Raw genomic sequence first — 66,771 nt, forward strand, 5'->3', positions numbered from 1 at the left:
TCCCAGTCTGGTGCAGGTCTACAATACTTTTCCTGGTGTCCTTCGAAAGCTCTTTGGTCTTGGCCATGGCGGAGTTTGGAGTCTGACTGTTTGAGGCTGTGGACAGGTGCCTTTTATACAGATGATGAGTTCAAACAGGTGCCATTCATACAGGTAACGAGTGGGGGACAGAAAAGCTTCTTACAGAAGACGTTACAGGTCTGTGAGAGCCAGAGATTTTCCTTGTTTGAGGTGACCAAATACTTATTTTCCACCCTGATTTACGAATAAATTCTTTACAAATCCTACCATGTGAATTCATGGATTTTTTTTTCACATTCTGTCTCTCACAGTTGAAGTGTACCTCTAGTACAAATTACTGACCTCTGTCGTCATTTTAGGTGGGGGAACTTGCACAATCGGTGGCTGACTAAATACTTTTTTGCCCCACTGTAAATGTTCACTGCTATGCTGATGACACCCAGCTCTATCTGTCCATGAAGCCAGATAACACACACCAATTAGTTAAACTGCAGGAATGTCTTAAAGACATAAAGACCTGGATGGCCGCTAACTTTCTGCTTCTTAATTCAGATAAAACTGAGGTTATTGTACTCGGCCCTGAAAATCTTAGAAATATGGTATCTAACCAGATTCTTACTCTGGATGGCATTACCTTGGCCTCCAGTAACGCTGTGAGGAACCTTGGAGTCATTTTTGACCAGGACATGTCATTCAACGCACATATTAAACAAATATGTAAGACTGCTTTCTTCCATTTGCGCAACATCTCTAAAATTAGAAATATCCTGTCTCAGAGTGACGCTGAAAAACTAGTTCATGCATTTATTACTTCCAGGCTAGACGACTGTAATTCATTATTATCAGGATGTCCAAAAATCTCACTGAAAAGCCTTCAGCTAATCCAAAATGCTGCAGTAAGAATCCTGACAGGGACTAGAAAGAGAGAGCAGATTTCTCCTGTTTTGGCTTCCCTTCATTGGCTTCCTGTTAAATACAGAATTGAATTCAAAATCCTGCTCCTCACATACAAGGTCTTAAATAATCAGGCCCTATGTTATCTTAATGACCTTGTAGTACCATATCACCCTATTAGAGCACTTCGCTCTCGCTCTGCAGGCCTACTTGTTGTTCCTAGAGTATTTAAAAGTAGAATGGGAGGCAGAGCCTTCAGTTTTCAGGCCCCTCTTCTGTGGAACCAGCTTCCAGTTTGGATTCGGGAGACAGACACTATCTCTACTTTCAAGATTAGGCTTAAAACTTTCCTTTTTGCTAAAGCATATAGTTAGGGCTGGACCAGGTGACCCTGAATCCTCCCTTAGTTATGCTGCAATAGACATAGGCTGCCGGGGTATTCCCATGATGCATTGAGTTTTTCCTTTCCAGTCACCTTTCTCACTCACTATGTATTAATAGACCTCTCTGCATTGAATCATATCTGTTATTAACCTCTGTCTCTCTTCCACAGCATGTCTTTTATCCTGTCTTCCTTCTCTCACCCCAACCAATCACAGCAGATGGCCCCGCCCCTCCCTGAGCCTGGTTCTGCCGGAGGTTTCTTCCTGTTAAAAGGGAGTTTTTCCTTCCCACTGTCGCCAAAGTGCTTGCTCATAGGGGGTCATATGATTGTTGGGTTTTTCTCTGTATCTATGAAGCGCCTTGAGGCGACTTATGTTGTGATTTGGCGCTATATAAATAAAATTGAATTGAATTGAATTGAATTGACCATATTTAAAGGTTGGCGTGCTCAGTTATGAGCCAAGGGTTGGAAAGCTGCATTAATACAATGCTCAGATACAGACATCTGCTAAATAACTGACTAATTTCACTGACCAGAACTACAGCTCAGACTTCTTGGATGGGGATGGATGGATGGATGAAGTCCAGTTAAAAAAAGCTGAAGCTACAGCTGCGTCTGCAGGACTCTCCTCCAAGTGGCCACTAGAGGAACTGCAGTGGCTTCATGTTTTAGCCCTGCGGTTTCTTCTTGGAAAGAACAAGTCAGCTTTTTCTTGTTCTTTTAACACTTTCAACCTAACAATGTAACAGGCACTGGTGGGTGGAGCCCAGTCTAATTACTTATTGTCTTGTCTGCTCTCAGAGTGGATTATCAGTCCTTTATCAATCCTCTACAGCCACACCAGCCATCTCCAAGTTCTCCTTCACTACATCCATCTGTGGCCTTCCCGTTTCTCCTGCCTTCCAGCTCCAAAACTGTTGCAGTTTTATTCAAACCACTGATGTGTGAAGTCATTTTTGATAAGAAAGCATACTGTAACAGTGAAGTTGTTAATAAATATTTTTCCTTCATATAATTAAACAGGGAAAAGTCTTTTTTCTGAACTAAGTTCCTGCAATAACCTACAGGAGGGCAGTGATGTGTGAAACTATTTCTGGTGACACTACACTGCCCAAGTTGCATGCTTTTGTAGCTTTTTTTTGTGTTGTTCTTTGTAGATGGCCCTTGAACGCTCATTTCATAGCACATCTTTTCAATTACAACTTTTTCCTAAAGGTGTCCAGCTCATACTCTTCATGAAAATGGTGATTTAGCAAAACGTTTAAAAACATACATGGAAATACGGTTTGAAGACCTTTGTTCAGCATCTTGAATACTCTGTACAGTAACTAGTCTTCATGAAGAGTTCTTCAGTTAGATAGTTTGTAGCCACTTCTTCTTTTGTCTTCCACCTGTACAGTTTGCTCAGATTTTTTAAGAGCACACTGCAAATCACGCAAATAAGGCAGATTTTTAGAAAATAGCTCTTTGGGAACCATCACGGTGGTGTAGATTTTATGCCTGTCAAACTGTGTTTTTTATTTTTTGTAGATTGAACTAAAGAAAGTGAAACAAATTATGTGGGGTTTTTTTTGACAGATGCTAGTAACAAAGTGCTGAAGATACAATTTAAAACTGGTTCTTGTTGTCTGCTGTTAGTTATTTATAGTTGTCTGTTATGTGTAGACCCAACACTGCTTCAGCCCTTAAGCTGGGTGTCTTTTTTATAGTTGAATGATTCATAGATCAGTGTTAAATGGCTTAAAAAATGGACTGAACATGAGTGAAAAAGCAGACAATTGTCATGGTCCTCTGTCTGTTTCTGTCTCTCCACCTCAACCTCTCTGCCACATTCTTGTGCTATCCTGCTTTCCTGCTTTGTGTGGTTATGTGTGTGTGTATCTGGGTGTGCTGGTTTTTTGCAGTGGTGGCAATCAGTGGATATTTCTCCCCTTTTGGTTCCACACACCTTCTGGCAATCACACACCTGCCTGTGATCACCTTGTCAAGAGCCACTACTTAAGGCAGTGTGTGAGCTTCTGTCTGCGCTGTATCAATGAATGACTACAGTCATTGTAACCTCAGCTCTGGTGTTAGTTTATGTTTCCTGTGAAGAAACTTGTTGTGTCTCATGTGTAGAGAAACCTGTGGAGCGGAGGTGTGGAGAGAGTGGTGAGCAAATAGTTAATACTGAGCGAGCTGTAGTGGAGAACAGCCTTCTGGAGTAAAATCACTGGCACCTGGGAGTCGGGATCAAACATGACTGTGGAATCGAGGTTTTGGGATTGTTGTTGTTGTTGCACATTTTTCACTTTAAATAAATTCACTGTTATTCGAGGAGTCCTGCATTTGAGGCCTGCTTTGCCTCGCAGCCAACCTGACACCACAGTCCAAAGAAAAACTTTAAAAGATCTTCAGAAATCCTGGAGAACTATTCAAGCCCCAACACCTACTAAAAAATATTACAAGAAATCACCATTGGTGAATGCAGGCAAAACACAAGCTGCCTTGGCATTATCTCTCCTTGGAAGAAAATAAAAAGAAATGAGCGGTGACTTTTGCACAGTGCTGTATATTAAAGCCAAAACCTCATAAACGGGTTACCAGGTTGCTCTGGCAGATAGATTGAAATTGTATTTAGTGTGTTAATCGTGTATGGAGCCACAGGTCAGTGTATTATTAGTGCCAGGTCTAGTCTCAAACCCAGATTAAATAGGGACGGATCTGTCAGGAAGGCCATCCGGCTGAAATCAAATGTGCAGAACATCAGGTATGAGATTTCTATACTGGATCAGGGGATACCAGGATAACAACGACTGCTACTGGTGCCATTAATCAGCAGGCTGAGTACTACTACTGAAATTGTGCTACTGCTGGGTAAAGACACAGGAAGAGGAGAGTTATGGATGCAGTGAGAGAGGAGATGCAGAGGGTTGGTGTGACAGAAGAGAAAGCAAAGGATTCGGTGAGATGGAAGCAGATGAGTCACTGTCATGAACCTTAACAGGAGCATCTGAAAGAAGAAGAAGAAAAAGAAGATTGTGTATTTAGACTGTGTTTCAGAAACGATCTGGCAACGTGGGTAAAATTAAACACCCAACTTACAAATTTGGCAGCTGGGAAATGGTGCTGAAGTTTGAACAATTCTACAAACAGCAGTTTGCATATCACAACCAACATGCCACACAATTTTAAAGTTGTGAAGTTTTTGTAAGAACCAAGCAGTTCTGTCACCTTTTGTGTTCAGTGCCTCGGGCCTTGAGTATTAACATATCACAAGTGACGTGTCTCAAGATGTTTGGTATGGAAGCAGTTTTATAACAGCAGGTGGTTCCACGTATGGCTTTGATTCCAGCGTCTGCCAGTAGCAGCAGCTTCACAAAGGCCAAGTGGATGTGCAGCCTCCTCCCTCATCAAAACCAGAGAAAAGATCAGTGGCAGGCAGAGTGCAGTCCACACTCTGGCAGACGTGCTTTATTCAGAGACAGTGTGCATGCCCCAAAAGTCGAGTTTTATTCACCAGAATTTTCTTTGACTACAGCCCTACAGAGCAGGGAGGTAAACAATGAACTGAAGCTCATTATAAAAGCAACAGCAGATTCAGCAGATAATCCCCTGCAGGTTTATCAAGACAAGAGGGAAGTACTGTACGGTCCTTGAGTAAATGTAGCTTGCACCACTAAGAAGCAGTGAACCTTTAACATTTCTCCTGTCTTTGTTTACTAATTCGTACTAAACACTGAAAAAGAGCCGCACTCATTAAACAGCTAAAAGGCAGAGAGCAGGGATCTCATTAAGAAGATCCTGTTTTTGTTACGCGCTCGCCCACACCTCATCATCACATCTGACTCATCAGAGTCTTCGCAGGACTGTCCAACAAACGGTTAAAAGCTAAAAGTTAAGGATCACGCTTTAAGGTGGATGCCCTCTGAGCACTAGGCGGCTGCTTTCGTTCACCCACGTGCAATCGACAATCCTTCTATTTTTATGCATGTGAATTTAATTAGACAAACATTACATCAGGTAATGAGCTCAAGCTGGAAGCAGGGTCAGACATCCCCTTTAAACAAAGACATCCAGAAGATGTTTTAATTTGACAGTTTCATTGACTTTGTGGAGCTGTTTTTGTTTTCCTTTAGGGATCAGGTTTGCCATTTACAGTCTGTGCTATTTGTAATGATAAAGCAGGCAGGAAAGACGTGGGCAGTGTCCGTGACCTTTTTGATGCTGTAGGAGTCTGGTCCCTGAGGCGCTGTGCGGCTTGCACTCTTCACATGGATGGTAAACTACATCAGATAAAGAGAATGTAATACCAAAGCTATAGGACTGTTATGTATTGTGCCCAGACTGAGCGACTAAAAGGATAACCTTGATTTTCTTCCCAGGCAGAGCCAGTTGACAGCTCTTTTGCTGAGACCTAATCTGAACCATGGGAAATATGAATAGTAAAATCCAATAATAGACCTTCTACAAAAGGCTGGCGACAGCAAACACGTGAATATTAGTGCTGCAGCACTTCTGTTTGTATCCTTCATAAACATTTTTATATCGGTTTCCTCTTTTTGTGTTTTTTTTAATTTCTCTTTTTCCTTGAAGAATCTAAACTTGACAGCAAACTTTCCTGTTGTTCTCTTTTGTTATTGTTAGATTGTGATACAGATACAATTTCTCATTTCAGTTTGTGAATCTGACTCAAAATGTCCAATTTTGGCCTACGTCTTTCGCAAATCCAACATCAAAGTAATTAAGTAATAGAAAAACAATAAATGACTGAAAATTACCTTAGAAATGTTGTGGGATTTTTTTTTTTGGTTCAATAAAAGTTTAAGTTGACAAAAACATTTTGCTTTATAATTGCAAGAGAATCAGGTCACTGAGCTACCAGAACTTTTTCTTCAAATTTACATATTTATTTCTTACAATTTAAGCCCAAAGAGCCGTGCTGACAGATACTACAGTGTCTCTTTTTCATGCGGGAAAAAGGAATTGCACTTCTTTTTCTTATATTAAAATATCTTAGGCACTAAATGTGTAGTTAAACTTTACACTGACAGAAATACGTGTTTCCCTGGCCATGCTTTTAGGCGACAGTTGTTGTGATTTGGTGCTATAAAATAAAATGGAATTGGACTAAATTGGTCCGGCCCACTTGAGATCAGTAGGTTGTATGTGGCCCACAATGTAAAATCAGTTTGACATCTCTGCCCTAGGAAAACATCTGACCTGATTTTGAACTCAAGTTCATACAAAATGACAAAAGTTATACTTAAGCTATGTGCAGTATAACGGAGCCCCGGGCACCTGTGAGTTTAAAACCTTTTTTGGGGTGCTCAAGCATCCCGAAATTTCATCCTAGCACCCCTAAAAATTGCTATAGTAACAGCAGTAATAATAATGTATTTTGGTATTATCTGACTTACTGGAGACTCTACTGAGATGGTGCAGCTTAGAATGAAAACAGGTTTAAATGTCCAGTGTTCTTGATGTCACAGTGTTAGGATGCACACACACACACACACGGGCGCTGGATGCTTCAACGCTAAGGCTTGTCATCAATAAATAAGACTTGCCGCTCGGGACAGAAAGGAGAGGAAAAAGTAATTTCATGTCACAAACTTTAGAAAGTGAAAATTATTCAGTTAATGCCCGGGTCATTGCAGTACTTAAAAAGTGTCTGGTTGTGTGTATTTGTTCTCTAAATAAAGGCTAAACTGCTAGAGATTGTGAGCTTTCTGTGTCACAGTCTTCTGGCATATCACTCACTGCCAGCCAAGAAGCTGATGTCCTTACTTTAGTCTGTTAAAGTTTCCTATTCTTGTCAAATTGGGCTTCATTATTTATTTAGAGTACATTTATGGATAATGAACTCAAGCGAAGAAAGGAAAGATGCTGTTTTGAAAATTACATTTTTTCATATGTTACCTCTTAACTGACCGCTAGTCGTAGCAGCCCAATATTCAATTCCAGTATGACTAATTGATATGGATGGAGAGGGAAATCGACAGGGAGAGCAAGAGAGGGAGAGCTGTCTGAAGACAGCAAAAGCAGACAGCACAAAGAAACAGGTAAGAGTGGGCGTGTGGCCAAAGTCAACACCACTGTTATAAGACCATAAGACAGCTTCTGTTTTGCCTGCATTCACCAATGGTGAGTTCACATAACTAAGCAGTATGCTACATTGTAATCAAATGTGGAGTCTCCCTAACCTGATTTTATAATATCTTATGTCTCTTTATTTACTGATAGTGAAGTTAAATGGAAAACAATGATTGTTTAGCCAGAAAAAAGATTGATTTGTGTGCTTTTCAGTGGAATTGGAGTGTTTAATCCTACATTAATTGCTTGGTTTGTTGGTGGACGGCTTCTGTGTGACTGAAACAATGTTGAGGATGTTTCTACTTCGATCTGCTTTGCTAAAAATAGTTCTTCAACTTGCTTTAGAAAATTCTGATAAACATGACTAAACCTTTGCCTCAGGTTTGATAACTGAAGGGTCCACTCCAAAGCAACTGGATTAAATTCTGATCTGCAATTATTCTTCCAAATTATTTTTAGACACTCCAATCAGCCATCCGACTAAGTAGGTTGCTTTTAAAAGAAGCACTGTAACGTGAATCTAATTAAAATGACATTTGGAGAGTTATGAAGGGTTAACGATGTTTACTAGGAGCTTACACCATCATTCACTCATTCTTAAAACCTATTTTGTGGTATAAAACTCACAATACTAAAAGCAATTTATTATGTTTCATCAATTATAGATTGGAGTGCACGACATAAATGACGTTATCACTGGGAGCTGAGCCCTACTAAGGGTTTTATCCTAAAATCGCCCCTGGCTCCAAGACTAAGCTCAAGCTGCAGTGTAGATATACTCTTGACGTGTGACCTTATTATGGTGAGCCAGTCCCAGGATATACGAGGGTATTGTCGACCACTGTTATCTGCATGAAACGCACCAAACCACGTTGACATCTGGTAGACCTATTCAGTGCCTTTATGTCTTCAAGTGGTCCAGAAAAGAGTGACCAGTAGTTAGACCCTCTCTCTACCTTTGTGTGTAACTTTGAAGATGAAACAAATCAGGTAACATCTTCACTTTTATGCACTTGAGCTCATTTTAAATGTTTTGCAATCTGTTTAATCTGCAGTGATTTATCATATTCTCCAAAGTCATGTTTGTAGTGTGGCTGCTCTGCAAGGAACACTAAAACACGGCTGTTTTTGAGCTCAGAGAATCACAGCTGAAGTTAAAGGCAGGGTGTGACATGGTTAAATGTAAATATCTGCAGGGGAGCTGAAAATATTAATGAAAAGTAAAGGTATTAGCAAAAGAACAGGTTAAACTTACACATTTAGTCAAGTAGGTAATCTAAAACTGCTGGAGACTCCACCAATTCTACACGCCTGTTTTATTAAACTAGATCTAGGAGATCATCATCATGGATTACTTTGCTAACATGCTAAAGCAGTTATTAACAACTTTTTCACTATATACTCTAAATCTACCCCACATGGTCAGCGTGGGTAGTAAAAGGAAACCTATCTGTTAATGATGCTAATTTACAGAAGTTTGTTTAGTCGCTAACCCTAGCCTACCACAGAAAGCAAAGATGTAACTGATCTCAGATCATTGAAAGCAGAGCTAGCTACAGCTTGTCTGCAGCACGCTTGTCTCTAATAAGTTTCCCGTCAAGGACCAAAGCTTCATCCACAATGTGCAAACAAGAGATAAAGCCACTGGCCTCTCAGCTTCACAAGCTGATGCAGGCGTGCCATCAGAGTGGATCCTGCTTTTACAGACAACAGCCAGCAGCAACCACGAGATGGAAGTAATTTAAAGGAAAGATGCAAACAGGCCAGAAGCTTTATGACAAATTATTATTTTCAATGAAATGAGAGAGATCATTTTAACTTTGGTTTTAATTAATGTCTATTTTTAGATTTCAATGGACAAGCACTGCTTGCCTTGCTTACCCTGACTGGACGGCACGGCCTGAAAATATGAGGCAAAGTGAGCGTGAGCTACAGTAATAAAGTTGTAAAAACAAACAACTAAAGCACAATATAAAAATATGAATGGGAATATATTTGAAGAGTGATCAGTGACACTTGATTGCTGTTACTTTAATCTATGCTGGCTACATAATTGTTCATGTAACAGTTCATGCTCCATCTGAAAGCTTAATTATTTCCATTAAATTAAATATTTTCGGACTGGCTGCTCTTTTCCCATCAGGTAAACGGGGCTTCCTGAATGACCATATTAAGCGCTCTTCCTGACAACACAGAGACCCAAGGGTAGAAAAAACTGTGAATCCCAATTGTTTAGAACACTATAAAATTAGAGTTTTGGCATTCTTCATGCTGAACTCATTATATGAAACTTTCTCCACGTTTCAGATGAGCATACATATGTCACAAAAAACAGTATTTTTGTAACTTTGCTGGTAAAAAATTAAGAAAACTTGACATTCACCGAAGAAGACTGATCTTCCTGAACAGACAGACCAAGATTTCAAAATACCCATTATGTGGATAAACTGACCACATATTTAAAATCCAAATGGGTAACTACTCATCTAAATATCCATCCTGTTGTAATAAATAAAACATGTCTCTGATGTTTGGCCGATCACTTCCCTTAAGTGTGTTTTTAGTGTATTTTTTTTGTTATGTTCTGCAGATATTTTGCCCTTTTCTCTGTGTTTTTATACACACTCTATAATACTTTCAGTATTGGGTGGCCCACATTCTTGTGGAGGTTTCACTTTTCTTTCACAGTCTGCTTTCACCGCAGAGGACACACATATATTGTATGTGAAATGTGGAATGAATCTTCATCTGGTTGGCCGTGCATGTGCACTCACACAGACTCACGCGCTGTTGCGGCAGCAGATGGGCTCATCATCCTTGTTGTCATGGGTGTTTTAACGAGAGTGAAGGCATCCTTTTGTAGCCTTGGAGGGAGAGAAACACTTTATTTCAGAGAACCGCCTGTTTGTGAAAGCACAGAAGAAGTGATTATAGGGAGTCTGGAAAAAGCTGCACTGGCGGTCTGTTGATCGGTTGCACCATTCAATCCATACATCTAAAAGGAAAATGTTGATGACAAATCTGGTGTATGAGATCTGTGGTGCCAACAAAGCAGCACCAGCACACAGGCCGTAAAACGGACACATGCTCACAATAAAACTATATTAAAAGGTGTCTTTCTTATTTATCCGCAGGACTAAAAATTCTTTTACCCACATTGTCACCAATCGTGTGAACATTTGATGCACATACGACAGCTTTATTGTTTTTCTATTGCTTATTAAGTAAGAAATGTAATAAAATAAAACCCTGCAATGAAAGACAGACAATAGAAAACACATTATATGACAAACATATTAGATGGCAATTTGAAACTGATGTATTTTTATACCCAACCTCATGGCAGCTGTCAAATAAGTACTATTTCACATGGATCCACTTCAAGTCCAAATTATCACCGGCCTTAGTATGTGGGAGGATTTTGTGGAAGAGGAGTGCTAAAATTTCCCCAAATTTAATAATGTAGCTCTGAAGCCTTTGAAGATAAAAACATATTTAATTCCTTCTTATTACTTTTATCTTCAGCTTTTTGGGGGCTGGGAGCTCATTTAACTTCCAATTTCTGTACCTAACACTCCATTATCAATAAAGAATTGCAGAGAATGGTGTAATGATGAAGCTAAGAGCAAGAAACTCTCATAAAAGAGGACTGAAGAGAATATCTCTGGTCTGAAATCAAGAAACAAGATACAAGTTACAAGATATATCATTTATACTTCAAGAGCATCTTGGCATGTCCTAAACTAAATCATATATTTAGGATTTGCGAGATCTCGCAAAAGTCCGTCTTAATTTTTTTTTCTCCCATGTCCCCTGCGGGGCTCCGTATGAACGAGACGTTGACAGATCATTTTTTTCTTCTTTCTATCGGGTTTGTTTTTCTTTACTCGAAGAGATCAAATTATTGGTGGGGACAATTCAATAATCGCTGAATATTGTTGGGGACATGTCCCCTCCGTCCATGCCAAATCTATGCCCTTGCTGGGATCTGCTGGAGCCACTCTTGGGGGTCACTGCACTGAGTGCTCAGATTACCACTGGGACCACTGTTACCTTCATCCTCCACATCTTCCCGAGCTCTTCTCTGAGCCCTCGGTACTTCTCCAGCTTCTTGTGTTTCTTCTTTCTGATGTTGCTGTCATTCCATATTGCTACATCTGTCACTACAGCTGTCTTCTTCTGCTTGTCCACCACCACTATGTTCGATTAGTTAGCCATCACCATTTTGTCTGTCTGTATCTGGAAGTCCCACAGGATCTTAGCTAGGCCACTCAGCACAGATGTTTCTGTATACTATGCCGGCCAGTTGGTTATAACGTCCCATGTATACCCTGTCTGCTAGCATCTTGCAACCTCCTGTTATGTGCTGAAATGTGTCAGGGACATAGCCTGCACCTGAAGATATAAATTACTAACAGATAGGTGTGTTGTTAATGGTTTAAATAAAAATGTAAATCATATAGTTCAGTTTGGTCTCATTGCCATGGTGGCAAAGAATACTGTTTAATCATCAGCGCTGTCCATCCAAACTCATCCCTCTTCACTGTGAAGTGTTCATTTTGTGAAGGGCCTTTTTGTAACCCAAACCACTATATTTGCCTAAATCTAACCAAGCAAAAAACCAGTGACTCAACACGTAGAATTCAAATCAAGTAACAAAAGGTCCAAACAGGAAGTAAACCATGGTCTCCTGGCTAACAGTTATCCCTCCAGTCTTCTGATGTGGACTTTCTAGGTCTCTAAAATTGATTTGTTATTTTTTTGGCATCTATCATTGCCACAGCTGGTCCGTCAAGGAACCGATTCCCACAACGCGCCTTGTGTGTAATTGTGAAATGCAGGGAGAAGGTGACAGAATAGCATTACATGACATAGACATCCAATAACAAATTTCTATAATTTATATCAAACATTACAAACTGAAAGTCTTGCTGGCAAAAAGCCCATTTTCTTTCTTTCTTTCTTTTAGACAAAGCCAGCTTCTGATTGAAACCTGACATTTCGGGGATAAACCACAGAGGACAGCAAAGAAGCACTGTCATCAAACGCAAAAAGCGATTCTTCTTCTTCATAAAGCATTTTCAGCAGTGACAAAAATGCACAGAGAAAGAGGCGTTTATTTCTTTTCTCTCCTTTGCGGCATCGTTATGACTCTTGCAGCTGCAGTATAGTCAACACTCGACAGATTTTCCATTCCCTGTGTGATCTGAAATGAGAAGCTGAGTTGAGAGATTGGCCCTTTGAAACGTTTGTTGCAGAGAACATGCTCGTGTAGCTGAATAGACCTGGAAAAACAGGTTACTTCACTTCATGGAAACTAGATCTTACAGACAGACTTGTCCCAGAGTTTATGTGCATTTGCTGGTAAATGAAAAACTCGATACATGGCTGAGCAGTTTTCCAGGGAAGATGTGCATCGGGAAAAGCAAAGACAAGATGCCTTATCTGTCCATTGATGCTTGACCACTAAAAAAGGACAATGTGACTAACATGAAAAGCATGAAATTGTGCCTTTTCCTGACATATACAGACATGCACACACACCAAAAACATATATTTTTGTGCGTTGGCTGTACATTATGATAAACCTACCAGGCATATGATATTAATATGTGCAGCGTAGTGTTTGCATCACAGTGATTCTGTATCAAAACAGGCCTGAGCTCCGCCAGAATCACTACAGCTCATTAAGTGTGATTAAAATCTAACATCTCACTGTCTGTAAATTTAAAGGATCGGCATTTGAATTTAGGCAGATCAATTAGCAGAAACAGAATACAGGATTCATAATTATGTTTTCATTTGTATAGGGTCACCTGTGATTATGAATAGCTGGTTTCTGTCAGACTGGAATGAGCCCTGCATGTCTACAAAGTGAGCAGATCATCTTTCAGTCTGCAGTGCTGCTCCACCATGTTTCTGACTCTGAGGGTGCTCAACCTCTAACTTTGTACTTAATTTTGTCACCTTGTGACAAATTTCCATCTCCCTGTGTGTATTTTTTTGACCTATTTTCAGACATTTTGTGTTTATTTTCCATCTCTCTCGTAGTTTTGTATCACTTTGTAGTCATTTTAAATCTCTTAGATGTTAGCAGTCTCTTTTAAAATATTGTATTTGTGGCTATTGTGAGTCTATTTTTTATTTGCATTCCATCTGTTTTTACTTCTTTGTGTTTGCTTTACCTCTATTTATATATATTTTTGCTTTCAGTATGTTTTACTGGTTTATCTGAATGTTTTTGATAGCTTAACAGTCATTGCATCACCCTTAACCACATGGACTGTTTCTCTGTATGCAGTCAAAGCCTGCTTAAATGGGATTGGTTAATTGTGCATAATCATATTCAGATATCTGTTAGTAGAGATTTCATCTTATCACTAAAGGTGCAATAATTTCTCTCACACACTGATTCATCTCTGCTTCCACAAGGACAGAAACCGCCAAGCTTTCATACCTCATGCAGTAAATCTTCACAGTGCAAAATCTGTGTCTTCCAGAGAAAATCTGTCCTCTTATGGCAACAGCGCCTTTCTGAACCCTCACAGCACATTTGTATTTCACTGAACTGTGAGTGTTCTACTTATTATTAAGCTGTTTTGTTATGTTCTTACCTTAGTTTTTAGTTGCTGTCACAAAGAAAGTATCAGCTTTTGAAGTGAATAATGTTGTGCTCTTGTTTTACTTATTTTGGGGTGAGGTTTTCTTTTTGTAGTTTTCGTATTTTTTTGTTGATCTTCTGTCAGTTTTTGTAGATTTTTTTGGGTGATTTTTCAGTACATGTAGCTGGTTTGTGTGTCTGTTTGGTTGACTTTTGTTTCTGATTTAAAAAAACAACAACTTTACATTGGAACGAAAAAAGGACAAACATAAGGACGAGATGTGATGACAAAACAGTAACAAGAAAAATGTATAAACATTGAAGTGTGTGTGTGTGTGTGTGTGTGTTTTGAATATTTTTGTGTTGAATGTGTGAGAAAATGCTGTGAAACTGTTAATTCTGTCCAAAACCAACTGTCATGGCGAGCGGAGTGAGCCGTGTGGAGATGATAAATGGCAAAGCGCATTTGTATAGCGCTTTACTCAGTCCCTAATGACCCCAAAGCGCTTTACACTACATTCAGTCATACATTCACACACTGGCAACGGCAAGCTACATTGTAGCCACAGCTGCCCTGGGGCGCACTGACAGAGGCGAGGCTGCCGGACACTGGCGCCACCGGGCCCTCTGACCACCACCAGCATGGCAAATGTGGGGGTAGTATCATGCCCAAGGATATTTGGCATGCAGCCAGGAGGCAACCTGGGATTGAACCACCGATCTTCTGATTAGTGGCTGACCTGCTCTGCCACCTGAGCTACAGCCACCCATGATAAAGGAGGATCCAATTGCAGGCACTTGTAAAGTTGTGAAAGTGGTTTATTGAATACACAGCACAGGGAAAAAATGGCAAACTACAGAGCACGAACCTGAACGAGAACAAGCAGAGGAGAATGAAGCTGGACAGCAGGGAGAACACACAGGTGCCACATGGTGGATACACAGACAGACCAGCAACTACAATAACAGAAGACACGACTTAAATACACACAAAGAAACACAGGGAGATTACACACAGGTGGTGGACACAGCTGGGAGCAATTAACGAGACGAGACAAGAGGTAAAATTGAACACATTCACAAGAGACGCAGACCTTCGCAATAAAACAGGAAACAAGACCTCACTACACAAAGACGCAGACTTGACACTGAGAGACAGACTGAATATAACACATGGAACCTAAATGCTAAACATGAGACAAAAATCCTGAAACACATATAAACAGAAACATGGAACTCTAATAATAATAATCTATCATCATCATAATCATCACCACCACCACCAGTATACAGGAATAATCCATTATTCAAAGCCAAAACATAACAACTCCAAAATGCTGGGTCGAACCGCAACTGTACATCACGATGGGTTTAAATCAACCAATCAAGGTAAAAGTGATGTGCAGACTTTCAGCTTTAGATCAAAAGGTTGACTGACCAGCAGTTTTGTGGCCAGGTGAGACCTGTGAGGGAGGCCATTATTAGAAATAACCTATCACAGAGACAGCAAAAATCTTCAGGAGTGGCCAAATCAACAATCTGGTACATTTAGAAAAGAGCCTTAAAGACCACAGAAGACAATTTAAATTGATGGTGACAGAATTATTTCCATGGTTAAGAAAAACAGCATGACAGCATCCAATCAAGTCAAGAACACTTGAGGGAGTCGGGGTGTCATTGTCAAAGTCTTCAATGAAGAAAAACCTTTAATGGAAATAACAGAGATCAGGGTGAAAACCACTACTTACACTCAAGTCCAGAAGGGTCGGGTTAGACTTTACTAGAAAACATCTAATCCAAGATTTGATTAGACTGTACCAGGCATAAAGAGAACTAATGTGGGAAGCAGCTCATGATCTGCATGAACTGTTAATCATGGTGGAGGCAATGTTACGATATGGCCATGTACGGCTGCCAGATGAACTACACCACTAACGTTTACTGACTGCTGATAAAAGAAATGCAATAAACTCTGACGTGTACTCTCTGCTTGGATTCATCCAAATTCTGCAAAACATCATAGTGTAAATGGATAATGACCCAAACCACACTGCAAAAGCAATCCTGGAGTTTCGTAAGGCAAAGAATTTGGATATTCTTCAGCAGCCAAGTCAGTCACCTGATCTGAACCCAGCAGAGCAGCTCTTCACTTCATAAATGCAAATCTAAACACAGAAACATCCACAAACAAGCAGCAACTGAAGGTGGCTGTAGTAAAGGCCTGACAGAGCATTTCAAGTCCATGGATTCCACACTTCAGGCAATTAGTGACCGCAAAGGATTTCCATACAAGTATTAAGGACACTCCTCATTATAAAAGTAAAATTATATTAGTTTGTCTAATTCATTTTAAGAACCTGTATAAACATTGCTGCAATTCCTGAAGAGTTAATATTGTGGTTTTATGAAGCCCCTTGAACTAAAGTGGAAAGTCTGCACTTCGTTTACATATGGGTTGTTGGAGTTAAAAGCTTTTATGCTGTACAAAAGTAAACGACAAATGTCTTTGTCCAACCAATTCTGAACCCAACTGAAGGCTATTTATCATTTTGTTAGATTCTGATGTTCATTCCTCTGGATTTTTGTAATTTTAATCTTTTTACTCTTTTTGATTTTGATTTCTTAAATCCGCTTTTCTGTTTTCCATCATTCTGTATAGTTTTGTGTTGTACTTGTCATTTCTTATGGCTTTTTCCTGCCTTCTTTTATGTTCTTTGTGATATTTTGGGGGATGATAAGACATATCTCCCGTTATGTCATCTTTTCTGTAAGGTCCTCAATTTTCAGAGTGCAGGCTGACTGTTATTTAGAGTAGAGGGAGGTACTTATATGCCCGACTGGCAGCTTTCTAGCTAAAGTGTTTAATTTAAAGTATCATAGACCACACCTGCTCTTTTTAATGGTTCTTTAGGCTTTGAAATGATACCTGCGCTACTACAGTCACATTCACAGAGTGTGCACACACGGGAACGACACACACACGCACACACCAAAGGATTTTAACACCTCCTATTTGACTGTGTGCGGCAGCAGAGCTGTTACCTAGTTACAAGCTAGAGACCGTGCGACCTGCGCTGTTCATAATGTTGCGGTGGGGACTCTGAGTGCATCAGTCTGTCCGGAGCAGACGGAGGGAGAAGTGAGAAGGAGGCGGACGGAGGAGCGCAGCGGGCTGCTTCTCTGCTGGAGATGCCACTGGAACTCATCCCGACGGAGGCAAAGTGCAGCGGCTCTTCTCGCGTTGTTTCACCGATAAATCCAGCAAAGCCCCGGTAAAAGTCTGGTCCTGAAGGTGCGGAGAAGTCTCAGCTTTAAGGTAAGTTTGGGTATCTGTTGTAAATCTGACCGGTTCATACTAATGGATGTTTGCTGTGAATGAGTGCGGACAGCTGATGATGATCTGTTAGCTCACCTGTACATTCAGATGATTTATGGTTAACGAGAGTTTTCCGTTAAATGCTTTTAAATAACCCTTACAGACATGTTTAGGAAGTTCTGAATGAATTAAAATTAAAGGCACAAATTCTTCACACAACAAACTGCACGCTTTTTAATATTTAGACCATTTTTTCACTGCAATAAATGCCAAATCAGCAACTTTAAAGATTCTACTACAGTCGGAAACCTTTCAGCTACAGCAGCCATGGGCAGATTGTGAGACAAAAGCACCCCCTCCGTACACACATGTAAAAGGTACCCACCCCACTGAGAAGGCTGACCACCCCCCCCTCCCCAGACTGAATGAGTCACGGAATGATTGTGAAGGCTGTGGCCATTTTCTTCTTCCTCTGCTGGTTTTAGTTTTCTTTGGATTGTGTGTCTCTTTTAGAAATGTTTGCATCTCTTTAATTGTATTTTTGAGCTGTTTGTGAGTTATTTTTGCCTTCTTTGATGATTCTATAATGATTTTTTGTGGTATTTCTAGTCACATGCTTGTGGTCAGTTTTTGTTTGTGTGGTTCTTATTTTGTTTTTAGTGTTTTTGTTAATCTTTTTTAAAATTAATTTTGGTGATGCTTTTAGTAGTTTTATTTGTTTTTGTGGCCAGTTTCTTTGATCCTGCAGTTGTTAATTCTTTTAGTCTCTTTCTGTGCTCTCTCTGATAGTTTTATTTTTTTCTGTAGTTTAGGTCATTAGTTTTTTCCCCCCTGTGGTTTATTTTGTATTTTTAGCTATTCTGAGTTTTTGTGTGTAGTCTTTTTGTGCATCTTTGTGTCTTTTGTGCACTCGAAGGACTTTATGCAGTAAAGCTTCATTTAAACCTAATTTAAGCTTAGCCTACGCAGCTGGCTCTCACCACTGCCAACAGCATCCAGTGAAAAAGTCCTTTTTAAAAAAAATGGTTTGATCAGGATGTATTTCAATATTGCAGGGGAGATGGAAGAACTACTTGTGAGCGATGTATTACTTCACAAATACCTTGCATATTTAAGCTTATTTGGTATCATGAAAAGAAAAAAAAGATTAAAATCTCTGTATCTTACAGCGATTCTTGTTTAAAAAGGGATTCTGTGCTTTTCTGAGGTAGTTCACATTCAGTGCAAACTGCTCCTCACTGTCAAATATAAGTGAGAGGCATCTATATTTGACAATGAAATGAGGCAGAAACATAATGAGTTACTTCTTTTAGGCACTAGTAGCATATTTAGTCCAAAATTCCCAATATTTTACATTTTCTGTTATGGTCTTATACTAAAGGTCATTTTCTACATCCAGTTTATCTCATTGAGAGTCCAGTCGTCACCTGTTGGGAGCATTTGGCTGCAGCCATTTCCATGCAATGGTCTTCTCTCCTGCAGGCAAATGCATTTTAATGAGCTACTCATTCTGTTTCCTGGGTTTATCCATGATTTTGCACAGGTACTGTGTAACAAAAGGGCAGTCGGCTTCTGAATCCTTCAGGCAGCTTTAGTGACTTCTTTCAAAGGCACTTTGTTAGGAAACGCAGATGAGATTCTCATAACAGCCGCATCTCTTTGCTTGCTCTGTACTCTCATTTACATACATATATTTTAGTCCTGCAGCTTGTGTGTATTTCTGATTAACCGGCCAGTTATTTATGCTTTTGTTCAGCTAAAAAATAGATTAAAAATACATTACAATATGCATTTCTATAGTTTAAGGGCAAACACAGATGTTTTTACTATAATGGAAGAACAAGGAAAACGAAAGCTAATATTGCATTTAAGAACTTTTTAGCATTTTTGGATAAAAAAAAATCAATAAAGAAAAGATTGTAACTACTTATCTACCCATCTAGTTATACTCACCATCATCTATGTTCCTGTGTGGTTACTGCTTTTAGAAGAACTCTACATAACACAATAACCAAACTCTAAATACAGTACATACTCTAAATAACTAAATACAGACCTTAGACCTTGATGTAAACAAGCAAAAAATGTACAATTTCTCCTTTTTTAAAATCTTTACAATCCAGTCATTTTACTGTGTTTCACTCATTTTAGTAAATACAATTAACTGCTATTAAAAATTATTATAAACAAGCTTAACAAAAACACCCTGTTTCATTTTGTTTCAGCCACATTTTGGGATTTTAGACCTAAATATGGAGCTCTCATTTATGATACTGGTATCTTTGGTGAGATCATTATCAGAGCGGTATCTCAGTGAAGTGAAGTTTGAGTGTTTGACAAGACGTTTGGGAGAAAACACTTTCCTTTTTCTCCTGTAAAAAAAAAAAAAAGGAAAAAGAAGTTCCCTACTGTGTTTATGACAGTCTGAGTGTGATTACCAGCCAACTTGATTTCCACCATTTATTGTGAAAGAGTAGAAAACGCATCACGTCTCCATCATGTGAAACCACTCAAGATGTAAAAATGCTCGATCTTTTCCTGGTATTTGATTTTTTTCTTTTGCTTTGCATTTCAAATCTAAAGGAGTCAAACACTCATTTTATTGAAAATGTGATCCTTGAAGTTAATTGAGATGCATTTGCAAAATAATAGCAAACTGATGCCATCATCTGCCCACAAATGAGTCAAACACACACACACAGAGTCACCACAGGTGGGTAGCTAACAAGCACAATCCACAGCCTCATTTCAGGCAGAATTGCCTTTTAAGAGGAGAGTAAATTATCTCTGGTAACATTATGATATCTCACTACATTTAAACAGATTGTGGTGGGTTTTCTTTCCCCTTTCTTGTAGAGATGTACAGATAAAATATTTAACATTGCTGGTTTACTCCAGTCATGAAAAAAGGTTGTCATGGTTATGCACCTTTTAAATAAAAGTTCAGTCATGAAGAAATATAGTATATTTTTAATGAAATGAGCATATTTTAAAATAAACTCTTTACATAAGAAATTATAGTTGGACTGACTCTTCCAGGCCCCCTTCCACCTGCTCCCCACTCTCACTACAGGTCAACATGGCATCTGTCAGTCACTCTCCCCAGAGACTTCTGTCTGACCTCATCTGTCAACCTGTCCATCGCAACAAGAAGGGGCTCAGAGCTGATACTTGATGTTATCCCCCCCACCTTGAACCCATCTGTCACTCCTACCACCTACCTCACCGTTGTCTCTATGCATACATGTCCTTCACCACCCTCACATACTTCTCTGCCACTCCAGACTTCCTCATGCAGCACCACAGTTCCTCATTTGACACCTTATCATATACTTTCTCTGGATCCTCAAAAACACAATGAAGCTCCTTCCGAAATTCTCATAAGGAGAACCTCTCTCCTTCAACAACTCTTTCCCATATCCTCATGGTATAGCTCATCAGCTTTATTCCTCTGTAGTTACTACAGCTCTGCACTTCAACCCTGTTCTTAAACATCAGTACCATTACACTGATTGTTGTGGACTTTTTGATTTCAGTGGTTAAAAAGTCCACTGTCTTCTCTCCTAGACATCTCCATACGTTCACAGCTATGTCATCTGGACAATCCACCTTTCATTGGATGTATGTTCATCCACTCCAGCCCTCACGTCCTCCTTACTTATTGTTTGCACTTCCTGGTTCACTATCTTCATTCATCCTCCTCTGACTCTTATTCTCTACAATCAGCTCCTCAAAGTTCTCCACCTTGTCAGCACACTTTCTTCAGTTGTTAGTACATTTCCATCTCAATCCTTGATCATCCTAACCTACTGCACATCCTTTCCGGTTCGATGTGTCTGCCTAATGAATTGATTCAAGTCCTTTTCTCCTTCCTTAGTGTCCAGCTTAAATACAGTTTGGTTCATAAATATTTGGACAGAGGCCATTTTTTTCTAATTTTGGTTCTTTACATTACCAAAATTAATTTTAAATGAAAATTCTGGGTTTCTTCCTTTTTAATCCTCTGCCAGGCCTTTAATTCAGCGGCTTTCATTTGCTGTATGTTTTGGGTCATTGTTCATCTGTAGTATGAAACATGCCCAATCAGTTTGACTGCATCTAGCTGGATTTGAGCAGACATTGAATCTTTGAACAGTTCTGAAGTTATCCGGTTGCTTCTGTCCTGTGTCTCATCATCAATAAACACTAGTGTCTCTGTACCACTGGCAGCAATGTACTTCCAAGCCATCACACTGCTCCGCCATGTTTCACTGATGATGTGGTGTGCTTTGGATCGTGAGCTGTTCCACACCTTCTCCAGACTTTTTGTTGCCATCATTCTGGTAGAGGTTGATCTTGGTTTCATCTTTCCAAAGAATGGTTTTCCAGAATTGTGCTGGCGTTTTTAGATTTTTAGAAGTCCAATCTAGCTTTTCTATTCTTGGGGCTTATGAGTGACTTGCAGCATGCAGTGAACCCTCCATATTTACATGCAGGCTTCTCTTTATGGTAGACTTGAATATTGATATACCTACACTACATCCTGGAGAGTGATGTTCACTTGGTTGGCCGTTGTGAAGGCGTTCATTATCATAGAAATGATTCTGCGATCATCCACCACTGTTGTCTTTTGTGGACTTCCAGGTCTTTTTGCATTCCTGAGTTCACCAGTGGTTTCTTTCTTTCTCAAGATGTACCAAACTGTAAATTTTGCCAATCCAACTATTGTAGCCTTTCTTGGATGGATTTTCTTTCTTTCTGTTATTTTCAGCTTAAAGATGACTTGTTTCATCCTGCATGGAGAGCTTTGACTGCATGTCGAGTGTTCACAGCAAAATCTTCCAAATGCAAGCACCACACCTGAAATCAAATCCAGGCCTTTTATCTGCATCATTGATAATGAGCCTATAGTCTACCCATGTTCCTCCTTCTTGAGAGATCTGCTATGTTAGCTTAAACAAGTTAAATAGATTTGTCAACCAATCAGTAAAACACTCAGCTGATCATCAGTCTCTTAAATAAGCAAACAAACTGCACTTGATCAAAATTCAGGCTTTCATATTGCATCCTTCCAGTTAATCCATGTGACTGCAAATCGAAACACGAGTCCAAGTTTTTAAATTGCCTCGAAATTTATGTAAAGAAGTACAAGTCTGGAAGCGGCTTTGATCATGTAGCTGAAAGATGCGAAAAACAAAATGTTTTTTTTTTCCTTCAGCTTCTGAGATTGACATCTACCTCATATACAGGGCCAACACAAGAAAGAAAAAGGTCCCCAGAGCATACAGTAAAAGTAAAGCCAGAATTGGATCTCAGGGTGCGAGTTTATTAAGTTCGTCTGACTCCCCGAGCCCTTAGGAGAAGCCTTCATAACCCCTCTCTTAGGCTTCAGAAAGGCGGCGGCAGCAGCACCCTTAGGGTATCAGACTTCCTACTGAGTTCTAAGGAAAGGAGGTACAAATAAAGATGTTAAATATTCATGTTGAGCCACGAGTCCCTGATTTATTCAAGTAATGTTGATTTCGTTCTGAACATTGGCAGAAAAAGATTGCCAACACTTCTGATCCTCAGCTTTAAGCCCACACATGAACTTTATGAACAACATCACTTTTTTCCCCATATGTTGACCAACGCGTCCCACACAGTTGTATAAGGTCACACTTGTAGACAAAAAAAAGAACAAAAAGAACAAAAAGAAGAAAAAAACATGTTTTAGTGACATATGTAGTTGGTTTTACAGGGCCGATAAATCTTTTTTTTTTTTTTTTAAATAGCAGTAGTTATATTTATAAGACTGTACATACTTTGTCTGTTCTTAAAATACACTGAAACTCTTTGAATGGCAGATCTACTTTGACAAAGTTTCAGAGCTGTGAGTAGTAATGGACTTTTTTCATATTTTATGGACAAGATTATTTTCAGTTTAAATTAAAAAATAACTGGAAGATTAAATAAAAAAATGGGATCGAATTGTCAGATTCATTCCCTCCCCAGACGGCCACTCACATCCTGGGCCATCTGACCTCAGGAAATCACATGATAGGGTGGGGCCAGGTTTCACAATGAGCTCACCCGAAACCCTGGCTGATTAGGACCCACACCTGCTTTCACACCTTGGCTCATGGGATTAGGTAGAGGATCATCAGGGGGTCCTTTGTCCCTCTTTGGGGGGGAAACTCCCACAGGGTTTAAATCTGAGACTCCCCACCAATTGGACCCTTAGAACTGAAGAAGCTTCTCGGATGAGACGTGAAACGTCTTCAAGCGACTAAAAGAAGTCCAGACGCTTTTCTTTCCAAGTTCCTTAGACTATGATGACCTGGATGACTGAGAACCTTCACAGACATTCATTCCCGATGTTTGCTGGATTTTGCCAGGGCAGGCAGCAGCAGAGGAATGCGAAAGGTGATTTCAGTTTTGGTGGTGGTCTCGGGAATTTGTCTCCGTGGATGATTTGGTCCTGTTGTCTTCATTAACCAATGACCTCTATTTCGCTCAGGGGCGTAATGGTGAGTGGAAAGGATGACAGAGTGTTTGGTGAGAAGTGGGTGGATCATTCCATGTTATTCCTGATTTAGACTTCTACGAAATCAACGTCGTAATTTACGATATAACCTTTTTTATGTTTTAAGAGTGTATGGTTATGTGGAAGGTTACTGTTAAGTAACCTTCCACATAACCATGGCTGTGTGCGGACAGGGATAGGACCCAAGGTGCAGACTCCAGAGACAAACTTAATCCAAAACAGCTTTAATGCTGAACGCAAACATAACATAACTGGAAAAAACTCAAAATAAACTAACACCGGTGGACTGGCAAAACACACAGCAAAATAAACGGTAGATCGCGACACTGACATAGAGAAACACAGGGCTTAAGTACACAGAGGGAGCAATCAGGGAATGGGTAACAGGAGGGAAACACAGCTGGGGCAAATCAGAACTGACGAGACAAAAGGAAGCGTAAACTGAACACACTGAGATAAGACAGAGACCTTCAAAGTAAAACAGGAAACACATAACACAGACTCACATGCAGGCACTACAGAGGGAACAGAGACGTGGGACCAGGGCAGACACAAACACTGACTGAACACGGGGATATAGGAACTAAGGCTACACAGAGACGCGAACTAGACAAGGGGATACAGGTGATAGGGGAGACAGAGCAACTAAAGAAGACAGAGACATAAACCATAAGACAGAACTCAAAGAAACCAAAGACTAAAAAGTATAAATAATATAATAAACTCAAATACCCTGGGTCAACGACCCAGGCATCCTAACAGTTACAGCATAGTGTTAAAAGGATTTCCAGTTATGCTGTAAGTTACGATGTGGATTTCACACAGAAGTGTAAATCACGCTTTAAGCCTAGTATATGGTTACCACATTGGTTGTTGTGAACAGCAACAGAGATGTCCATTTATACAAGCAATTAAGGTGCACTGAACAGTCTTCTCCAGAATTGTCTGTGGTCTGTATTTGTATAGCGCTTTACTTGGTCCTTAGGACCCCAAAGCGCTTTACACTATACACAATCATCCACCCATTCACACATTGGTGATGGCAAGCTACAGTGTAGCCACAGCCACCCTGGGGCGCACTGACAGAGGCGAGGCTGCTGGACACTGGCGCCACCGGGCCCTCTGACCACCACCAGTAGGCATCGGGTGAAGTGTCTTGCCCAAGGACACAACGACCGAGACTGTCGGAGCTCGAACCGGCAACCTTCCGATTACAAGACGAACGCCCAACTCTTGAGCCACGATCGCCCCATGATAGGCACTGGTATTGCAGGTCAGAAAAAAGAACTCAGGATCAGTGCTGGTTTACGATTAGAGGTCGTTAAAACAAGAAGCAGACTTATGGCTCACACCAATGTTAATGGGGGCAACAAGAAGCATGCGCCTAAACAGGCAGTCAGCAGTGCCTCAAACGGAGGAGTTCAAGGATCTTGGAGTCTTGTTCTTGAGTGGGGGGAGAGTGGGGACCGAGAAAGGGATCAGTGTAGTGTCTGCAGTGATGCAGATATTGTACAGGTCTTTTGCAGGGATTTGATTATGACAGCTGATCTGCATCCTTACACTCATCCATGGCAACGAAGAGTGGGTAGTGACTATGAGAAAATATCACAGAAACAAGCAGAGGATTGAGCATCCTCTGAATGGTGTCTGAGAAAATCAGAATCAGAATCATCGATAACTGTTTACCATATACATGAGGAGTTGACAGTATAGATATATCACCAGTATCAGTATCATTATCACTCTCAAAGGCTGAACCAGATGAGGGGGTTCAGGCCAGGGCATGAGGAGAGTGAGTTGGAAAGGTTGGTGGTCCCCTTGAATTGCTGGAGGTGGTGGCTGGGGGAGAGGGAGGTCTGGGCATGTTTACTAACAATAGCTCCACTGCACTCTTACCTGATACTGATAGAAAATGGATGGATGGCTTGATTGATCAATTATTGGATTGAGAATGTAAATACTATAATCAGCCTAACCAAAACTGCTAAATCCCCGATGTTCTAAAATGCGCCAGCTCTTCACCAAATCTTGGTATCTCAAAACAACGCTGACCTTTAAACAAAACAGAATATTTTCTTTATTTTTCAGCCCGAAGGTTCCTGCGTATTCTTCACCTTCCAGATGTTATTAGATTGAATGAGTCATTATGATTGCACAAAAACCACAGCATAGCCACAGAATCCCTGAAGACACTAAAGGCCCTACTAGTGCCTTCTCTGGTCTTAAGAGGAAACTGAACTGCTTTTGTAACTGTAATAAGGAACAATAAGAGAAAATGCAAATACATATTTGCATGTAATTTCAGCCGGTATTGCTTTGTCTCTAAAGTTTGACATTTTACAAAAATATGCTTCCTTGCTCTCTTATTGAGACTCAGCGCTCCCTGAAGTGGTATCGATCTGTCTGTTTTTCCTCTGCAGATTCTCTGAAGGCCACATCACGCATTTTGAAAGAAAAGCGAGCCCTTTCAACAAAAGAAAAGCATTTGTGACACTTCTGATCTTCTGAAATGGTGCTCATGATGCTTCTATTGTGACACACTGTGTGAGATTGAATACTACAGTTGTGAAGTAAATGGACAGTGAAATGAAATGAACTGCCTCTACATGGCTTTGCTGTGTGGCTGCACAATTCAAATATAGTGTTACTTTGTGTCTAATGGGAATTTCTCTACAGCACTGCTATGGTAGAACCATAAAAGAATTGTGGAAATGTCTAAAACTGTTCTCATTTTTGACTAACTATTTAATGCCATCTTTAGTTATTTAGAAATATACATAATAAATGTTCTCCAGAAGTAAGATGCATAAAATTAAACTCACAGTTCAAACTGTGTTTATATACAAAAGCTTAGATGCTTTAGTGGTGTCAGAAATAAAGCTTTGTGTGTACGCATGGCCCTATTTTCTAAATCTCATTCACATTTACATGAGCATGTAATCTTTAAGTAGAGAGAGACAGCTTCATAAGAAAGGTGGACAGAAATGCTTTTCTGATGAAAACATCTTGTGGAATATTTAGCTGCCAATAACATTTTCCAGGTGCTGTGCAAGGTATGGCTGTTGAGTTTTAATACATATATATACCAAGTAAGATTTGATATTTAAGACACTTTGGAAGCAATCATAAATGTACCTGTAAAATGTTTCCATAAGAAATGTAACCATAAGAAAAAGCCGGAACAAGATTGTCATATATTTAACAGGATGAAAAATGAATAACAAATAAAGGCCCTCCATTCAGACAAGTGCCTTTTAAATTTAATAGTTTCTTTTGGACTTCTTTCTTCAGAGTGACAATATGAAACATTTGTGTGTGTTTAAAGCAAATGACAAATGTTCCAAGTATATATCACAAGTTTAACCATCCATTTCAACTCCTTATCAGAGTCTGGTTCACAGGGGCAGCACTTTAAGCTAAAATGCCTTCATCTCTATCTCTAAGGCCCCCATCACCAGAGGTGATGACATCAAGGCATTTCCAAGTCAGCTGAGATACAAAATCTCTTCAGTATGTCTGGAGTCTAGAAACACTTCATATAGGAAGCTTAGCAGCAGCTCTACTCTGAGACACCTTGAATGACCAAACTGATGCTTATTTCTCCAGCTTGTATTCCTTTTCTTTTACCCACACGTCATGGGTGAGTGTAGGATTGGTGATTAACAATCAAATTAACAACTTTTCTTTCATGCTTCGGCCTCTCTGGTGTCTAATCAAAAAATCCAAACAACTACTGTTGGTTGCAGTGCATTTCAAACTAACACATTTCTGTAATAATACTGCATCTTTCAGTTACTGCACTACATTCAGTAATTACGTTAGAGTTGCAACTATGTTGTTACTTGTGTTGCAACACAAGTAACAACATAGCTACACGATGGGTACAACTATGTACTTCTGGATGTCGTACAACTATACGATGGGTGGATAAAGAGGAGAAAAAACCTATCATCCATGCCTTTTTCTTCCTGCATACATGCGCTACAATCAGCTGACTCTGGTCCATGTGCAGGAAAGAGGAAAAAGATGGAGTGGTTTACAACTTTTCAGGAATGCCGATATGGACATTTTCTATAGGACAAAAGGGCAAGAGCATATTGGTAACGTGCAAACCACAAAGACCCCAGAGTGACGTTAAAGCCAAACAACAAATACATATTCCACATTGACTAAGGTTTATATTGTTGGTAACCATGTCCAGTGTTGGGAAGGTTACTTTTAAAATGTATTCCATTACAGAATACAGAATACATGCCCCAAAATGTATTCTGTAACGTATTCCGTTACGTTACTCAATGACAGTAACGTATTCTGAATACTTTGGATTACTTAATATATTATCATGCTTTTTACAACAACGTGAATGTACTATTGCTGTGTGATTTATTACTATTACTGAAGGTCCGCGACTCCGAGCTGTAGTAAAGGGACCTCTGACTAATACGGCGGGGTCCCTGTCGGCTCATAGCCGAAAAATAGCTTTACTTTGTTGTGTGGGTCAGCTTTTCTTGCGAGAGACAGAGAGAGACGTTGAAAGACTGCTCCAACGGAACTTATTGTTTTCGGAGGAAAACACGAACACGGTGTACAGTCGAGTCTTAATAGCTTACTTACAACTGGGCTCGTCAGGCACTCTTCTTGGCTGAAGTGGTTATTATTATATTTACATGCTTCCATGCTCCAGCTTTTTCCTCGATGACAACTCCAACCTTTCCACTCCCCTTTTTCTCTCTCCCTCCTCGCGCTCACAGACCCATAATGTGTATGGCAGTCCATTCTCCCTGCAACACGGACTACACTGGCCATGATGCTACATTCTTTAGAGCTATGCTTGTAGCATTCTGCCTGTTAGCTTAGCACAACAACAACAACGAAAAGGCGCTCTCTCACCTAGGAAACACACAGTCGCAGAGAGAGAGAGAGAGCGTCGCCCTGTAAACATGGCAACCGTAGCGCTGCCGCCTGGAACAACAGAACGTAGCTGTCAAACAAAACCCAAACAGTCCTGACCCGCGACAAAATGAAACAGGAAAGTACCGCAGTGTAATCCATTTATTTCAACAAAGTAACTGTATTCTGAATACCACCTTTTTAAACGGTAACTGTAACGGAATACAGTTACTCATATTTTGTATTTTAAATACGTAACGGCGGTACATGTATTCCGTTACTCCCCAACACTGACCATGTCTCTTTTACACATTCATACAAGCACTTTTTCTATATTGAGTGCTTAATATGCACGCTTAGATGAATTTATAGGGAGCAACTTGGGTTTCATAGCTGGCTTGAACCACCAACTTTCTGATTCCTAGATTACCTGCCCTACCTGTTACAGCTAACCCCACAATGCATTTAAGTTTATGTTATGGAGTAAAGTGAAAATGATTTAATGAGTAGTGTAACCAGTGAATGAGCCTAAATCAAAAAAAAGTGTGCATCTCTGTGATTCAAGCAGTTTCTTGCAAATCTGCACGAGAACACGTTAACGTTACCAGTGAAACCTGTGAAATGTCCAGTATCACAATATCCCATCAACTCTACCCTTAAATCTATTTGAAGTGGGAATACATGTTAAATGCAAAACTGTGGGAATAGTTTCTAACCCGAGAGTCATACATGACTCTGATGGGGGTGGTGGGTGTCGAATATCAGCCGCTGGAGATGAAGCTTTTTATAGACAGGGACGAACCTTGAACCTTTAGCTGCTGTGCTTTTAATGTGCTGTGCAAAGCTTTTGTAATGTTGCTATGGTTACCTCTTGATTAAGTTACCTTTCACATATATTAAAACTGTCATTCAACCCGATGACTCAAATTAGATCTACAGATATGTGATATTAAAGACTCTGTGTTTCTAAATACACCAACATTATGTTACAGGCTATAAAAACAGATATGGTAAATATCTTAATATAGCATCCAGCCTTTGATTATAATACAGTCTTTCTGCACTCTTCCCTACTGGGAAACTGATTGGTTCACTGCTTGGCAAGCTGCTCAAAGGTTCAGTCTTGGCTTTCAAGAGAAAAAAACAAAACAAAACAAAACAAAGCAAATACACTCTTTAAACATGTCTTTAACAGTGTCCCTGAGCTGCTGCTCAGACCTGAACCTTTCATGGCTTTGTGGACACTAGAAGGCTCCAGTAGACTAACTTTGAATAAGAGTTTTACACCTTGGCTCCTCATTCACAGACCTTCCATATGCACTTCAGATAAGCAATAGAAAAGTGTTCTTAAAGTAATTGGAGATTTCGTTATACAGCTTTAAACCGTAAACGGTCGGTTCTTCTGTTACCACCAACAATCAGACATGGAGCACTCAGTTGTTGTCAACATTTCAGAGCAGCCGCATGATTTAATTTCATTTTATATAAAGGCTGGTGAAAAGAAGTCACATGCTGAGGAATCAGAGGGAGACTGAAACACTGCAAGGTTGTTCTTTTTCTCCTTTCCTAATAACAGGATCAGTAATCATTACAACAGTAATATTTGTAAAAGTAGCTTCACTGATTACTTGAATGGCAAAAACTGAAGTGCTAATTTCTATGAAAAAGAAGTCTGCCAAACACTAATATGAACGCTGTGGCTCCACTCACCTGCTGTTTAGTTTAGTTTATTTGAGAAATTATATATAATGTTCATAAAGATTACATAGAAAATAAAGGTTTGTGAAAAAAACACCCCTGTAAATAACAATGGCTGACCCGTGCAGCAGCGGAAACAGATACTTTAAAATCTTTTAATTAATTAGAGACTTTTTAAAAAGTGAAATTAAACAGTGATGAATCAAATATTGATTATAGTGATGTAGGTAAAGTGATGGCCCTCTGGATGTAAGTGTGTTTTGGTTAAGGAAGGCATGAAAAAAGTGAAAACTGAAGTCTTAAAAATGTCTTGTGTAATATAAGTTAATCCTTACCACTGGGACCACTGTTACCTTCACCTTCCACATCTTCTCGAGCTCTTCTCTGAGCCCTCGGTACTTCTGCAGCTTCTCGTGTTCCTTCTTCCTGATGTTGATGTTATTAGGAACCACTACATCTATCACTGGGGCCGTCTTCTTCTGTTTGTCCACCACCACTATGTCCGGTTGGTTAGCCACCACCAGTTTGTCCGTCTGTATCTGGAAGTCCCACAGGATCATAGCTCGGTCATTCTCCACCACCCTTTTTACCTCGGGACTTCCAGGCCATACTCGGCACAGGTGTTTCTGTATACTACTAACTATGGTTATGGCGTTCCATGTAAGCCCTGCCTGCTAGCATCTTGCACCCTTCTGCTATGTGCTGGATTGTCTCAGGGGCATCTTTACACAGCCTGCATCTGAGGTCTTGCCTGATGTGATAGACCCCAGCCTCTATGGATTTTGTGCTCAGAGCCTCTTCCTGGTGCCCGAGGGTGTGCGTCTGGTGGCCGGGCCTTAGTCCATGGGGCCCGGCCGGGCATAGCCCGAAAAGGGGACATGGGCCCATGCTCCCACAGGCCCACCACCCGCAGGAGGCGCCATAGGGGTCGGGTGCATTGTGTGCCGGGCGGCGGCCAGGAGCGGAGGCCCTGGTGGACTGATCCCTGGCTGCCAAGACTGGCAATTGGGACATGGACTGTCACCTACTGTCAGTGGCCAGCTCACACTGGAACGGTTCGCAGCCGAGTGTGAAGCAGCGGGAATGAGGATCAGAACCTCCAAAGCTGAGGCCATGGTTTTCAGCCGGAAAAGGGTGGAGTGCCCACTCCAGGTCGGGGATGAGTTCCTGCCCAAGTGGAGGAGTTCAAGTATCTCGGGGTCTTGTTCGCGAATGATGACGGATTGGTACTACGGCTGCAGTGATGCGGACGCTGCACCGGTCCGTCGTGGTGAAGAGGGAGCTGAGTGTAAAAGCGAAGCTCTCAATTTACCGGTCGATCCACGTCCCTACCCTCACCTATGGCCACGAGCTGTGGGTAGTGACCAAAAGAACGAGATCGCGGATACAAGCGGCGGAAATGAGTTTACTCTGAAGGGTGGCTGGTCTCTCCTCAGAGTAAATCATATCACAGAATATGATGAGCTTATGTTGAGGTGAACTGAAGAGGAGGAGTGGGACAGGTGCTGCCAGGGTGAGACAGACGTCTCTCACAGAGTCCTTTAGTGCTGCAGGCAGGCAAGGTGTTCAAAAAGCGCACGACTTCAGTTTTTTTATTTCAATATGATGAATTCTGCATTATTAAGTGATAAGAACAAGTAGTCTGATGTCCTGTAATCATGGTGATTTGAGATACAATAAATAAATAAATAAAATAAATAAGATAAGCTTTTGTACAAAGTATCGTATCGGATCAGTATCGTCGATACCACCCCGAATTTTACTTGGTATCAGATCGGAAAGGAAATCAGTGGTATCGCACATCACTACAGCAATGTAAATGAAACAAAGGGATAAACTTGGTTTAAAGGGAGACTGTAGACTGTTTTTCAGACTGTGCATGAGCTGAGAGGCAAAGCATGCAAAGAATCCACGTTCTGCTGGAAATGAGCAGAACAAATTCAGTTTAATAAGAGAACAGTGGGTAATGGCTTAAATTAAAGAAGACACTGTTGCCTCTGAAATTTTAAAAATACATTTCTTAATTATCTCAGTTATAAGTAGGACACTATCAGTCATATTTATTTAAAAACATTGGTTTGCTTCATATCTGTTTTTGTTTTAATTGTGAATATTCTAAAATATAAATGATGAAACCCTGTATATCCTGGTTTCCACACTTAATTCTGCAAGTGACAGTGTAAAGATACACTATACACTTGATGATACTGACTTATGGTCTTATATTTGCTCCTTAAACGTTACTAGAAGACCTTAAGAGCTGCATTGGCAGTATAGGCTTTAGTATAAGCTTGATTTTCCTGCAAACAAACTGTAGATGCAGGTGTCCCCGCCACATGACACTGCAGTAATTGCACATACCTGATACAATATTTTGTATCAGGTATGTGCAATTAGTATTAATTTTGTATCAGTCTCACATTTTGTGTATTAGAATTTCTAACTATAGTAGTCGAGGATAAACAACATAATTCATATTTCTGGCAAACAAAACTCAGAAATGATTTCTTGCTGTCATGTGGCTCTCACTCCACACAAATACAGATTTACTTAAAAGCATTCCCTTTCCCTGAGCTACACCTTTATGATTATTGATTTAGTTACACGTATAAAATGATTCAACAACAGTTCCCAGGCGGCAGCTTCAGAGTTTAAATGTCAATGATTGATTAAGTTTCACGTGGTAGGTTAATCTATAACCATATTTGCTTGGTTTTTTTAAATGCTCTTAAATGCATTTTGAACTGCAGTAAGAGTAGAAGTATGATGTGTCATAGAAAGTAAAGTATAAGCGCATCTCATTGGCCTCTGCGTGAACACCTGGTGATCTGCACTGCTACTCACCTGTCAGGATAACAAAGCTCCTCCCTGAAATGCTCCGAACCTTTAAAGCTGTGCGGCTGTCGGAGACTCTGACCTTTGCGATGAATGCTCTGCTCAGCCCAGCAGGTGCAGCAGCGTTTGACAGCTAAGATGTTGGCATTTCCGCTCCCGCAGCGAGTTAAAACTGCCACTGCAGTGAGATACAAAAAGAAAAACCCAAACTCTCCCAACTGTGTTTACCTTACATTTTGCATTGAGATCACTGTGCTGCTGTTGTGCAATGTGAATATATTTAGTCATCTTGATCCCGTAGCAAAAGAAGTCATTCCCAGTGGTAAAGTGCAAGAAAACAATCTATTTTCGACATCTTTTTTTTTTAGAAATACCTTATTTATGACTGATCTTGAAGACAAGGAAATTCAAACCAAATGAGATCTGATTGAAATTTGACTTTGTGTGGGGAGCTTGATGTTGAGCCTGTGCGCCTTTGCATTAAAGGAGCCAGCTGAGATGGTCATGCTCATTAGGATTCCTTCTGAATGCCTTCCCTTTAGGGTAGACCCAGAGCTCACTGCAGAGATTATGCATCTCGTCTTGTCTCAGAATTAGAACGTCCTGGGACAAAGGATCTCTGGATGCTGTGCTTAACCCACTGCCATCATGATATTAGCAGAAGAAAATGGATGATTTTGCAAAGTGAGGCATTCACTTTGCCTCAAAGTGTAGACAAATGCATTATAAAATACTTACAGTCAAGTGCTTGACTACTATATGTAAGTAACAAAGCAACATGGGCAGTGGCCTCCTCATCATTGTGATATCAAATCATGATTGTTGCAAATAAGTCAGTAGTTTGCCTAGAAGAACCAGTTCAATGGAGAGTCAGTGGTACTGGGCAGAAATTACTCCACAGGCTGAGCTATCGGCTCCATGGTATCCCATGTTTGATGTCATTCATTCACCAAATAATAAATGTGCTGCAGCTTGGCGTTCCTCCCAGGAGATGCTGCGGAGCGCTCTTAAAAAACCAGAAAGTAATGCCACCCTGCCTTCATGCTGCACTCATCCTTTTTTCATTCTCATCCCTGTCTCACATTGTTGGATCAGTGAAGTTGCGACCCCAGTACTTAAGCATCTAGCTAGCTCTGCGGGGAGCAAGCAAGTTACTTCGTTTGAACTGACAGTCTTGCTAGCTGAAGTGAGTTAGGTGGAAAAAAGTTTGATAACTTCACTCTCAGAGAAAGACGTAAGGAAAATTCGATTTTTTTCAAAAGTAAGGACTGCTCAGCAAGACAGATCTTAAACTCATATGTAACATCCTCATTTGTAGATTTATTTACTTCAGAGAGTAGATTTGTTCAGGATGTGTGGACGCTTTGATTTCATTTTCTGGAAGGTACATTTCCGGAAGATCGGAATATTTAATCTTACAAAATTGTTGGAACTGTATAAAAAGGAAAAACTTCCTTTTAACAGGAAAAGAGTTCCAGTAGAACCGGGCTCAGGCAGGAGCGGCCATCTGTCGCGACCGGTTGGGGTGATCGGAGGAAGACAGGACGAAGACACACTGTAGAACAGAGCCAACAGCTGCAGACCTTTGCAGTCATGTGTCACCAGCACGACTCCAAAGACTGATCGGCCTTGTGATCCTTCCCTAAATCTAGACTAATAACTAAAGGTGACAGAGCCTTTGCAATCATAGTTCCCACTCTTTGGAGCTGTCTGGCCTCCAGTCTGTGATCAATGAGCTCAGTTGACTTTAAACTGGCATTCAGGTAACTTATTATTATTTGCCTTTTAAGGTTTTTATTTGATGTGAAGTACCTTGTGGGTACCTTTGTGTCTTGAAAACCACTAGATAAATAAATTTGCTTCATTCAGAAAAGCAGTTGGAAGAACATTATGATAGCTTGCAAACCGCATATATATTACAGAATACTACTGAGAAAATCAGTGTAAAGCAATAACCTTGCTTTACACTGAGTCTGCAACAGCACAGGTCAGCTGATCACGTCTGTTCACAAGCAATCTGTTGGAAGTTGTCCCCACCTGGAAAATCTCACTTTGATCGCTATCCCTATCCTGACTCATACCTCCACAACTGCAGCATTTTTAAATGAAGTCTTAATGATGAATGTGTGTGTGAATGGGTGAATGACTGAATGTAGTGTAAAGCGCTTTGGGGTCCTATGGACTAGAAAAGCGCTATACAAATGCAGGTCATTTACCATTTACCATTTACCATGAATGAATGAGCACGACATTCAGAAATGGGCTGTGTGAAATTCTAGGTTTACGATTATTGTGGACATGCCCACAACTGCAAACTCCACAGAGAAGAAAGATGGTTAGGAATACAAGCACAGAAAACAAGTTTAAGAGCAAAAAAACTGACAGGGGCAGATGGAAAGAGAAGGCCGAGCTGCCAAAACTTTCACGTTCTTTAAAAAAACAACAGTGACGAGATGGCAGCATCAGTCTGTAGCAGCAGCAGAAGGCAAAGACAGTGTGCTTATGTACCTCCAGCATCTATCTGGAGATGGCAGAAGTGATTTACTAATAATTGACCTGCGCTTTTCTGGTTTTAATGCCTTTTGTATAGACGTGAAAAATGTTGTCAACACACGGATGTCCATGCAGTGTCAGCTTTGAGTTGTTCATCTGTTATTTTGTACTGTTACTAATTATACTGTCATCTGTTATCCATTATGATGCTCTGACATTAGAGTTAGTCAGCTAAAACCATACAGCCTGTTTCAAATATCAGCTCAGTTAGTCGTTTTCAGCTTCACCGTGGCTGGTTTTTTGAACAGTCTGAAATGATTTCTGTGACTGGGATTGAGAGATTGAGAAGCAGCTGATCACACAGGCCAGCCGGTGGCTAATCTGGCTTTAATCAGCACCTATCTCGAGAACCATTCATTTGATTTACTCTAGAGTTGGCATTTGCAGTCTTGTGGATTGGAGTGAATCCAGTGCCAATCACCTGTCGGCAACAAAGCATTTAGGCATGTGGACATGGTGAAGGCAATGTCCTGAAATTCAAACCTGAATGGGGAAGAAAAAAACTGTGTGATGCTATCACGTCAATATGGTGAAGAGGGGGTCTGACCTGGTAGTTGCAAGGTGTGCCTAATAAAGTGGTTGATGAGTGTATGTATAGTATACGCTTATGTGTACTTAGCAGTCTCACAACACCTTGACACAAGTGTGTGTCTTTCTATGCTTTTCAACTAAACCTCTCCTGAGAATGTGTTTATGTCTGCTTTCAACTGAAGAGCGGTTTCACGGCTACCACTGACAGTGTGTTACTGGCCTCGGTCTTTCATGCATATTTGAAAAATGCTTGAAGTCATTTGACTGAAAACACTAATTCGATGGTGGATGGTATTCAGGAGCGTGAGAGATCCAGAAGTCTGACTGACCAAAGTACAAATGGTTTGTTGAGTTGTGAGATTCAGATCAGAAGTGTATCAACACATTAGCAAATATCTATAGTAGTGAAGTATGTGTAAAAATCACAGCAGTGTGCACAGAAACAATGAGAAAAGCTAATGTGGGTGGGGAAATGCATTACTGATTTCAGAACCAAATTAAGTATTGAGAATTATTTTTCTGTTGTGAGAAAAACTCTAAATGCATTCTTACGTTTAACCTTCGCCAGGTACAAAAGTAACTAAACCATCCCTTAACCAAAAGCTATTTTTGAATTTAACCCTAAAAGAGGGATTTGAAGGGTGTGAGAAAGTAAGAGAAGGACAGAAAGTTCTTACTTTGATAAAACTGTATCTCTCTGGTGGTCTGAAAGTCAAAGTACTCACAGAGTCAAACAGAAACAGTCACTCGTGTTGTTTGAATGAGCGGTTCCTGAGAAGGCTGCAACCCACAATCACACCCACACTCTCAGCAAGCCTCTCTTTTCAGCTGTAACTGTATAACTTCCTGCATGTGATGCATTTAAGGAACTTCTGTAAATTCTATCTAACGAAACATCTCTGCAGTAGTGTGGGGGGCTCAGTGGGGAATGACACACAGCAGGAGCAAACAGAAGTGGGACAGACGTGAAAGTAATTACACACAAGTGAAAACAATCAATGCAATGCAGAAAGAAATGAACATGAAGGTACAAGCACTAAGACAAGACGGAGGAAAGATGGAGATGGAAACAGCGAGGAAAGTAAAAGTAGAAAAACAAGAAATAAAAGAAATAAAAGAAACTTCACCACTAAAAGTAAAAGTGAACCAAACTGGGAACCAACTAAAAAACAACTCTACAACCACGACAATGGCATAAGATAAACGAATTCACACCAGATAATTTATGTCTTTGTTAATATCAATCAGTTTTATCTGACTTTGGCTTAAAGAAAATACCAGCTTATGATCTCACATGGTGGTTAAAGCAAAAACGCTTAAGTTCCTCTGTGGATTATTAAAACCATCTGCCAGAGGTCGGCAGATCGACCCAAAACTACCGATACCAACGCTGGTTTTGGTATCGACTCAATAATAATGTGATAGGGTTAATACCTCGTTTCTATCCTCAGTGTTCAGTGTGTAGACCACAAATAAATCTGATCAGCTGAAATAAATAATCTTTTGGGAAATGAAAAAATGTACCTCACACGTACTCTATGAAAAATGAAGCTTTTTTTGCATCTTACACAACAGAAGCTGACCCAAAGGGCTTTAGAGACAGTTCGTTTCAATTCAGTTTTATTTATGTAAATTGACTTGAAATCACAACAATAATTGCCTTATGACACTTTATATTGTAAGGTACAGACCCTACAGTCACACAAAGGCCGGTACATTAACATTCCAGGGCCCGTATCCCTAAAGATTCTGAGAATCCTCTCAGAGAGCTCCTAACTTAACCTAAAAATTCCTTGCCAGGAGTTTTAGCTTAGAAGTGATTCCAGAACATTTTCAGTGAACTCTGAGCAAGGAATGGATGGAAAATCCTATCTTAGTGAGGAGGTGTGGTTGACCCCGTTGCTAGGTATGAGTCATCATTTCAAAAGCCGTGATTGGTTGATCCTACAAGTTTGATGGAAATGAGCTTTTGGTGATAATGAGCAAAGGATGTACCCTCAAATCAATAAACATAATTATACACTCTAATCTTATGCTGACTGTAATTGTAAATAATATTTCACATTCAAGAAAATATCTGGAAAATGAATAGTAAGCTGTAGGGGTTATAGCCTAACATTAGAATCTAAAATATGTGAAAACTTAAACTCATTACACCCTGTTCAAATAATGATTTGTGTCTTATTTGCTCATATTAATATCCTAGCTGACATATTTTGTACTTTCACTCCCATATGGACCCTGTTGAAAACAAGATGGCCTATCTCAAGGGGCTGTCCTTAATGAAGTAGAAATCACAACGTTACAAGTCCAGTGTGGTCTTAACGAGGGTAACATGGCTCAGCTTTTAGCAATGTCTGTGATTGCAGACCCAAGTCATCACTGCTGCATTGTTGCATTTTCCCGGTTGCCAAATACCTCAGGGTTGTGATTACTTTCGTCTCCGGTGTAATAGTGTTGTGGCGTCGAGTTGGTGAAGTAATTGCATCTCTAAGGAGATCCACCACAAACATGATTCCTGCACGATCCAATCTGTAGCGTCTCAATAATTCCCTGTCATCCAGTGTTTGCAGGACATCTCTCCTGCCTCTTCTGTTGGCCATTTTGTGCAGCTGCTTAGGGGAACTCCTAAGCCACTAAAAGTCCTCTTCCCTGCTCTTAGCAGATCTTGCCTTAGGAGCCCTTTTAAGCGTTAGGAATCTTGAGGAATAGCTTTTATATTAACTGGGATTGTCGTGTCACTTTTAGGGGAAATTCTAAGAAAACGTCATGACTCTGAGAATTTTCTTAGAATTTGGCCGCTAGGAGCCACTTTTTGCACAAAGATTCTTTAGGGATACGGGCCCAGGTCTCCAAAAAAATGGCACCACAAATGCTACACTGTTTCTTCGGTCGATATCTCGATTGTGACAAAGTATTTCATAGACTTCACATGTTCTAAAAAAAACAAAACAAAACTCAAAGGCTTTGGTTAAACAGTGAACCACTCCATTGCTTGAATGATTTTCCAACAAAACCACAGCTCACAATAAAAACAACTACTTCCCATTCACAGTAATTGTACGTTGTGTGCCACTCACTTCCATGAAACCACAAATAGCAGTCGCACCTTCATGTCTGAGATAAGGCAGCTTTCACCTCCAGCAGCTCTGATAGCTGCAGGTTTGTTCAGCCACACAAAGGCACTTCTGCAACAAAAGCCACTTGTTCAAAGAATGTTTGAATAAACACACACTGGGGTGATTTTAAGACTGCTCAAGACATATTAAAGGGGTCGGTTACCTTTAATACCATTACATGTAAAATGTAACACTAAAACAGTGTGTTAGCTTGAACCATCAGAGCGTGTGCAGACCTTTTTGATGCAGAAACTCCTGAAGTCTGCATTTATTACAGTTATGTAAGTGCAGGTGTAAAACTGCATGGATTCATATCTGGGTGAAATTTCATAGTATAAATGGTGGCCACGATGAGCCTGCCCTGTACATTTTTTGTTTTTGAGATATAGAAAAAAGGCAACTATACTTTCAGGATGACTCCATGGAGACTTTTAAAAAATCTAATAGGCACTTCTCCGTAGTGTCCTCAAGGAGATATAAACTTAATTTTAAATTTAACCCTAAAATCAAGTCTCTACTCAACTCCCCCTCTCACGGGGGAGTTGAGATTTCCCCCGACATTTAGAGATTTCATCAGAGATGGTCTAAAAATCAATCAAAGATTGCTGGACAGATTTTTTTATTCGATTTTTTAGTCGTTTTGATGAGCGGTTCTTGAGAAAGTTTTACCCCACAATCAGCCATTTCGCCCAATCAGACACACTCACATTCAGTCAGTCTATGCTCAAACCTGTCATCTTTTCAGGACAGCATCTTTTGTGATGCATTTAGGAGACATCTGTAAATTGTAGCCTTGTTTCCGCCACTGTATTGGATAAATAAATCTGTAAATCTGTCCGGAATGACTCAGCGAGACAACCAAAAATAAAGAAAAAATGAATGTGTCACCAATGATCACAAGCGATGAGTCCCTGATACATCTCTAACCATCATCTAGTCAAAGGCTGTTGACATCAAACGGCTTAAATATAGATCATATTTCATTTTAGTCAGGTGTGCTGTTTTTTCCAAGTATTTTTCTTTTGCTATGTGAAAGGTGAAGAATTGTAGTGACAGTAGAAAGCTGGTGAACAATAATCTAAAGAAAGCAAAAACTGATGTTTGGGTCACAGATTTGAAAACGTTCTCATTGATTAGATTAGAGACTGAATGGAATATTACAAATAAAATGCAGTTAACAGACAAGCGTCAAGATGTTATAGATGTAGACAGAGAGCTTGGTAAATTAATTCTGTGAGCCTCGTAAAAAATTAAAATAGGTGTTATGGATGCACGGCAGAGTTTATTTTAAGATGAAGCTGCTAATTGTGTAATATTTGAACTTTCCTGCGGATCATGAATATTTTCAGCAGTCGATGAAATGTTGTCAACTCACAGAGCCCAAATTGACATATTTAAATGGCTTGTTTTATCCAAAAAAACAACTTTATTCAGTTTATCTTCACACATGACAAAGAAAGCAGCAAGTATTTGAGTTTTTTGGTTGAAAAAAGACCTGAATTTCGTGTGAAATACAAGCGATGGTATGCACACAATGCCATACATGTAATTCAACTGACAAACATGTTTAGCTGTTTAATAGTTTTTACATAAGACACGCAAATCAAGCTGCTCCATGAAGCCAAGACAAATTAACTGAAATTTAAATGAAATTTTTATGACCTGTTTAAATGACGCCTGTTTTTTTTGCACCAACAATCTGAAAAGAGGCACTAAAATTCACATTTATTGTCACAAGCCAGGCTTCCATAGAAGATTGAAATGAAGTTTCAGAAGAAATGTAAGCATTGGTCCTTGACTGTTATGTGAATGTTTAGAGGCGCATATCTTCCGATGCGGTTCTGGGTGGCCAATTTAAAACTATTCATTGCTAAGTCCAATATCAGAACCACTAACAGAACTAGATACGAGGCCAGTATTTGGTGCCCTGAATTATCTGAACTTCTGCTTGTAACAGCAGTTATGTGGCTTTCTTCCATAGACATGCAGTTAGTGGGTTTAGGTTAATTGCTGGTTCTAAATTGGCCATAGACGTGAGTGTGAATGGTTGTTTTCTCTCTGTTTGAGCCTTGCAATAAACTGGTGATCTGTGTCCCCGCCCTCTCAGTCTATAGCAGGCTCCTGCTCTCTTGTGAATTGGATAAGTGGAAGAAAATGGGTAAATGAAGAATCAGGTTAAAAAATTAATCAGTGAAAAGACAAAGTTGTTGTTTTCCACTTCTGTGATGATCACAGTTATGGTGTCGATTGTACTTTGCACCTGAGAGTCCTGTAGGGTCCTCTTGGGCCCGAGTTATATAACGTTTGTCTGATTGTGAGGGGATCTGTGCAGATGTCCCTAGGTCTGCCAGCTTTTTGGGGAACTTGGACCTCACATTGCAATGCACCATCTATGCATTATCTATCTAAGTTGTTGTTATATATTCATGCAGGTTTGGCTATCCTGGTGACAAGTGAAACTGAAGTTGTTGCTTTCTCATTATTCATTCAAAGCACCGCACAGAAGAAATGCCAAATGATAGAAAGCCATTAGACACTAAATGAAGCTTTTCCTCAGTGACTTCAGTGAGAGTCGTCTCTGTTTACATCACAGTCATTATACTGAACTAAACTAAACAAATTAGAGCAGGTGCAAAAGATGTTTTTTAAGTGAAATAAACAACAAAACTAGATAAAAAGGAAAAAAGAAACAAAGTAACTGAAACTATTTTGTGTGAAGACAGAATAAAACAAATATTTTGATATTAGTTCATTCCTGAACTTTTACTGTAACTAAGACAACAAACTGTCATCTTTTCCTAAATATAAACAAGCATTTTTTTTTCTGCCTACTTATTTTGATGGAAAATACAAGTCCCACTAAGGTCCATTAAAATAATAATTTCACATTAACTTTTGGTTCCTCGTGGGACACCAAACCTTCTTTTCATCCGCTATGACCTCATTTTCCTTTGGACGTTTTTTCGCTCGTGCTCTGCAGTGATGGCTCTGGATCAACATTCATATGATGCTCTATGAGTATGTGGGCCAGATTAAGAGAAAAACAAATTAAATAATGGATGAAAACCCAGCAGAGCTCCACTTTCAAAAATATATCAGGGTTGTTGAAGGCTGATTTGAGCTGATTATGACCTCGGAATGATTTTGACAGTCTGACACAGACCGAGCTTTTAATTTCTGATTTATTTATTTAGCATGGAAAAAAGTTTTAGGACTACTGCAAAGTCTGAAGACTTCTTGAGTGACAGAAAAATCCTCACCCCTACAGTTCAACCAGGGATCACATTACCGTTAAAACGCCTCTGTGCTCCTTCTACACGATCAGGGTGCCAATTCTGGCAGCATCCTAAATCTCCTGCTGAGGTGCTTTGAAGAAACCAATTATAATTCTGTCTTTTGAATTCTTCTTGGATCTATTTAAACTTTTTTGTGATATGTGATCACTTTCCTATCTAAGTGCAAATGAGGTCACGTGCACTCTTCTTTATGCCTTTGTTCCTCAGGACAACATAAGTGCTGCAAAATAAAAGGCTCTTTGTTCCTTGTGGCTTTTGAATAGAGCTAATGGTTTAAATGGCACTAATTTATTTATTTTTTTAGAGAGTAATACCCATTTTGGTGACACAGAAAAATCAAAAAGTAAATGAATTGTTTTATATATTTGATATATATTGTTCAACTGCAGTCAGATCCCTGACACTCCCATACTGCCAGGTTTAGAAAAATCGATTAAAAATAACAACTTATCATAGATTGAACTGCTTCTCTTTGCGAGTTTAAATGAATTCAGATTAGTTTTCAAATGTATATAACTTCTATTCCTGAAGTATCTTTCTAGGTAAAAAAACAGACAGTTGTGGTGTTGGTAGGAGCGAGGCGAATGGCGGCACTAAAATGCCACAACAGTCACAGAGGAGGAGCGAAGCCAAATCCAGACGAACAGGAGGCAGAAGTAAAAGTCCAAAATCAAAGGCAGTGGAAACAAACAAGCCCGGCCAGACAGTAGCGGCCAGACTCCGCTTCACCTCCGCTGAACTGTGCGCTGTGTTTGTTGCATTTCTTCTGGCTGGAGCATTTTTAATGACATTATCTGAAAACTAATAGGGCTTGCTGTGTGGCCAGTTTGCAGTCCAAGAAGTTTGTGCTTGAGTTTTGATGAAATGATGAAATTCTAGTATTTTCTGAATTTTGTCCTAAACTCAATTTATCAGGCTGTGTGGGAGAGTAAAGGTGGTCATATCAAACAGACTTTCTGGCTCGTTAGAATTATTTTGGTCTCATATAACATGTTTGAACATTGTTTTAAAAAAACCCTCCACCTATTTCTTATTTTGGTTGCAAAGTATAAAGGGATGAGGGGAGGCTTAAGACTTTGGCACTGTACCATATGTACCAAAGTCAAATTAAAGAAGGGACGGTACAAGTAAAAATGGATAGATGGATGGCTCATTTAAAGACACAAAACTGGCCTGACAGTTAGACATATACTGGGTTACTTTTTATTAACTCTTTTTGTTTCTTTTTCTAAATAAATAACCAGTCAAAGACAAATCAGGACGGGAGTTATCCATTTGTGTAAACTCAGCAGAGTAAATAATCAGAAACTCTGGGAATATGAATCTGAAAGTGATGCAGCATTTCTAAAGTTTTTTGAGACGACCCGTCACTCCACGTGTCCCCTCTAGTGCTCATACCAAACCTGCCCCCATGCATGCCATTATTTTTGGTGTCAAAGCTGATAAGAAGAACAGTTACATGGTGATAACATCAGGACACTTAGCACTTTATATACTTTATACTATATTTGTTAACAAAACCAAATCAATTCTCTTTCCCAGGGAATAAATGAAAGAGCACTTATTTACAAAGCTTCTCAGTACTATGAAGTGTTTCTAGTGATAAAAGAAAATTCTAAGAAAATTGATAAGTGTTCAAGTGTTCCCTTCATTATGATGTTTTCTGAGAAATCCGGCTTAGAGTTGAGCCATATCATGAAAAAGAATGATCTTCACAGAGCATTGAGCCCTTAGAAGAGCTCCTCAGGTGAAAAACTGTTAGGAGTGGAGAGGACTTTAAGAGGCTTAGGAGCATCTTAACGAGGGGAAGAAATGGAAGAAAGGCACTTCCCTATGACAAGTGGAAAACCTTAAAACCTGTTGGTTGTTGGTTATAGCTGCAGCCTCAGCCGGTGGCACAGCAAAATGTGGAATTACCACGAAAAACGAATCTATATTTGTATACACCGACACAAAACAAAAAGCACGACTGTAATCAGTTTATTTCAGTAATTAGTGCATCTTCAGCATGTATTGTGACAAAACTGGAGATGTGTCACCATGGCAACCAAGAAGCCAAAGCTTTAAAAAAATGGTAACATCTGCTGCAAAATATGATATTATCTTCAACCTAACCCTGTAGTTTAAATGATAACAGATAGTAATAATAACAGATGAATAATTGAAATTGAAGGTAAAAATCCATCATGGTGTCTCTGGTGTGATAAGTAATTTGCTCCTCCACCAACTCCTCCAACTTACAGATGTGGCCTTTTTTTCTGCCGTTTAAAACTGAACATCATGAATGTTGTGTACACAGACACAGAAAAGTACACGTGAGAGAAGACAGATGAAAAATCATGTGCAAGAACACAAAAATGGTAGAAATATGCGTAGAAATGGGGATGAAGTGAGCATCATGTAAGAAAATCTCCACTTTGTGCAGGATTCGCGGTACTTCATTTGTCTCTGTTTGAACGCTGCAGGTTTGATGCTGCTGAGATGGGTTTTTGTGGTGCGTAACTGGATCCCCGACCTAACACCATATCACGCTCAGCAGGAATGAAAGCGATCACGACAAAGTTAAGTATGGAAATCCTGGAGAAATGCCACGGGGATGACTGGGATGTGTCTAACCACAGCAGTGATCACACAAACAATTACAGCTCTTTCACAGCATCCTGTTGTGATGCAGTTTACGTGATTTTTTTCACATCTAACAGACTCACGAAAAGCAGCAGTCGTCAGTGTTTAGCTGGTGTAATTTAAAAAGCAGGCCAATTGTCCCTGTTAATTATAAATTGATTAAACGCTATATATATATATATATATATATATAATTACTGTCTATTCAAATGATGGTTGTGAAATCTGTTCTTTAGTCAAAGCTTCTGGTGACTCAGAAATATGCACAATGTCCTTTAGCATTTGTCCCATGATTCATATCTTAGCAGTGAGATTTGTAACTCGTCATATTAAAAAACGAACAGCAGCTGAAGGTAAACAAGTATTCTGTGATTTTATGTTTTTAGGTCTTCAGGTTATCTCACCCCTGTCCAGTTATTAAACATACTTCACTATTCCATGTTGTTGTTGTCAGTTGCTATCTTCATGTTGCTTCCTATAGTGAAGCTTTCTGTGTGTTTGCTCAGGTTTGCTCTTTGCTTCGTGTTCTTCTAGTTTACTTTGTGTACGACCTTTTCCAGGGTTTCTTTTGCCCTTTGCCAGCTCCTTGTTGAAGTCGCCTGCTTCGCTCACTGACCTCCTGCGTGCGACCTCAGCCTTTTCATTAATGATTTAGATTTTGTTGTTTTTGTTTTTTACTCTGCCTTCTTTTGTCCCGCGGTCGAGTCCTCCTCTCCTTCAGTGAATGAATAAAACAATGAAACTCTAACTACAGTCCCCAGGTTCACATCTACACCAGTGCCATCCGAGCCTGATATCATATTTATTGAGGCACTACACAGTATTCATTCTCATTTAGAAAGGGTGGGATGGTTGAACATCCTAAGCCTAAGAACGAAAAATGTCTAACTATAAAGTCACCTAATGTATATGTAAAGTAAATTATGTATTTGTAATACACTTATAGTTAGCTGTTGTCTCATAATAGCCTAATATTGCTATTTGCCAGTCTAATCATTTAAAAATGAAGAAATTTAAAAAGGTATAAAAAATATATACAGTATAATGTAACATTTTAAAATGAAGGAATTTCTGTATTGAATTTATATGGATCTTCTGTATTTATGAGCCAAAGACTGAATTTACCATTTAAAATTTATGGAAATGCCCATAAACAAAAAAAACCCAACATAATGATGTGAGAAAGTGATAAAGTCGTAACAGCTGGATCAAGCTGAGAAAAACGTCTCTGGTTTCTATAATGGCCTGAAATGTTTGAGGCATGGCACTTGATGAAGTCTTTCTCAAATAGCAGTGGACAGCTCAGATTCGCAGAATGTAAGGTGTTAAAGCTGGTTTCTGCAGAGCCCCTCTGATGGCATGGTCCACAATATAAATAAATTGTGGCCACAAAATACTACTTCGTGGGCACAAAATACTTTTTTGTGCCCACGAAATACTATTTTGAGGACACGAAATAGCTATAACGTGCGCACAAAATGCTAATTTGTGGGCACGAAACACTTGAGCGATAACCGTGATCCTTCCCAGGCCCTTCCAGTTGGTTGACAATAAAATCTATCCCAGCGTCCAGGTCGTACTTACGTCTGTAAAGCAACTGGGCTCTCAATATCCTGTTTAAATGTCTCTCCGTAATAATGGTTCCTTGCATTGCCAGGCTTTTCAAAAGGCATTTGTAGCTCATTCCCAGCCTAAAATAAAACTTAATCATACTGTCTCTGTACACAGTGTATAGGTTTAGCCTACTCTTATGCTTATGTCTCTTAGCAGCTGTCCAGGAATTGTATCAATATGATGTGCACACGTTATCTATTTCACCTTGAGGCGACTTTTGTTGCAATTTGGCACTGTATAAATAAAATTTAATTGAAATTGAAATTGAATTGAATTGAGTTGCCACAAATGCGTAATTCGTTGCCACGTTATACCCAATTTGTGTCCACAAATTAGCATTTCATGCGCACCTTTTACCTATTTCGAGCCTTCAAAATAGTATTTCGTGGGCACAAAAAAGTATTTTGTGGGCACGTTATACCCATTTCGTGCCCACAAAGTAGTACTTTGTGGGCAAAATTTATTTATTTTTTGGACCATGTCATCAGAGGGGCTCCGTAGGTTTCTGCGTGTGAATCTCGTCTTATTCAGGGAGCTTTTTAATCATTTTTTCACATGCATTGTCTTATACATTTTATTCGTATTTTTTACGTTTCTATTGAAGACATACTGCTTTGAGATTTTCACAGTGTCCGTCTGCCTGAATGTTTCCGGTCATAAATATCCTTTTTTTGCTTGTACTAGCTCCAAATTTTCATTAGACACAGCTGACTGAGAAACCAGCGTCTTTTCCCACACTTGTGTGTGATAGAGTTGTATAATTCCTCCCATTGTTTCAACTGAAAGATCTCTTGCTGCGATGCTTCCTTTCAATCAGCCAGGTGCAACAGCTCATTAAGGTCTGCAAACACTCAGACTGTTGTTTCATATTTAGGTTTGTGCATGTCTTTATTTTAGAAATGCAAATTACAGGTGATTACATGTTTTTTCACCCAACACTGAGTGATTGGATATTTTTTTCCTTATACCTAAAAATACACCATTATGTTTTCTTGCTGAGGGACTGTTATTATGAAGTCTTACTCTTTCTAGAAAGACATTTGCTATCAACACGTTATGGACATACATGCAAATCCAAACCAGTTTAGCAATATTAAAACTGTGTATCTTTCTCATTGGATAATGATAATCTAATGACTGCAGCTGATTTGGTAAACATGTTGACAGCTAACGAGACAACAGGGACACATTTAAACATAACCAGAGGACATAATTGTATTTGTTTGTTGTTTGTTTTTTACAGTTTCTCTGTTATTTAATTGAAGAGCGATATGAGTTCAGGGCAGTACAAAACCACCATGTGCGCAGGCTTTTATCAGCAGTACAACATACCAGACCCAATTTGCTGGTATTTGTAATTTGTCCTTGTTCCTTGCAAAAGAAAAATGGTGTGTACTCTTTCTTCCTCTCTTTCAAACACTTCACCTCGAGAAGACAAAAAAACTCATTCTTCTTTTATTTGGTTCAGTTTGATTTACGACCCTGATCTCTGGGCTTTGTCTCCCCCTTGTTTCCATGGTGCCCAAATTTGGGGAATGTAATGTGAAATGTGCGTAATCACGAGGAACTGGAGATATTGAAAAATGATTAATGTGACAAAACCAAGAAACTACTCGGCCTCGCAAAGAGGTAAACAGTAGATTGGCTGCTTTTGTTTTCGTGTTTTGCACTTTGCATTTTTCCTCACGTGTCTTAAATTAAACTAAAGAGACTGAAATCCTTTTTTATTGAGTCTGCAGCTGCCGCCTTGGCACAACAATAAGCTTTCAGTCAGTTTGTTAGATGAACTCTTGGATACGCTCAGGGCTCTGCTGTTCACACATTAGATGTTCTGTAAGTTAAAAAAAGAAGAAGAAGAACAAAGCGATTTCGAGAAGGCTTTCTGTAAAATTCATCCTTTTATTCTGACACATTCTGACACTGAATACACTGAATAGGCTGTACTGCTGTGTACTTATTAAAGAGTTAACTTAAGGTCTTTGTAGGTGAGCTACGTCATCTCCATTAGTCTACAACATTGTGTTAAAAAATGTTACAGATATATTTGTTTAAATGGTGGGCCAGCTCAGTTGCACGATGGTTAGCACTGTTGCCTCACAGCAAGAAAGTCCTGAGTTCGATTCTGTGGAGTTTGCGTGTTCTCTCTGTGTGTGCGTGGGTTCCTCCCACATTCCGAAGACATGCACTTAGTGGGGTTAGGTTAATTGGTAACTCTAAATTCACATAGGTGTGAATGGTTGTCTTTCTCCATGTATTATAATGAATGGATTGTATTTATATAGCGCTTTTTGAGACCCTCAAAGCGCTTTACAATTCCACTATTCATTCACTCTCACATTCACACACCTTCCGATTACAAGACGAACTGCCAACTCTTGAGCCACGATTGTCATTAGCCCTGTAACAGACTGGTGCCCTGTCCAGGGTGTACCCTGCCTCTCGCCCTAAGACAGCTGGGTTCCAGCCCCCGCCCCCAACATTGAGCCTTACAAGGAGAAGTGGAAGAGAATGGATGGATGTTTCAATGGTTTAAAAATAGCTCATGTTTTGGACAAAAGTTATCTAATTCAGGAAACAGCAAGCCAGGCCAGGAAATCATCCAGAATAATGATGTGTCTATTTTACACACAGACTGTGTAAAATAGATACAACATGACCAAATTCCAGTCTGCACACTCCAGTAGACACACTTTCCGGCATGTTTAGTGCTGTTTCAAGGCAACTAACCCTAAGTGGAAGTGGGCTAAAAAAGTCATTCAACACACAAAAATAGTTTCTGTGTGGTTATTTCAGAAAAAAATGGCTTTCATCGAAACTTATTAAACTTAAATTGCTTTTATTTTTGTAGTTATAATTCTAATAGTAAAAAAACAATAAAGTTCTGTGTCTGTCAATGACAGGCAAAGGCTGGAGCTGGTAAAAACGATCTTAGAAATTCTTCCCTTCATTCAAATTAACGAATGAGATGACGAGCTGCTTTCTTTTTTGTTATCTTGAGCTAGAATGGAGGCATATGGAGATTCCCGTTATGATTGGCCACTAAATGCAGTTCAATCGAGAACTGGCATTGTGCAGTTGATGTTAAGTACTGCAGAACAGAGCATGAGTGTAGAGACCCTCGAAACTTTTGAAGCTCAGTAAGGTTGTTTTTCACAGGCTCTTCTGTATTTGTTATTCCCACTTATCAGTTATTTTAGAAGACGAAAAAGATTCTTAAGCCTTCTGTTTGTTGGTTTGTTACAGCTTAAAACAAAAGTTATTACTAAATACAGATGTTGTGTTAGTTTTTGCTGTGAGCGAGCTCTAATTTCTCTGATCAGGGTTTCTGCAGGTTTTTAGAAAGCCTTAATGTTTAAAAATCCTGTAATCTGAAGTTCAGGCGTACCATTAAGGCTGTCATTTGTTTTCAAGTTAAAGCCGTTATTATTCACCATACCATGTATGTGATGGCCAAACCCATAGCCACACTCTAAAGTCGGTAACTTGTGTATTTTCATTTCTTCATTTGAACACAATAACACACTTTAGTTTCCAATAACTTTATTAATTGGTTTGGATACATTTGTTCTATTTGTAAGCACGTACATTTAGTTTACTTAGGAATTCATACCAGTTCATTACTTTTATTTTTGACTAACCTTTGTTTCTTTTACTTTTTACCTGCCATGATCCCTGGGAGTTGCCAGACAAAAGGTGGTGGACAGAGTTTGAAATCATTAAATACAAAGAGGGATAATTGGACCACACCACCACTTCCTACTGAAGGGGAGAATGTGTATTTTCTTTAATTAAAAACAAAGTATTTGTACTTAATTCAGTATTTGAGTTTAGGGTTTAGTAGTTTTGATTTCCTTCTTTGGTGTTTAGTTTATTAACGAACCAGAATCTACTGCATTTTTGTTGTTTACAATTGTGTTTTGTTTAGTTACCCCTCATGTTCATAGTGGTCTGATCAGGCATTGTATGTACCCTTGTGTGTCATTTCATGTTTAGGTCAGTTATGTTTGTTTGGGCAGTCATTTGGTTTGTTGAGTTTTGTTTCTTTGACCTCTTTTATGAGCTGAACATTTATTACTTTTGTAAATATAATTTTTGGGGGGTTAAATAAATGGAAACCCTAGTTTTCTAATAATTCCTGTGACTCCTGCTTTTTCAACTCGGTCCATCACAATGTACCATAAACTGTATATAAAAAATGGATGTAGCTGAAAAGTGACACCAGTGCGGATGTACCTTAAATTGCTGTATTTATTTGCCACCAGGGGGCGATGTTTATGTTTACTATTGAAATTGTAGTGTTAAACTCTTTAGGACAACAGACCTTTTCTTGCTCTTGGACCTCAGTACAGCTATCCTAGTTTCAGGTCACTGAAAACAACAGAATGCTTCAACTGTTAATAGATAAAGTCTTCTCAGTCTACAACTTGTACAACATTTTTGACAATATGTCATTTCAGTTTGGACAGCAGTGACCAATAAGCAGAGCAACACGACCTTCTCTAGCATGCCAGATACTCATTCTTTCTCACATGCTTCATTTAAAAATGAAAGAGATTGTGTGGGTGAGCGTAGCAGCTGTTATTTCCCTTCAGTGTTTGGTCAGCATGACAAAGTCTCACCCCCCTACGTCTTCCAGTCGACTCTCCTCCATGCGTGTTCCCAGTTCACATTAACTAGAGTGCTGCTGGGTTGCTAATGAAATCTCAATTATCTGCTTTTTCCACGTGTGAGAATATCCTGTGTTTAATTTACCTGCTTTATCAAAAGAACCAAATATAGATGGCATGGTGAAATCATGCTGCAAACAAGCATCTTTATCTATTTGCTGTGTGAGTCATTATCTCATATCCATTTCTATCCCATTTTCGTTATTTTATCTACAGCCTTTCTTTTTTGCAGCTCACCCTCTGAGAAACATCTCTGCTAACTCTTCATGTAACAGCCTAGCTTATTATGGCTAACAACACTTTTTGGGAGTGAAAAAGTGACTTGCAAAGCTTGATTTTATAAAATACCCTAACTCTTAATTTACAAATGCATTGTAATACTATATCTAATAATCTGTGCTCAGAATACAGACACTTCATCTTACCACAAGTTTTATAATTCCAGATAGATGTTTCCTAAATATGTTTTATTTCTCATTAGCAAAATTACAACATAACTACTATTTACATGTATTGGACAACTAAATTGGGAGACCTTTTGTCTCCTCCTAGTCAGCCTCCTAGTAGGTGCACATTTAAGTTTGAAAACCCAAGGTGATTTTCTGAAAGCTTGACTTCTTATCTTGACCTTGAGTTCAAGGTCACTGAGATTCAAAGTCGTCCAAGATGTTTAGTAGCTGCACCTATGGTATGAATTTCAAAATCCTACAACACCTCGTTCCCGAGTTATTCGCAAACTTGGGTGTCCACACTACCAACCCCGCCCACCCACCTTTTATGGCCGAGGGGTTAAACGTGTTGAACAGGAGCTTTGGGCCACAGCTGCCTTTGTGTACACAAAAGAAAAGCAAAAAACCTAAATGAAGAAGAGAAGCCACCACAGACTGTGGACATGTCAACACATACCACATTCACATTAAAGAAATTCACCATTTACAAGTTGAGACATAACGCTATAACATTAAGACAAGAAAAAGATGGGTTTAAACAGCTCTGCTGGAGTCGGGTCCCATGAGCATCAAGCAATCAATTGTTTCCATTGTTTTTACAACAATGGAAACCCCAATGAGTTTATTGGAAGACTGGATTGATTTTATTGCATCTGTGAAATCGAAAAGTCATTAAGTGAAAGGCCGGCTTTAGGTTATTAAACCTGCAAATAGCAAAAAATAATGTTTAGTGGCCTGAATGGCAACAAACTATTTGGTGACAGAACAGAAATATAGGAGTTATACCAAGAAAAACAAATACTGTCTTCATGTGGTTAATGTGTGTTTTACATGCAAAGAAGCCCCAGTTTTAAACCAGGATGAGATGGGCATCTGAAGGTTTATGCCTCTAAGTCCAACCTCAGTACCTCAGCTTCATAAAATAAGGAAGTTGCTGAAAGTACAACTATAGCAGTATTTTAAAAAAATCAGACCAAGCTTATAGTTAGAAAAAAATAATATTATATATATATATATAAAATATTAAAAATGATATTCAGTACACACAAATAATAAATAGCTTGGGATACCTTGTGAGCATCATTTTCAATCAAATAGTAAATTCTTTAGTGTTACACTTATCTATTAACAAGCATACTGTTTTGTGTTTTAAAAAATTGTTGATGAAATTTCTTAAAATGACCCAGTAAATTTATACAAAGTTACAAATTGTATAGACTTTAACCACTTCAGCCATCATAGTACATCATGGTAAATATATATTCAGGTTAATATTTCTTATTATTGATGACTTCTTAGTCTGAGTGTGAAGAGCTTTAATATTAAAGTAAAAGTACTGTTACCCTTTGTCATGTCCTTGAAAAACAGTTTTTCCATTTCTTTTCATTGCTTTCTGAAAGAAACTTGAAAAATGTCAGCTATGAAGTTCAGTGACTTTATTTTATTTTTCTTTGCTTCAGCAGAACAGATGGGTGGGAGCTGAGATCACAAAGCAACATGGGTGACGCGTCGTATTCCGGCCTGGAGATGACGGCTGAGACGTGGGAGAACGGCAGCTTTGCGAGCCCCTCGCCGGGTCTCCCACTGTTTCCGCTCATGTTCAACGACAGCGATCTGAACGACACGCTGTTCAACTCCACCAACTCCACCGCCCCTGATGCCTTCTCGGGTCCCAGCGTAGCAGGGGTCCTCATCCCACTCATTTACATAATTGTTTGCATCATCGGCCTGGGCGGCAACACTTTAGTGATTCACATTGTTCTGCACTACTCAAAGATAGAGTCCGTGACAAACATCTATATTCTCAACCTGGCCATCGCCGACGAACTCTTCATGCTCGGCCTGCCTTTCCTGGCGGTGCAGAACACGCTCCAGTCATGGCCCTTCGGCTCCTTCATGTGCCGACTGGTCATGACTGTCGACTCCATCAACCAGTTCACCAGCATCTTCTGCCTGACCGTAATGAGCATCGATCGCTACCTCGCCGTGGTCCACCCCATTCGGTCTTCTAAGTGGCGGCGGCCTCAGGTGGCCAAAGTGGTGAATGGCACCGTGTGGGCGCTGTCATTCCTTGTTGTTCTGCCAGTGGTCATCTTTGCTAACATCCAGAAAGCAGGAGGCACCTGTAACATCGCCTGGCCCCAGCCGGCTAACATCTGGAGGGCTGCTTTCATCATTTACACCTCCACTGTTGGATTCTTCTGCCCTCTTCTCATCATCTGCCTCTGCTACCTGCTCATCGTCTTCAAGATCCGCAGCTCGGGGAAGAAAGTCCACGCCACCTCGACCAAGCGGAGAAAGTCAGAGCGGAAAGTGACACGCATGGTTGTGATTGTTGTTGCTGTGTTTGTTTTCTGCTGGTTACCTTTCTATGCCCTCAACATCATCAACTTATTGGTGGCCCTGCCACCAGAGTACCAGGGCCTTTACTACTTTGTCGTAGTGCTCGGTTATGCTAACAGCTGCGCCAACCCTATCGTCTACGGCTTCCTGTCAGACAACTTCAAGCGGGGTTTCCGGAAAGCCCTCTGCCGCTCCACGAGGAAGGTGGAGAACCACGAGCCCCTGGAGCACCAGCAGCAGGACGAGGGCAGGAGGGCGCTCATGCCCAGAGAGAGCCTGAGACGAGCAATCAGGGATGAAGAGGATGATGATGAAGAGGTGGTTTCAGAAATGACTGAGATATACAGAATTGCCCAGAATGGAAACAGCAGCTACCAGCTGCAGAGCTCGCAGCCGTTATTCTTAGAGAAAGGCGCAACGCCTGGAGTCACAGAGCTAGCCTCCCCAGATAGGCGGGATAACATGGGGGATGCGAAAGGGAAAGACGCCAACGGGGCCACCCTGACTGTCCCACTGCTTCTCAACGGAACCAAGGGTGGGAGCACTAAAACGCTACCAGAGGAAAACTTGGAACCAAGCGCATCATTGGAGATAAGTTACCTCTAGTGTAAAATATGAACTTTAAGTTTATGGGACCGATGTGGAGTGAGTACAATACAGGGTGGCCTGCTTCTAAGCCAAAAAAACCCCCCATAACAACCCATTAATGAACACTTGGGTGGGTCTTAACATTTTTTCATCAGTGTACACATTAAAAAGCATGTTTATAATGTAAATTTTGTTTATATGCATGCCTGTATGTACAAATATGTGCCTTTAATTGGTTTGATCACCATTTTTTTCTGCTCTTTTAAGCTGTTATATTCCATAATGTGAAAATCATTTGCTCAGGTTTGGCTGTATTTAAGCTTCAGTCGCCATCTAGGTTGATGACATGGGTGTTGTTACTGCAACTATTATAAAACCAAATGCCTGCAGCTCCAGCTCCTAGAAATCCTAGTTTGTCTGTTAGTTTCATTTTGCTGCCGGGATCACACTTTGTGTTTTCTATAGAGAGTCAAACAGGTAAAGAGGTGGTCGGGGTGGATGAACAACATGCAAAAAAAAAAAATGTTTCTGATTGGGTTAGGACAAAAGCACTAATTTTCACACTCAGTGAATCCAGGAAAAAGTCAATTACATATTTTTTGAATATGATTGTTTAATTTAACATAACCACCAGCTGCCAGCTCCTAAACATACTCAGCATCTCATTAATAGTGTCATTGTCATGAATCGCTGTGTGGCAGGCAAGCAGGAGTGGTGGACCCAAAATGCAGAACTCAGACACGGAAGTGAAACTTAAGGCGCAGCTTTATTGCTGGGAAAAACCTCGTACAACTAAACTCACCAAAAGAAAACCAAAAGTCAGAACAGAGGAACCAAGGACTGAAACACTGGAAAGAAACACTAAACTGGAGCAGGAGACCAAACACTAGGAACATAGAAGCAGAACACACAGCTAGTTGAGGGTACGACGCGACACTGACACAGAGAAACACAGGGCTTAAATACACAGACGGCAGTAATCAAGGGATGAGAGACAGAAGGGGAACACACCTGGGAGAAATCACAGCTGACGAGACAGGGGAAACGTAACTGAGCACACTCACATATGACACAAACCTTCACAATAAAACAGGAAACTCAGACACATGGAACCAGGCAAGACATTGAACTAAACAGACAGATTCACAAACAGATGGGGTGACACCATAGACAGAGACAGACTCAAAGGCAGACCAAATATGACACACAGAACTCAAACAATAATAATCATCATCATCATAAACTAGAAAATGATAACTAAAAGCGCTGGGTCACCGACCCAGGACCATGACAGTCATATCTTATCTTTAAATACTTATTTAACCCCTTGGATGCATGGTGCACTGTTAAATTAATCCTTATACACTTTATACCGGGCTCTGTGCAAGGCATAGTTAAGGTTATGAGAACTGTGGATCTATGATATAAACTATCTATATACTATATAATTTGTGGAAAACTGTTTTCTCTTACTTACATTATTAGTATGTTATTATTTTCCAAGCCTGCTGCACTTTTTCAAATTCCAGGGACCCATTATGTTCATTTCCTTGCCTCATATTTTCATTCTTTGCTTCTACTAGAGTAACTTTACACAATTAGCAGTTGAGATGAATCCTTATTTAGCTTCCACTTCCCTCAGTTTATCCTCCATCTAAAACAAGTTTCTCTGTTCAAGACAATTTTTGATTGGCTGGCCCCGCACATACAGAAATTTTAAACTCATGACCAAATGTTTTGGCAGTGGCACACATTTTGTGTTTTGTACACTTTGTCATTTCAGTTTTTACTTGGATTATTTTCAGCATAAGCATTCTTTGCTTTTTTTTTTTACTGGTGAATAATCAGTTCTGGCCCAAGTCCTGATTGATGGTAATCCATTTCTGTATTATCAGTGCTTCAAGTCGATCACCCTTTGTGGGCTTCAGGTTATCTGCTTGCTTTTAAAGGACTGATCATACGAAAAACATGCTCAAAGATCAGCTTCTTCCAATGATCCAAGAGCAATGGGGTGATAATCTGTGCATTTTTCAGGATGATGGAGCACCACGTCAGAAATCAAAGCGATAACTAAGGTCAAATCAGCTTTTTGGATCAACGGCCAGGAATCTCCTCAAATCTATTTCTTAATCCCACCGAGATTTAATCTTAGAAATGTGCCATCATTCAGGATTTGGCTCAGAGGCTGATATCCACCACGCCACAAATAACGTTTGTATGAAAGACAAGATTTGTGCCTTTGCCAAAACTTCTGACCCCACTGTTAGAAGCTTTGGCCATATTAAGTAATAAACGTTAGATATAAAAGATGAGCATATCCACGCTCATGCTGTAGGAATTTTCTCGTAGAGCTTCCAGCCCTGCTTTCAGAAATCAAACACTTTAACAGTTTTAGATCCAGCATAATTACAAAATCTTATTATCCAGCTGCTTCCAGTGTGTCATCAGAGCAGCAGTTGTGCACGTAAAATAATTTGAAAAAGCCGCCTCATAAAACCAAAGTGCTTTATAATAACGGCTGGATTGATGTGACAGTCAAAGAGATATTAGAGAATCCATTAATCTGTCAGTGCTGAACCGATACCTGTGTGAAAGCCCTGAGGCTGCTGTCAGAATGAGAGTGCTTCTAATAACCGCTGACATACAGAAGTTGCTGTTCTAAAACATGCCAACAAAAAAGGAAAAGTTCATAGGAAAACCATTTTTTAAATTTAAATATTCTATATTTTTTTCATTAATTTCAGTGCCCCATTTAAACTCAGTATAATCTCTGATCTAATGAAGATCAAGCTGCTGCAGGCACTCGCAAACTCCATTAGCGTCATCCAGGTTTCCCTCGCTTGCATCATTTGTCCGTGTCGTAGTTCCTCACCGTGAAGATGTGAAGCGTGACGCAGGACCGAGTTCTTTCATCCAGAGCGTCTCGCGCGTTTCTGATGACGACACGCCGGCTCACACGAGTCAAACCGCAATCACACTGGAAAGCGGAAATGCTGTGAATTTTTCATGTAGTGTTCACCTTTATTTATATTCCTATAGATACAGATCATATATATATATAATTTTAAATTTAAAACTTAAAATGAGCAAACTGAAACAAATGAAACTTGTTTCTACCTGACACTCAGATTATAGAAGGAGAAAAAAAACCCTCCCATTTCTGATATATAATCATACTGAAGGCTTTTATACCCTTATTTGATTTACTTATGAAAGTGTCCACTTTCTCATTACTTTCATATATTGTTTTAGGAAGTATCCAATACATACAAGTTTCATTTATATAATTTTTCAGGGGATCTTATATCTGTTTTCACTCTTGTATGCTTTTCATACAAGTTTCACACAAGACAGATACAAACGTTATAAGATTTATATATATCTTTTCCATTAGCCTTATATGATTCACTATATGAGGCAAGCCAAATCTGATGCAAGTCTTTATAAGTTTTTTCGATTTCTTTTCCATATGGGTAGTGTCAGAGCAGTCTGTTGAGTGAAGGCAGGTATCCAATGATTTCAAGCCAAACGGTGAATGTAACAAATTCTCTTAAATTTCTTGTACCTGCTGCTCAGGTAGCGGGCCAAATGTTTACTCATTATTTTAATAAGACTTAAAACCACTGACAGACTGACCCAGCCTTAAAGTTGTTTCATTTTAAGCCTCAGAAATAAAAATTCAAGGTGCTGAAAAACACACATTCACTTTTCTCCTTATGCTGCAGAAAAGCTTGAATATTTAACCAGTGACCTTGAAATCAGTTTAAAATGCTTCATAAATTTTCTGCTGGATATTGTTATTCATATCTTTCAAGCTATTGTCTGCAAATAACATATTCAGATTTTATATAATATGCTTTTTTTTGCAACATAAGGGTTTTTAAGATAATATCAGATGTGGGTGGCTGATCGCAGCAGTTCCATCTATAGAAATACTACGTCCACAGTTCACACCGACACTGCTTTTTAACTGACAGGTTTACTTTTCCATGCATGGCAACATTTTCCCACAAGAAAGAGACAAAACTGTATTAATAAAGAAGAAATTAGGGAATATACTTTAAATTGATGTCTGTTCATTCAGTAAGGTTGCTTGACGTAGGGAAGTTGGTAAGGTTATAATCATAGGGTTGCAATTATTTCTGGTTTTAAAATACAGATTTTTGTGGTTCGCTTATTGCCCTACTATTAGAATTATTTGCTATGCACAGGTTGCTAAAATAATGTTATTACACCTGCATACAGACAAAGAAACCCATGTTATCTTTTAATTTAGCAAATTACATATTTCTTTGATGTCTAAATTTAACTAAAACAATACTTGTATCCTAGTTTTTCACATGTGGAAGACGAATTTACCCATAAAACTCCAGCACTCTCCCAACACATGCTGACTGCTCCACAAAACAGTTAAACCACACCAGAATCTTCAACATGCATATTTTAGGAATTTAGATATTTACTGTCTCGGGCCCTCGTATTGAAAATATGATCAAGCTAAGCGAAAAGAGAAAAGAAAACATTGCCCCTATACCTGGAAACATTTTATTTTTGTCTCTAGCTGCCATTTTGACTTTTAATATTCAAGGCCAGACAAGTGGGACTCCACTATTTAGAACAGGGAAATTAGACATACAGCCTGGGCCAGAACCAGGATGCCAAAGGTAATGTGTGGCCCAGTATAGACGACACAGTACTATTCAAGGAAACTGCAACTTTCTCCAGGGTAGAAGTCTAAACCATCACCAGATTTGCAGAGATGTTACAGAAAGTGTGCCAGCGGGTTTGATTTATGGCAAAGATATTAAAATTGTGCCAATTCTGCATCAGACATTCAGGCCTGTGGATATTTTTTTGTTTCTACGTAATGATTCTTATTTAGTTTTAAGATCAGAAGTTCAAGATTTAGAAGGTTTTTTGGTAACTAACATGCAGCACTAAAGATCAATACAGCTGTCAGACTGTGTGGAACTCTTTAAAAATAAAGTCAATGAAAGTGAAGACGAGCAAACACTGCCAGATAAAGCTGTCACGTCCCGGTCGCTTAGAACAGGTGCAAGGAGACGAGCTTTGAAGAACACTTGAACAGTTCTCAGTGAATATCAGGTAGCTTTTTTGTTCGGATTGCCCATCCCTATGTGCAGCGAGTGTTCTGTATTATTTTCTATTGCTATAAAAGAAATCAAGCTGCATTCAGTTTCCATGAAAACGTGTTTGCCGTAGCAGGAATGGTTCATAAGGACAATTTCTAAGAGACAGAGTTGCATGGCTTTTTATGTTACAGCATTCTTACTGATTCTATACAAATAATGTAGATAATTATCTGATTACATGGGTGTACTTTGAAATTAATCTGTGTCGCTGCTCAGATTGTGACCTTAGCGAAAGAGCTAATTTGTCTGTGTTGTTTCTTGAAAGCTGAACACTGAGCCATCATGCCGAGGCTCGCTGATTAATTATACACGTGCTGCCTGAGGTGTGTAGGCCAGGGTGGATCCAGAAATATTTGAGCAGTAGCCACAATACTGTTTTTATGGTCCTCATCAATTTCAGTACAGCTGTAATTAAACATATATAATTCTGAAGGATCTGCGCCTTAATTAACCGTTATGATCTGTATAACTGCAACACTGAAAAAGATTTTAAAAAGTTAATAAGTTACTATTTTCTTATCTGAAGTTATGTCTTTGTGGTGTACTGAGCTGCTTCGGGAATGTGAGTTATCATGTAAAACAAACTTGGTCACACTGGCTTTGTGTTGGTGTGCATTCTTGGTAATTTTGTGTGTTTTAATTGTCATAAAGTAAAGCTATGTGCCAGACAGGCGTCCTTTCTTTATCAGACTCCGGTACATGTGAATGGACTCCTGTACACACTGTTTGCACTTTGGTGTGATTACACACAGACTTTTTTTCACATAACTGTAAAAATGATTTTGTTCATTACTCACAAACAGTGTCAAGTTGCCTCTATTGAGCATACAAAGGTTTATTGGGGCTCATGGAAGAGGATCTCCATTAAACGCCAAATATTGCTTAAAATTTACTACTGACCTGCCTTTCTTCTTTTTCCTACCCTAAAAAAGTAGTAATTAAAGTGGATTTACTAAACACTACGCCCTCAGTTCACAACTGCTGGCAAAGCAATGGCGTAAAATTCTGCATGGAAAACACAGTTGTACAAACCCCGTCAAAGAAGCACAGATCCATGCTACTCCACAGCACCTTGCATTTAAATGACAGCTCATTTATACTGAAAATGGAAATAGGTTTTGTTTACATGTAGTCATCATTTATTCATGAAACACGTTAAAACATTATGGCATAAGAACCCCAGAACGAACTTACTTTATACTTTAATCATGGCACCAGTATCGGGGGAGTGATTATTCATAAAATGTATGGGTCTGTGCAAAAACCTTGAGCCACTGCTCATTTTACTTCCAAGGAGTCAGACTTGCTTGTAATTTTTAAAGTGCTCTTGAGCAATAGTTTCACACCTTCAGAAGTTCTTTCAATGTTTTTCTTTGGCTGCTTTTTCCACTTGTTTTCAGTTGGTTGTGAAACATCTGTCTCACTAAAAACACTGCATCCAGATAACCTGAATCACCTTTCTAACGTTTGCCTATATACGTGGATTGTTGAACATGCATCAGGATATTAGCTGAAACCGTACGATATACAGGTACTGTGTGTGCGGCATGTCCTTAAAAACTTAAGGAAACAGGACAAATGGAGGACCAAGGAAGAAGAAGCCAGTCTAAAAGATCTTCCCACCGTGTCTGGAAGTCATATAGATAATAAACAAATCTAAGTCTAAAGGTATAAAAACACTTTTTAAGTATATATGATATGTACATGTGAGATTATAATAAACATAAACATTATTATTTGTAGGGAAAACTGTACAGAATATTAGGAAATGAATATATAGAAATCCAGTATACATTCACCATTTGAGGCATGAAATTGCCATACATAAAGCTATTGCAGAACCTGGACCTGATGCTGCTTGTGGGCAGGAGGGGGGACGGCTGGTACATGGTGAATGTGGGCTGAGGCTTTGATGCAGTTATGGGCTCCGTTGAGACAGCGTCTGTGCACAGCATCCTCGATGGAAGAAGTCACAATGATCTTCTCTGCAGTCCTCACCACACTCTGCAGAGATTTCCTCTATCATGGCGTGCAGCTCACAAACCAGAGGGAGATGGCTGGTCAGGACACTGGTGGTGAGAACAGGAGGGGGAAAGGTGTGGTCTCCTCTTCCGGCACAGGAAGTGCAGTTGCTGAGCCCATTTAACCCGTAATAATGTATTAAGTGACCAGTCAAGACTATCGGTTATCTGCACCACTGAAACTTGATACTATTGACTTCCTCCTCTCCACTGTCAGTGATGAATGGGGAATGCCTGGGCTGGCTTGTGCTGAAGTCAATGCTCATCTCATCTGTCTTCTTAACATTTAAGATCAGATTGTTGACAGTGCATCAGTCCACCAATCACTTCACCTGCTCTTGATAGGACAGGTCCTTGTTTTCCCTACTGAGACCCACCCCTGTTTCATACTTGATGATATGATTAGAAGCGGATGCAGCGCTGCAGTCAAGGACTTAGGACATATCCTGAGGAGGGGAGCTGATGGAGAGGTAGATGCAGTTGGAGGGGGTGTTTCCGTGTCTACCTTCTGTCTGACCTCAGTAAACACTTTCCTGATGAGTTCACGCTTTCATTCTCTAGTTTCAGTTCTTATTTTGTACAACTTATTCTCTCAATTACAGTAAAAAGGAGGTTAAAGTTGTCACTGTCCACCTGTCCTCACCTCTTGACTCACAACTTTCTATCTGAACCGATCTACCTCTACTATGTTCTTTATGTGCATATTTGTGTGAGTGTGCGTATGTATATGTGTGGTTAAATGTTTGCGCAGAAACTCCACCTGAATTCCTGCCTTCTGCCTCCACACACCTGAAACAATCACGCACCTGATCCTGAGGTCCTCGCTTGTTCCCACTACGTAAGGCAGTGGCAGATATTCAGTCTTCACTGGATCGTTACATAGCAACAGTTAGTGAAGCCCAGTGTTCTGGGAATCCATCCTACCTCACAAACCATCCTGACTAAACCGTCCTACCTTTATGAATATGAGCTAGAATCATACTCTGATGGGTAAAGTTAAATAGCAAACCGTCCTACCTACTTAAATTTATGCTGGAATTATTCTGTGACAGCAGAAATGTGCATAAACTACATGCGGTAGAACAGTTTGCCAAAGTAGGATGGTTTACCAGAACACTGGCACCTTCTTGTGTTATAGTACCTGTCAGAATGATTCTGTTGTCCTCCTCAATAACCCTACATTGGTGAACGTTGCAGAAACGGTAGATCTGAGGATATTCTTGCCTGTGCAAACTGGGACCAACACAGCTGCTGATCTTTTGTATAGACCATTATCTCACTGTAAATAAATGCACTGAACTTGGGTTAGGGTACCTACTAGGGCACCTCAACCACCTACTTGCCAGGTGCTTGAGTTCTACCTGGCTAATAATCTCTGACAAAACTACAGTATTCTTTATTGTGTAGCTGACAACTTGCTTACTTATTAGTTTCAATGTCAGATCTGCTCCTTGCTAATCACAGTCATCTTTAGCCCCTTTTCCATGGTACCAGGTACCAGGTACTTGTTTAGTACCTGCTCGGCTGGGGTTCCAAGCGATCCAAACAGGTATTAAAAGACACATACCTTTAGTACCTACTGCCAGTAGCATTACTTGATGAGTCATGAGAGTGTCTCATTCACGAAAATCAAAACCACCATTTTTGAAACTTGGCAACGAAAGAAATGACTACAAAAACCAGAGCCCAATCCATAATCGTCCCTCCACCAAACTTTACATGACAGCGTACCACGTAGTCTGCATGCGTACGTGCTTGAGTTTATACTCCTGGCCATGGAATTGATTGATACACCAGAAGCCAAAGATTTAGGTGGTTGTGTGGACACGTGGTGCTCAAAAATTGAAGTAAAAAAATTATTTTATTTCAATTACAGTTCATATTTTCCACCAACTAAAAAAAACCTGCAGGTGATACAATAAATTTAATTGTCAGTAAATGTGATAACAACTCTGTATCTTTAATGGAAACCCAACGTCCCGTGGCTCATTCATGAATCTAAACATGCCTCACAGCATGTTTTATTTATCCAGCTGTAAATACAATGAAACAATGCTTCTGTTCAGTTTTATCGAGTTGCCGCTGCTTGCTGGTCTTCAGCCCACGCACAGCCTTCTGCAATGATCCTCAGAGGAGCATAAAACCGTCATTAAAGACACATTAAAACTGGGTTTGCTTGGCACATACTTTATATTGCCCGGCCCCTGTGGCTTGCAGTTTGATGAGAGTGGAGATTTGTTGTGGCCGAGCAGAGCTCTTGTTTACTACAGTTTGTTAGACTATAAATATAGTGTGACCCCCCCCTCCTCCAGCGGCGCTTACTGTACATGGAGAGGTGATAGTCAGTTGATGGGTCTGCTGGTGGCATCACTATGACTCACTCTGATTCTCTGCCTACAGGCTCTCACCCACGTATAATATGGACCAAGACTCAAGTTAACTCTAATAGGCGATTATTCACTTTTTTGGCAGGAGAAACTATGGAAACTCAGAGTGAACACTGTCATCAGCTCAAGAGGACAAGCACAACAAGGTCCCCACACGATCCTAATGAACACGTTATACAACTGCAGCTGATTCTGCAGCACATTTAAAATAACAGAAACATGTACAAACATGCAAGCATTTTAATCACTGAAGGCTTTTAAAACACAGCTAACACAAATGAGGGGGAGTCTTTATTTTCAGAAATCAACCTTTACCTGAAGTGTACAGACACATACTGCTGCTTCGGTGCATAGCAACAGTATGTGTCTCGTGTTATATTTCCTCTCGTCAGACTGTCTGACTCGACTCAAACCATCAGGGACAAATGAGTCTCACAGTTCTCTTGGATGCCGGTTAGAGCAGAGTTTCTATTTGTTGTCGTTTTGGGGGTTTTTTTCCTAGCAGTGCTGCTGCAGTTCCAGTGTTTGGATTTATGACTCAGTCAGTTATTCAGACGAAGAATCTAAACACATTTATTTGCACAACTACAGATTCCAGAGACAGATCCAAGTATTAGCAACACAGGTGTTTGTCCTCCCTGTTAAAAATCAGGAAAAACTGCTAACCCCCCTCCCCACCACCACCACTAATTTCAGTCACGTTATTAGTCTTTTCCATTTCAGTCATGGGTCTTTTATTTGCTAATCAGCTCTGTCCTGGCCATTATTTACAGTCGATGTCAACCATAAGAAATAGAAATAAATTAATCACAGAAAATAAATTAATTAAATGGAAAGAGCCAAATATTCTGTGGCCTTTGGCACCTACGCTTTTTACAGAAAGTAAATATACACTCACCAGCCAATTTATTAGGTACATCTATTCAACTCCTTGTTAAAGTAAATATCTAATCAACCTAAATACTTTTTGTCTTTCATTTGGAGGAAGTATTAAACTTGGTTACAAAAGTCCACAGCCTAATAAGTCAACTGTTCATGAAAGGGTGACACATGCATGGTTGTTTCCTTATAGAAGACTCAGAAGGTGTCAGACATGTCAGCTCATTAAACTCATCTCAGAAACAAAGCAAACAAAAGGGAGGACAGAAGAGTCTTATCTGTGTGTGTTGACTCAGAAAGCAATAAAGAATACATTATATTCCAGTAAATGTTGTGCTTCATGCTGGTGCCTGGTTTTTGTATTTTTCTTGCATAAATAAGGTTTCCACCACAAATTGATTTCTGAAAATGGCAGAAATTGATGCATCTAAAATAAATGAATTAGAAAAAAAGACAGAATCCAGGAAATGAATTTTCTGGGAAAGTAATCAGACCTTCCTGTCCAATGTGTCCCCTTATTTTTCAGTGTAACATACTGTGCAAATAAGTCTTCAGTTATGACCTTTAAATTTAGATTTGATGGTTTTATCGTCCAAGGTCTCGGATAAGATGTAGGTCTAGGTAGGTTTGTAAAGCTTTTGTATTGAACTCCTTATTTAAATGTTGCGTTCAAGAGAAAAGAATTTAAAGTGTGATGCACCATTCCAGAGATTTTAAAGTGTTGTATCCTGAAGATGGACACTGATGAAAAAGAGGATGACCACATGACTTCTGTTTCAAATGATTACATGCATTTTTCCCAAGGATAAAGCAGCTGTGTGGAATGCTCGGCCTTGATCCTTTTTGAGAACCATCCCACAACTCAGCTGGTTTGACAACTGAATATAAAGCACTGTTAACATTTGGGGAAGTTTCAGTTTGGAAGAAAATCAGAGTGGGCAGCATCTGCAAAATGCAACACGTTGTGCAGTAATGTATTGAAATCTTGTAGCATCCACCAAGTCCCTCTGCTTAAGAAGGCAAATGTACAGCCTGAGCTAAAGGTACAACAGAACTTCACCACATCGAGGGGCCAATGGATGGGGCCATGTACTGCAAAATCATGGATGAGCTTCTCCTTCCAAAAGCCAGAATGATGAAGATGTGTCTCCCAGCATGACACTGAACCAAACAATACCACCAAGCCAACAAAGGAGTGGCCAAAGTCTCTAGACCTTAATCACAAATCTGTGAAGAGAGATGAAGCTTCGAATTGCCAAGCGGCAGCCAAGAAACCTCAAAGACTTAGGGAGTTTCTGTAAAGAGGAGAGCGACAACACGGCTCCT

The 66,771-nt window shown here is 39.7% G+C and overlaps 1 protein-coding gene across 3 annotated transcripts; it reads left to right on the top strand.

Annotated features, from left to right (window-relative positions):
* The first annotated feature begins 16,802 nt into the window (after positions 1-16,802).
* LOC113020265 (somatostatin receptor 3) lies at positions 16,803-55,411 on the top strand. Of its 3 annotated transcripts, XM_026164071.1 has the most exons (3): positions 16,803-17,292; positions 45,185-45,281; positions 53,538-55,411. In XM_026164071.1, exon 3 carries the CDS (start codon positions 53,572-53,574, stop codon positions 55,021-55,023), a length of 1,452 nt encoding a protein of 483 aa, XP_026019856.1. In that variant the 5' UTR covers positions 16,803-17,292; positions 45,185-45,281; positions 53,538-53,571; the 3' UTR covers positions 55,024-55,411. The 3 variants fall into 3 exon arrangements, with proteins under 3 accessions (XP_026019856.1, XP_026019858.1, XP_026019857.1); XM_026164073.1 differs by lacking the exon at positions 45,185-45,281 and having other exon boundaries at positions 53,535-55,411; XM_026164072.1 differs by lacking the exon at positions 45,185-45,281.
* The last annotated feature ends 11,360 nt before the right edge of the window (positions 55,412-66,771 follow it).

Source organism: Astatotilapia calliptera, chromosome 4, assembly GCF_900246225.1.
Source record: "Astatotilapia calliptera chromosome 4, fAstCal1.2, whole genome shotgun sequence".
Classification (NCBI taxonomy): Eukaryota; Metazoa; Chordata; class Actinopteri; order Cichliformes; family Cichlidae; genus Astatotilapia; species Astatotilapia calliptera.

What these genes read in the sequence shown, in the direction of transcription:
- LOC113020265 (XM_026164071.1), top strand. Translation starts at nt 53,572, where the DNA reads ATGGGTGACGCGTCGTATTCCGGCCTGGAGATGACGGCTGAGACGTGG.